The sequence below is a fragment of the Henckelia pumila genome, chromosome 3, assembly GCF_033568475.1.
Source record: "Henckelia pumila isolate YLH828 chromosome 3, ASM3356847v2, whole genome shotgun sequence".
NCBI lineage: Eukaryota > Viridiplantae > Streptophyta > Magnoliopsida > Lamiales > Gesneriaceae > Henckelia > Henckelia pumila.
In genome coordinates this window covers 33,603,205-33,675,293 of record NC_133122.1, presented here as the reverse complement: position 1 = coordinate 33,675,293, position 72,089 = coordinate 33,603,205, and the positions used below count along the sequence as shown (strand labels likewise).

Genomic DNA, 72,089 nt, shown 5'->3' with positions numbered 1-72,089 from the left:
AAAACGGCATTTCGAACACACGAAGGACACTATGAGTTCATTGTAATGCCTTTTGGGCTATCTAATGGCCCTTCTACTTTTTAGGCGGCCATGAACCGTATCTTCAAGCCATTTTCCAGAAAGTTCGTCATCGTTTTCTTCGATGGCATATTAATTTATAGTGGCTCCGACCAGGAGCATGTCCAACATTTACAACAAATGTTTGAATGCCTCTTATTTCATCGTTTCCACACCAAATTGAGCAAGTGCAACTTCTTCCAATCTACCATTGAATACCTTGGCCACTTGGCTACTGCTAATGGGGTTCTCGCTGATCCAAAAAAATTAAAAGCTATGTCACAGTGGCCACAACCTAAAAATCTCAAGCAATTATGAGGGTTTCTAGGCCTCACTGGGTATTACCGACGTTTTGTCAAAAATTATGCCACCATTGCTTCATCTTTGACAGAGTTACTCAAAAAAGACTCCTTTCGATGGACTTCCGCTGCGAATGATGCCTTTATACAACTAAAAAAAATGCAATGACCACTACTCCGGTCTTGCTTTTCCAGATTTCACAAAGTTATTCGTCCTAGAAACTGATGCAACCAAAGTTGGTGTGGGAGGTGTATTGATGCAAAAAGAACAACCAATGGCATACTTTAGCAAAAAACTTGGTCCCCGGATGCAGGCTTCTTCCAACTATGTGCGTGAATTATATGTTGTAACATAGGCGATAGGAAAATGGCGCCATTATTTATTGGGTCAACAATTTGTGATACGTACCGATCAAAAAAGTTTGAAAGATTTACTTTCACAAACCATGAAAACTCCGGAACGATATCATTATTTACGAAAATTGCTTGGATTTCAGTTTATCATTGAGTTTAAACCTGGACGAGAAAATTCGGCGGCAGACTCTTTATCTCGAATTCATGATGGTGATGATCCTTACATTCAGCCTACCTTATTCACAACCACTTCCAGTCAGTGTTTGTTTTCTTGGACACTCTACGACAGGAGAAACAAACTCTACCAGATGTATTGAAACTACACGAGTGTCTTACGGACACCGGCACTTTTGACCCACACTATTCCACCAAGGATGGGTTGTTACTATATAAGGGGAGGTATTTCTTATCCCCCAATTCTTCTCTCAATGATGTTTTATTGCAAGAATATCATAGTTCCCCAACAGGAGGACATGCAGGTACCCATCGAACTTTCATGCGCCTCTCAGCCAATTTTTTTTTTTGAAAGGGAATGCGACAGTCCGTAAAGGAATCTGTTTCAAAATGTTACATATGTCAGACCACCAATATTCAACGGAGCGGCCTTTTGGATTAATACAACCCACTGAAATTCCTGTACAAATTTGGGAGGACATCGCATTGGATTTCATCCTTAGGCTTCCGCGTTCCAAGGGGAACACAACTATCTTGGTGGTCGTTGATCGGCTCTCCAAATATGCTCACTTTGGACCTCTTCCATCCTCACACACTGCTAGTCAGGTGGCCGAACTCTTATGTTCCATGGTTATCAAGCTACATGGGGTGCCAAAATCCATTATTTTCGACCGAGATCCGATTTTCACGAGCCAATTCTGGCGCAAGGTCTTTGAGTTGATGGGAACTAGACTCCGCATGAGCTCGACATATCATCCTCAAATGGACGGACAATTGGAAGTGATGAACCGTTGCCTTGAGCAATATTTGAGGGCCTTCACTGTTGAGAATCCAAGTAATTGGGTTTCATTTCTATGTTGGGCAGAGTATCATTATAACACAAGCTATCATTCATCCATTACTGTGACCCCTTTTCAAGCAGTATATGGGAGAGCTCCATCTACTATCCCTTTATATGTGTGGGGCGGTACAACATTAGCAGTGGTGAAACATGACTTATTGACTCAGGATGCCATTCTCAAAAAATTGAAGGAACATTTGCAGTAAGCTCAGAACATAATGAAAGTGTATGCTGATGGTCATCAAAAGGACAAGCAATTCAAAGAAGGAGAATTGGTATCGGTTAAACTGGCCCCATATCATCAAACCACTGTCGCTAAACGGTTGCATCCGAAGCTTTGCAAGCGTTATTTTGGACCATTTTTTATATTGAAGAAAGTCGGACCTGTGGCGTACACCTTACAGTTTCCACCAACCATCCGCATCCACCCTAATTTTCATGTGTCTCATCTTAAACAGTTCAGAGAGGAAGCACCTACCATGTTGGAAACACTTCCAGAGTTTAGTATTAATAACCAGCTTTTTGTGTTGCTTGTGGGAATTTTAGGCACTCGCTGCATTATCCAGAAGGGGCGAGAAGTCAAACAATTTTTAGTCCAATGGTCTGGACACTTCCAGAGTTTAGTATTAATAACCAGCTTTTTGTGTTTTGCTCGATTTATTCGCAATTACACCTTGAGGACAAGGTGGTGTTTGAAGGAGATGGAAGTGATAAGCCCATTTGTATTAACATGGATCCAACACTAATGGACCATCAACTCAAGGAGTGGGCTAAGAAAAAAATCATAAATAATGATCCAGCCCATGAGAAAGACACGAAGAAGTTCAAAGAAAAACAGAGGTTTGTGCAGAAGTGGGTATCCAACAGCGGATTTCTAGAAGATGCAATCCACCCACAGGGTCATTCCGTTTCAGAGTCCAAAGAGTCATTTGACTCAGGCCCAAAATATTTTGGGGCCCAATTTTTTTTTTTTTTAAATAGTAGTATAGAGACTATAGCCCAATCATAATTTATTTACCAAGCCTTTTTCAAAACATAAGCGGAAGGCTGCAGAACGGCACGATAGAATCAGAGTAGGTTTCTCAATTCTCTGATCTCGCATGCTCTATATTTTCTAAATTTTTTTGTTTATTTGATTATTTCATATCTAGATTTAGATATAGAGATAATTTTTTTATGGATTAATGTATAAGAATTATATGAATGAAATGTTTGAATTATTGTACGCAAACTGCTTGATAAATGTTCGAATTATTTTTATGGGTAACAATTATACAGACTTAATTAGTATTTTTAGCTCCAAAACTGTTAGGCGGATTGCCTTTTAGTGATAATTTTGAACATGTTTGATCTTAATGTTTATTTACAATAAAAAAATTTTGAATAATATTGTTTAGTTATTTATATTTTTATTAATATATTTATATAATTCAAAAAAATTATCATGGAACTAAAAGAATGTGAACACATATTATTCTTAATTAAGTCATTTAGGGGTCTTCTAGGAAAGTTCGACTCAGTTCTAAAAATATTTAGGATCGGCCTGTCCACCCATGTGGATGAAAGATTGCGTCACTTGAAGAACGAAACATGCCTTGCGCGCAAAGATTCTGTTATGAGTTTTTTGGGATTTAGTTATTATGTTAGGAGTCACAAGTTTAGCAAGAATAAATACTGTAAACAAACCTGAGAAGAGTATTGAGAAATTTTATGCATTGAGTTTTCTTGGAGTCCGCACGTACTTGAAATTGTGCTAATCCTTTTTATCAGAAAGTCACCTCTCCTCAATCGTCAGCACCGTCTCATGCCTCCGCCTGAACCCATCACCTTGCCGCCGCCCGTGTCGTCTCCTCCCGTCAACTCCCCACCACCAGTTGCCACTATCCCGACTCCTGCCTGTGCCGACCACCACTCCCCCACCTGCTCAATCTCCTCTCTTCAGCTAGCCACAACCGGCAACTTCTCCTCCTCTGGCTTCATCCAACATTCCTCCGCCGCCCGCCGCCATCTCCCACCCTGACAACACCCTCTCATCCATCAAGATCACCTTCATCATCACTTTCCCATTTCTTTCATTATTCTTACGTTTAAACAAATTTAAAAAAAATCAAGAAATAAATTGAGAAATAAGCAAGGTAAAATCTTGCATTATGTTCCACCCAAACCATCTGTTTGACTCCACCACACTGCCCAATTTTTATTGGATGAAGTACGTTAGATTTAGATAAATTTGGTGAAGAAAAAGTAAATGAAACCAGGACACTCATCTTGTAAACTGACACTGGCTAAGCAAGTGGTGTGTACGAATTCTGTCTATTTTAATATCAAATTGAACGGAAGTACCAATTTTGGAAACAAACGAAAAACGGAGGATTAAATTGGGTAAATTGAAAAACAGAGGACCGAATCAGGAACGATCCCTAAAACAAGAGACTAAATTGAGAATTATCTCGAAATAATTACTATTTATGTTATAAGTATTAGTTTCATTGTAGATATAATCAAATCGACCCATCTTATGTGTAAAGATCTGTGAGAACTTGTCACAAGATATTTACTATTCGAATATTATTTGTCTTTCAAATGAGTGAAACTGTATGTTTGGTATGTAACTTGAAGTAATCATACAAATAACACAATATTAAAAAATAGTATATAAAAATTAAAAACCTGAAGCAAGTTTTTTCAGTGCAAATCGAGCCCTTGATTTGCACTTTTGCGCAAGCGCGAGAGAAAGAGCCTTCTGACCAATTATTCTTATAATTTCATTAAGTGTAATACTATATAAGCTTACCCATATCATGTTTACTTTACAACATGGGATAATCATTTATTCCAAAATTAACCATCCACTTTTACAAACTCATTTATTAATTTGCCCAATTTTCATTCATATGAATGAAAAAACTCAGATTCCAATCTAAACTAGTGCAACATATCATCCATACAAATTACAAATATTGAGATAAACTATGGCGCACTAGATCGACCAATCGCCTTGGTCTTCCAAGTTCTTCTTGAAAACCCGAGCATTCGTTCATGGTAGTAAATCTATCAAGACATGATGTGTTGAAGAGTTTCGAAAATAATATAAAAGATTTTAATGAACTCTAAGGCACGTTTTATAACGCTATATATCTTTTAAGAGATGTTTTTGAATTATAAGAAAATTTCTTTCAGGATACAATTGAGAAAACAACCGAAAAAGACACTATTTTGAATCTAATGATGCGACATATGTATAAAATTTAAGAGACGATTTTGAACAGTTGTATCTTTTCTGAATTGACATGCAAAACGTTCACTGCGAACAGACACAAGGTTTCTGTAGAGCTTTCGGGGGTGTTGTCCCCGAGTCTCCACGAGCAGGGGCGGCCCTGGCCCTGGGCAGCCAGGGCACGCGCCCAAGGCTCCACCTTTGTGTGGGGCACCAAAATTTTTTTTAAAAAAATTTATATATTATGCTCTCACACAAAATTCATCCACATAAAAGAAGTGTTTGAGTTTTTAATTTTGAGAGTTTCGATAATACTTTGCCCTTTTGTTAGTTTGTGGTTGCGTGCGATTACGTGAATTGACTATCAATAGTTTAAGAATTCAGAAAATAGAAAAGTACAAAATTTGCGAAAACACACAAACACATTCAACAAAACAATCCAAGATATGAATTACAAGACTCTTGTTCAATTTTATTTTATTTTTGAATTTTGATATATTGTTTAATCTTATTTTGATTTAATGTTTTTGTTCACATTATTTTGGTTTAAGGTAAGATGTTAATATTTGTTGTAATTTTACATAGATTTTGAAAATTCGAGGATTACAGGTCTGAAAATGAATATTTTTCCTATGATCGTGGTTGCGTATCAAATTTTATTGACTATTCATGTGACTGTAGCATCAGCTGAGAAAGTTTTTTCAAGTTAAAATTATTGAAATCTTATTTGAGAACCACAATGAGTTCAAGAAAAACTGAATGATTTGACGATCCTCTGCATTAAAAAAAACATATTGAAAAATATATCTTACGACGACATAATTGATGATTTTGTTTCAAAAAACATAAGAAAAGCCAATTTTAAATAATATTTTTTGTTGATTAAATTATTTTGAAGAATTATGTAAACCTTCTTTCATTTGTGTACTTTATTGATTTATGTATTTTGGTTTATTTTAATTATGTTATTCGAATATATATATATATATACATATATATATATATAGTTTTGCTATGGTGAACAACCATCGTGAACACTTCTGTGAGCACCGCTGATGTGGAATCTTGTGTATCCAATAGGTGAACGTCAGGTGAGTAGGTGCTCACAGAAGTGCTCACGGACCACGATGATTGCTTACCATAGCAAAATTATATATATATATATATGAATTTTCAAGTTAATACGAAAGGACCCATAGTTTAAACTTTGCACAGGGCCTCGTTTTTTTAGGACCGCCCCTGTCCACGAGGTGGCTCTGTCCCCTCGACCCTCACGACCTGATCGAACAAGTCGATCATTGTAATTTTCATAGCAAAAATCATTGTTCGTCATCGGCAACAAAATTTTTGAAAATATTAAATAAATTTAAAAAATATATACTAACATGATGCATCGAATGGGATATTGTATCTCAAAAATAAATGGGAAATATTGGTTATTATTATTATTATTATTATTATTATTATTATTATTATTATTATTACGATGATGATGATGATTATTATTATTATTTTATAACGTGAGACTACAGATGCTACCTTTCAATATTGTATTATTGTTCATTTCAATATATGATTTTTTTGGAAAATTTTATGTTGACATGTTTTAACCACGATATTTTACATTGACATGAAATCACAAATGTTCGGGAACTCATTTTGAGTCGTTTTTAGGTACATATATCATTATATGTTTTGGGAAATGATTTTCGAACAAATAAGTTTTTTTATAACATGGTTTTGTGAGATGAAAAAAAGTATTACATTTATCTTGCATTTTTAAAGTCGGTTTTTTAGTAGAATGACAAATTATTTAAAATTTTGTAAAAGATACTGCTAAATTATGTAGGGCATGATTTGATCGTGAATGTTTATTCTGGGAAAATATTGTAAATGTTGAAATAGTATCATCAATTTCTTATACCATAATATGGTATTTTTCGAGAAATGTCAAAAGATAAATTAACCGGCAGCAATTTTGTTGGAAGAAGTAAAATTTGTTTTAGAAGATTGAAAGAAATTCCTTAAAATTATCCTATTTTGAAAAGAATTTATTTAATATCTTTTGTCTTTTTTGAACATGAATTAATTTTATATAAGTTATCTATTTACTTGAATAACTTGATTTGAGATATGATTAAGTTTATCATAATATTTATTATCTTATCTCTAATGATTTAATTTCATTATTATGTAGATTTGACTTGATCAAAAAGGAACAAGATCTAGAGAATCCTATGTCTACAAGAAATATATTGGAGGGAGACAAATCAATTGATAGAGTAGAAAACACAGAGAGAAACCGTGAGATTTCCTAGAGCTTCATATACACATATTGACTGATCTTTAAAAGCTCAAATCGGTCAATGTTACTTGATGCTTGAAGAACACTTGAAGATCATTGATTGAAAAATGTTTCGACTATACAAGTTTTCGCATCAAGATTTTTACCTCCTTACTCTATTTTATTTATTCTATCTTACATAGAATTTTTAGGAGTTATTTTTATGATTTATTTTCTCAATTGTTTTGAGAAATTTAATTTTACAATAATCACTAGTGTTAGGGTTTGTAAAACTCTTTGAAAGTTTTCTAGTGAAGTTTTGCTCTGAGGCGTTGCAAGAGTATTTTATACTCTTGCTTAAATCGTTTGAGTCTATTCATTAGGTTGCTTGTTTATTTTATTTACGCTTTAATTATATTCCGCTGCAAATTATTCAAGGTGTTATTGTAGGTGTTGTTAACACCTTGTGACAACACCTCACACTGTTTATGTACAACCCTAATTCCCTTACAAAGATGATAAAATAATAAAATGAACAAATTTGTTGTTTTTTTTATTTTAATTAGAAACTTAAAACACAGAAAAAAAAATCACTCCGTCTCAATTATATATACTACATTTTTTAATGGTCACAACTACCAAATATATAGTGTGCATTATACTTAAGTATATTTTTTATACTTTTTTTTTTATTAATATATCGTTTTTAACTATATCTTAACAATTATGTCACAATTTTTCTAAATGCATTAAAGAGGAAGATAATATGAAGTTTGTCCATAATTTGTTTTTCTAAAGACTGTTCTTAAACTGTGTGAAAAAATATAATTATATATTTATATAATCGAAACAGAATGATCAATAAACATAAGTTCGAAGCAAATCTTTTTCCTAAAAAAAGTGTTTTATTGTTTTTCAAATTATCTTCTATATATTTTTTGAACAAAATAAACTTCTAATATTGGGATCTACTATACATCGAAACCAAGTTAAAAAGTTTTGACCACAGTCGAATCACATTCAAAATTAATAGCATCGGGAAATGGGCGACCACACAGGGAATCAGGGAAAAAGAAAGAAACGAATACGGCCAGAAGTCCATATTTTAAAAAATAAATAAATAAATATATTATTTTCCCAAAAGCCCTATTTTCTACATCATCTAATTGGACTTGCCTAATTTTTTAAGGCCCTGTTTGGTAGGGGTGATAACCCAAGGATTATTAATTAGTCCAACGTTTGTTTCGTTTTTAGCTCAACTTTGGATAACGAGGGGCCCGTGATAATTCATTGTTCAAGCCTGAAAAGAGCAGATTGCGTGTCCTCGATTTCAAAAGTTATTGGTAGTCCTTTTTTGAACAGTAGCTCGGACAAGTAGTTGATATTACTTTTTTACCCTTCGCCATAAGATCCGATTTCTCACATTTCCACCACTGTACAGAATGAAATTGCGAGACGGCGAAGGAAAAGCGAGAATGGCGATGAAGTGATTTGTACGATTTTGGGCAAACGGTTCCACGGACATATGATTCAAATAAATTGTGATAAATCAGAAGAAGGATAGCTAGTATTATATATTTACTATATTATAATACACAAACTCATTAGACTAACTGAATTTGGTCTAAAATGTGAGCATACCAAAATGCCACTCTTTATTTTTCCATGTTCTCGAAGAAAAAGGGCAAAATAGAAAATTCTTAGAGAAAAAAACTGCTTATGCGAAACCACAACCCATTTCCTTCCTCTCACGTCTCCACTACTCCATTATTTCTCTTCCTTTTTTCTTATTTTTGAGAAACTTATGAAGACCATTTGTCTTAATTTTCCTCCCACCGTTCACACGCTACCTTAAAATTTAAATTAAACAATCCATTTGGTTATGCAGCTTCTCCAAAAATTTCAAGATTTCAGGTATAAGTACGATATTCTCCTAACACTAAATTTTTAGAAGGTTGTTTCCAAATAATCTATTATTTTATCTTGGTATCTATGTTTTAGTTTTAAATCTTTTTATGTTTTATCATATTTTTCCCACAGTTATTGAATGAAAATCAATTTATATATGTAATGGGCTTGAAAGAACGTGAAAATTTTTGTAGTTTTCGGGACTGTTAATTTGCTTTCTGAATTTCCTATTGAGTGGGTTTGCCGTTTGCATACGGCTTTTTCATGTTGATTTCAGGTCGGTACAGCTTCATTTGTGAAAACATTCGTATATATTCAACTTTTCCATTGTATAATATTGTTTTTTTTTTCTCGCTGGACATGCATCTTATTTGATCTTCTATGTCTTATGTTTGGTTTCGTGGAAAGCTCTGAAGGGGAAGCATTGAAGCAATTCATGAGAGGTTGAATGATTTCTTTTCTTATTCTTAATTCTTTCCTTTTTTATTTTATTTTTTTAATGTAGAAAATTTCTATTGAACGCTGAAATATGAGTACAAGGATTCTTTCATGTGATTGTAAATTAATTTGATTATTGTTGAAAATTGATTATAAGTAACATGTTTGTTTGGTTTATATTGAACATTAAAAATGTTGGTTTTTCCATCATGAATAGGAATATTATTTTTCTCACGTATTTATCATTCCTCTTACTTTATATTAAAACTTCGTTAGTTGGCTTTAGTTATTTTATCTTTCTCAGTCTTTGTTATCAAATTTAGTGTATCGTAAACTTGAAATTGAATTGTAAAATTGTATTTTATCATTTTATGTGGGGTTTCTATTTAGATAAAATATATATCGTTCTTCATATATTTGAATTTTTACTATGAAAATAAATTGTAAAGTTGTAAATTATACGTGCTTATATCGTGTCAAAATAATTTTTGTTATAATCATATTTATTTCTTTTTATTTTTTTGTCATTCTACTCTCATTTATGTTTTATTTATTAACATGTTTGGTCATTTCGTAAGAAAAAAAAAACATGTTTGGTCATTATTTCTATTTAGTGTATATATTAAAAACATCATGTTGAGTATTTGAATTATTATTATAAGATTTACGATAATAAAAATCCATGCTAATAAATCTTGTATCTTAATAAGATGTCACAATATCATATTCAAATATTTTGATATACAAGCAACGCGTGTGCATCGTGGCTAGTCTCGATAAAAACCACTGAGGATATATATCCGAAGGAGAAGGAAGCCAGAAATTTTGGTGTAGAGGATAAAGTAAATGAGATCCAAGTTTCTAGGCTCGAATTAGGTTTTAGTTCTTGCAACGTAAAAACAAATATTTGGCAGGGTTATTTTTGGCATATAACAATTTTTTTAATATTTTATCTCTACCACAAAAAACCAATCAAACAAATATCCATTTATTGAATATCCTTTATAATCAACTTAACAATCTCATTTTTAATCAATCATACATAATCTCATCATATGTACCAAGAATACTCTAACAATAAAACTGTTTTGGTACTCAAGATTAAGCAGAATTATCGGTGAGTTTCCGTTTTATATCTTGTTTGATAGTTTTTTTTTAAATCAACTAACTATTCTAAAAAGAACTAAGGTGTATTAAAATAAAAGTTTTGATATGGTGAGCACCTGTCGTATGCACTTATATGTGCACCTGCTGATGTAGCGTTCACCTATTGGATGTAGAGGATGTCACGTCAACAGTGCACACAAAAGTGCATGTCATGGGTGCTCATAATATCAAATCTGATTAAAATAAATTAAATAAAGCTTTGACTCACCCTAATATTATTCATCATTTTTTCTATCCTACATTTTAATTCCACGAATACTCTCACCCTAATATTATTCATCATTTTTTCTATCCTACATTTTAATTCCACGAATACTCTTTGGCTACGTTTGGTGGCATGGATAAATCTTGGATTAGCTTTTAGTCCATAGTTTGTCTCGTTTTTACGCGGCTCGAGTGATAACCTACGGCCCGTGATTAGGCAACTATTTCTGGGATAAATGATGGATTACAATCCAAGGCAGCCCCGAGTATTATTATCCAATTTTGAATAGTACCTTGGATTTTTGTTGGAAATTATCATCGTACCCCTTCGCTCACCATTCCCGCTAATCTTTCCACCCCACGAATTGGGTTCTCTGCCTCCACAAGATTTAGGGTCGCCGCCATAGTTTTCTGGGCAAGTTTTGGTTCTCAATTCAAGGCTTTCTCCGCTGCACTCGCGGTTTCATCCATCAATATTCTCTCGAACCCCGTGCTGCCCGCGTCTGCCGACATATCTGGCCTAACCCCATGAAAGGAGTCTAAGCTGTTCTCCGAGCGTGAGAAGCTGGAGATCAAGAAACTCGAGTCTGCCCTAAAGCTATATGCACTTGACAACGCTCCTCCTCTTGCAATTAATGTCACCATCGTGAGACCCAGAGAAGGGGAAAGGGAATTAGATTTAAAAATCGGGCAAGATCGTCTAGTGGAGGTAATTCACCAGGGGTAGGATGGTCATTTCAAAATCAAACACCCACTTTTATCTTCCAACAAAAATTATACCAAACAACTAATAAAATTATCACAACTTTTATTTATCTCTACTTTATCAATGAAAGTCCGTATACATAAATTATCTCATCCCACATATCAAACGTAGCCTTTTTGTCCCAACTTAGCAATCACACTGTCAATATTACAAACAATGTAGTGTTTATCATGTGGTCTATTAATGTCACTTTTTTTTTAGTAATAATCTAAAAGTGTCATAATTAACCGTGTAACAATTATATATTTTGAGATATGAGACCTTATTTTAATGTCACAATCACAAGAGAACCAAATATGGACTAGAATAACATTTGATGAAGGTTGTTTCGGACAAGATATAACGACGGGATTTGTGACATCTATCTAGGGCTGGGATACGAGGGTTAGTTTATGCTACACCGGGAGTGTTTCTCCCCCTATTTCAATATCATTAGATCACGTGGGACCCATATATTTTTATAAAAATTGACATATGTCTTGATGATCCAATGATTGATATTTGACCACATCATGGGGGGAGAAGTACTCCAGGTGTAGCATAGAATAATCCGGGATACCAAACCAAAATATTGATTTTTTGGGATACCGTATCGAACTTTTTTTTTGATATATAGACATTTTTTTGGTATATCGAATTTTTTTTTCAGTATCTATACGGTATGAGTATGGATTTTTTCTATACAAAAATTTCAAAATTTTAATATCGGTACCGATATTTATTATACGATATATCGAAAACCCACCCCTACATTTACCCATGAAAACGTCTACATTTACCCATGAAAACGTCAAATTATATCTTATGAAATGTGATGTTTTAATATCCTCGTGTCGCTTTTTTTTATTATTATATTTTTCCAGGTAGAACCATCTTTTAAAATTTATTTTGTGAGTACGACGGGCCCATATTCGGGCTAAAATTAACAGTGTAGATAATGATTTGGTACTTTATCATTTGAATGAAATAAAAACAAAAAACAAAAAAAAAGAAAGAAAATTTTGGGAAAAAAACAAGGGACAAATGTTACCGTCTTCACTCTTTCCACTTCACTCATCTAAGTCTTCCTGATTTGCAGCGGCTACCGGCCAGGGTTCGCGGTTGATAATCACCGCCCGCCCCGCTGGTATCCACCACTCTTTTTCAGAGATTTGCGGCGGTCGCACTGTGTCACAGGTATTCTCCTCGTCTCCCTCGGTGTTTTAATCTCATTTTTTGTTTCATAATTCCTTCTGCTTGGTGATAAATGTCGATTATTTTGGCTATCTCTGCTAAAATTTTCGGTTTTCTCCCATTAGTTTCTGCCTTTAATTTACGTTTTACACTTCAATTTGTGGGGAACTACTGATTTTCCCCTAGTTACTCAAATATTTCAGAAATTTTGAATGTCGATTGTGTGAACACCACTTCATTGTTTTCAGATTTTATTAATTTATGCCTTTAATTTCTATTATATACTCAAATGTTTACCGTAAATTTTCTGCGCAAAAACAGTTAGAATTAGAAGGTATTTGTAAATAAATCTTCTTTTTTGCACTTTTAGAAAGAAATCAATTTTGAGCACCCGATGTTGCCTGTTGGGTAATGCGTGTCTTCGGTTCAAGTAGTATTTCTGCTACCGAAGTTTCGGATACCTGATCCGGAAAACCGAACCCAACAAACCCGACCCGACGCACACCCGTACCAATAGGGTGCATCTGGACACAAAAACCAAACTACAAAAAGGATAAGTTTTCTGTACGTACACAGTGAGGATGAGTCAAAGTGTGAGCATATGTTTTGGGATGATTTCTGTCTCTTAAATTCACCCAAAGACTAGTTGTTCTTCGTCTTAGGCATTTTATGCTTTTAATTAATAGGTTTATAATCTTAACTTGATTTTTATTAATCCAAAAATATTCAGAATCCTGAAAACACATATTGTGCATCTTTATCTCTTAAGAAGTTATTGAATTTTTAAAAAAAAGATATTAAAGCAACATGTTCAACTTATCATCTGGTTAAACACATTCTATTAAAACATAGGAAGAGTGGTTTTCCAATCTCCAGACATAACACAGATTGATAAACTAGGACTCAATCCGTGTCTAATGCATGTGTAAGAAACATATAAATTGCCAAGTTCCTTTTCATGATGGTGGAGAATTGGTCCCATCCCTTCGTCGTTAAAGCTTTTTGATTAAGGCCACACACCTGATTGATCAACAACAAATTCATCTGTTGCCACTTGCCCATGAATACTGGACTTGGTTTTAGGCATTGAAATTTACAGTTCAAGGAAATTTATATATTAACTCTCGTTATTATTATTATTATTATTTGAATTGGGGTTCACACTCTATAATATACTACCAATTGAGGCATACCCGATGTGTGTGCGACGTAATACATGAATATTATTTATGTATATATAGGTATGAGAGCAGTCCTCTCTATATATTTGAGAAGAAAAAGATGTGAATTGAAAAGGGGGGGAAATTAAAAAAAAAGTGTAAATTGAAAATAATGGAAAAAACATGGGTGGGTGAAGGGGTAATTTCCAGACCAAGACACCAAAACAGTTTTTCTATTAATAAGATAGTAAAGATACCTAATAACATAACCGACCATTTTCTTGTATTTATATGGCTTTTTTGTTTACAAAAGAAAAATGCTCATTTACTTGCACTGACAATTGTAAATTCTTAGTATACATATATTTTCTTAAAACAATTAGGATTTTATAATTTAAATACACACACACATATAAAAGAAACAAGATGATGACAATTTCAATAATTTCTTAAGCGATAGAGATTCACAATTGTGTGTATCGGGATATTAGAACATTTGGTTGAAATAAAATTCGAGTTAAGATTAGAAAATTTTGTCTAACACCCAAAAGATTAAAAACATCAATTACAGATATAATAATTTTTTGTTGTAAAAATAATGAATGAGGTTATAATATGAAAGGCCTAAGACAATGAGCAACTAGACTTTGCGTGAATTTCCGATTAAGAAATCATCCTATGGCAGACGCACACGCGTTGACTCATTGCTCTCTGTGTACATACAAAAAACCCTCATTTCTCACCAAACTAATGCTTGAATCATTCGTTAAAGCCAATTTTTACAGTGCGATGAATTACTCTATTTTGTGGTAAATTTTCTGCTTCACTTCATACATGCACGTGCAATATGCTTTGTCCTTCATCCTGTTTATGTTCATTAATTGCTTCATTTATATAATTTGATTTGGAAATTTTGAATTTTCTGTTTTGGAATGGGTGGGCTTGGATTGAAACCCTAAGCTTCAACAAACGATTTTTTAAGCAAAGTTCTTTTGAAAGTTTCTTCAAAAAGAAAAACAACAGCGACCGTATGTTTGGGTAAGATTGATATTTTTCTTAAAAATTTTTTTGAACAGAAGTTAAGGTAGAAGAATAATCTACATTCTGGCTTCATGACTGTAGTTCTTTTAAGAGATTTGAAACTTTTAAAAGCCAAACCAAACATGCGTCAAAGCCTTTTTTTGTTTGAATTCTGTGTCCAAATGCACTCTATTGTATTGTGATAAAAAACTGTATACTATTTCTTTATGTAGATTCCTTAATGAATTTTCTCTTTTTATGTCGGTTTCATATTGACTTGCAACGATATTCTCTCGTTGGGTATGTGTAGTCACTGAGGTGGAAACTCATTAGAAGTTCAATGGATCATGGTTCCGGAGAAGAAAGTGATGGAAACGATTCTGAAGTGGAGGAGTATGTGCAGGAGACTTATGAAGAGCTGAAGAATGGTAAGCACCAGGTTAAAATCTCTGATTACGTGTATACGTGCCCCTATTGTCCTAACAAGAAGAAGAAAGACTATCTCTATAAAGAACTTTTGCAACATGCAAGTGGGATTGGAAAGTGCAATTCAGCTAAAAGAACTGCTAGAGACAAGGCCAATCATGTCGCTCTGGCTAAATACTTGGAAAATGACATGGGTGCACATTCTGGTCCTTCAGAGCCTGCTGTCAAGGCTGATGCCCTTGTAGATCATGACCATGACGAGATGTTTGTCTGGCCATGGATTGGTATAGTTGCTAACATTCCTACTGAATTGAAGGATGGTCGTTATGTTGGAGGAAGCGGGTCTAAGTTGAGGGATCAGTTGGCAAGTGCAGGATTTAATCCGACTAGAGTGCGACCTTTGTGGAACTATTTAGGACATTCAGGAACCGCTCTTGTGGAATTTATTAAAAATTGGCAAGGGTTTACCAATGCCATGTCATTTGAGAAATTTTATGATGCTAATCAACATGGCAAAAGGAATTGGTTGGAAAAAAATGAAACAAAATCCGATCTTTATGGATGGATTGCTAGGGCAGATGATTATAATGCTAATAATATTGTTGGAGAAAACCTTCGCAAAATTGGAGACCTCAGAACTGTGTCAGATATCATGGAAGAAGAAGCTCGAAAAACTAACAAGCTTGTAGGTAATTTAACAAATGTTATTGAGGCAAAGAACATGCACTTGATTGAGATGGAGAGTAAGTTCAATGAGACTGAAAGCTCTCTTAGCCAATTAATCATGGAAAAGGACAAGCTTCATCAATCTTACAATGAAGGTATGTTGTGTCTAATTTGGAGTTTTAAAAAAGAAAATGTAATCGATTTAATTGTGAGCCTCACATCTTTTTTCTTTGGGCAAAATTAGAGATAAAAAAGATTGAATCAAGTGCAAAAGATCATTTCAAGAAGATATTCAATGACCATGAAAAGCTAAAGATGCTTTTGGTCAACCAAAAGAGAGAACTTGAAATTCGGGGACAAGAACTGGAGAAACGTGAAACTCATAATGAACATGAGCGGAAAAAACTTGCAGAAGACCTTGAAAAGGTTCCTTTCTCTTTTATTGTTGTTGTTGTTTGTGATTTGTATTCGAATTTCCTGTGTTTGTGTTACTTGACAGAAACAAAGGTGGACCTCATGATGTTTGTAAAATTAGCTGTAAGCATGCCCTGATATGACTGAGTGCTGCTGATGTCAATGGCACTAGTCTTATCCTTTCTCCATTTAATTGCTTACTGACTGTATTATACATTTTGATGCTATATTGTCTACAAAGCAACAGTCTTCCTAATAAAAAATCTCGTAAACCTGTATCTAGCTGTCTAACCAGCTTCTGTGATGCTCAGCATAACAGGAGACTCTTGAGAAACCTCTTTTGTCATCTTTGAAGGGGTAGTTGTATTCCACGCAGATTACTGCAACATGCAATTGATCCCAGTGGATTGATTTCGGGGTGAATGTGCTTGCAACATACTTCGACAGATTTCAAATTAATGTGTAGGATGCAATACAGCTTGAGGTTCATTGCTATTTTCTAAAACTAGTGTCTTTTACGGTTTACCTTATCCAGTATTACAGTTTTGAGCAATAAATACAAATAATTATGCAGAACCAATGGTTTTCAGGATGGCTTTTTTTGGGTGATGATGAGACGTCATTGAATATATGGTTTTATCATTGTTTATATTTTATTAGGTGACCGTTGTAGATGATTGGCTTCGCCACTAAGCTAAAGGAATCGTTGGTATTCATCCTGTGGCATCACTAAATAGTGGAAAGATCTTAGAATTGCTTCAATAACAATTATAGCTGGTGGACTGCAAAAGGATATCTTCTTTCATGGCGCACTTGATCGAGGGGTCATTTCTTCGTGACAAAGCCCTATAATTCTCCATTTTAAGTGACAGGACTACATGAGATCTGAATAATGCATACCTTTATATGGCTATTGTCAAAGTGCCTAATATTCAAACCTGCTGTTTGCACACCAAAGTTCTACCATAATTTTTTTAGGCCTGTTGTATTGAGAGAATTGAAAATTTCAACATATATTGTTCTTTGTATTATTATTATTATTCGGAACTTTATAATTTAACCAAGCTATTATGTCATATTTTTTTCTTCCAGAATGCAGTGCAAAATTGCTCACTTCAGGCTGCTGCTGAAAAGCAAAGAAAACTTGATGAAGAAGTAATGATTTTGGCTGAAGAACATAAGGTATTTAACTTTTTTCATATCCTTATGGTAACTGGAATTGTTCCAGGATGAAAGTTAAACACAAGTCTATATTCTGGGTTTATTGATTACAGAAACAAAAGGAGAAGCTCCATAATAGAATAATTTTTCTGGAGAAACAACTGGATGCAAAACAAGCTGTGGAGCTTGAAATCGAGCAATTAAGAGGTAAATTAAATGTCATACAACTCATGGGGGTGGAAGGTGATCTGGAAGTGCTAGAACAAGTGGATTTGCTGCACAAGTCCTTGAGGGAAAAGGAAGGAGAGCTCGAGGATTTTGAAGCATTGAACCAAACTTTAATTGTGCAGGAGCGCAAGAGCAATGATGAACTACAAGACGCTCGAAAAGAACTAGTCAATGTAAGTTTCAAATTGTTTTCTTCGTTTGATTTGGAAAACTCAGTAGTCCATTCCTTGCCATGAGATCTTATAGGGTATGACTGAATGGCCAAGCTACTAAGTTAAACAGCTAACACGAGCACAATTCAACAATTTTACATGACCTTCCTGCTGTGAGAACCTCAAGGAATGTAAGGTTGCTCATGGGAAATTACATATATTAGATGCTATGTTTTATTTAGCACTCACGCACAACTCCAAGCAACATAGGATAATGCATTTGCTGCACAAGATGTAAGAGGTAATTTGTTTTTCTGAAGGAGCTGATGAAATAGCCACATTTTAGCTTAAACTATCATGAATTGGGCTGATTACCCTCTTGATTTTGGTTTCACATGCATTTCATAATTAAAATGGTAACCCTTTAACTTGAAAAAGTGTTTTTCCTCCCTGGACAAACAAGGTCAGTTGGGTAGTTTTTTGTTTCTTGAATCATTACGAGGAATTGGTTAATTGGATGCATCAATTTCATCATTATAGAAGCATGCAAATCGTGCATGATAATTCTCGATTCAAGCTCGTGGTTTGGATAAAATTTGATGAATGACCTAATGAATTTGCTTTGTAGGGCCTGAAAGATATAACATCAAATACTCATATTGGTGTTAAGAGAATGGGGGAGCTTGACGAAAAACCATTTCAAGAAGCCATGAAGAGAAAATATAGTGAAGCTGAAGCCTCTGAGAGGGGCTCAGAATTGTGCTCTCTTTGGGAGGAGTACCTTCGAGATTCTGAATGGCATCCTTTAAAGGTGGTTCAAATTAATGGAAAACATCAGGTATGCAAGCAACAAATTCATGTGGCCATTTGCTTGTGTGGTTAGGATTCTACTTCTGCAAAAAAAATATGGATATTTTTGTAAATGGAAGCTATTTCAGCATCACTTTGTTTTTGGGTCCGTTGCATCTCTCAAATGCTATGAACACTAACATGATGCTGACAAGTTATAGACTGACAGTGTTTTGACTTTGTTTCTCACTTTCTCTATTTGTCAGTCTTACCCTCTTAAATCACCTTCCCCCTCCACCACACACACACGTGCACACAGATACAGAAAGTCAGAAATGTAAAACAAGCAAAAAATGAAGAATGCTTGTTTTTTTAAAAAAAATTAATTTAAAATGTTAAAAATTTAATCAGTCTATCTTACTAAGCGAAATTAAAATGGAAACTACGTTAGTTATAATAGTTATAATGATAGGACTTAGGAGTGTCGTCATAATCTAATTGCAGTAAACTTGTACATGGTACTATTAGATCTAATATTTTTTAACCTTCCAAAGCTTCTTGTATGAAATTTGGATCACTCTATTCAGTTGTATGGCATATTTAATTGTTTATTTTTACTTGAAACCACCTTTTTACTAGTTTGATGGTTAACTTCCATTGACTTTCTGTGTTTTATTCAATACTAGTATCTCATCCGGTATGTGATTGTATGTGATTATAATTAGAATTCGTAGATTTTTATTAAATATTTAAAACAATCATTCTAATATAATTAATATTCAAAATTTAAATTTTATTATAAAAATATTTATATCATTTGAGATAAAACTCAACTGCAGTACTAACATTTATTTAATATTTTGGAAAATAATGATAACTAAATATATAAATGTAACATAAAACTCAAAATCATAACCTAAATTAAATTAAATGATAATAATAAATAACTAAAATGCAGTACTATATGTTTTTTAATAATATAAATTTAAAATCATATAATTGTACTTTCTATTTATACTATTAATTATGTCAAACTTGCATTCTATAAAATAATTTATATATATAGTTCAAAAAAAAATTATATATATATATATATATTTTGAGTAAGTAGATTAGTTACTAATAAAAATAAATTATAAATTAATTTTAAATTTCACATATTATTTTATTTTTCAAAATTTTACAAAACAAATATTTTTTTTAAATGAAATTAAGAATGATGACCAAAATAATGTAAACACATAAATATAAAATTATATTTTCAAGGAATTGATTCACATTTCAATTTTTTTTAAAAAACATTGATTTTGATTAACACTTAATTATGCATTTATTTGCTGTTTATTTTTAAATATTTAATGTGACAGATATAAATATATATTTTGATAATTCATTTTTTTAAAAAAAATGTGATTTTGCGAAATTTTTTATTTTTTACATATATTTTATTAAAAGAATCATTGAATTATTTAAATCATAATAAATTTTGAAATTTAATTATATATATTATTTAAACTCTATTATTATTATTATTATTTTTATATATTTTTAGCATAAGAATCTTTGAATTATTTAACTCATATTAATATAAAATTTAATTATATATATTATTTAAACTCTGTTATTATTATTTTTTAAAAATAAATATTTTGAACATCTATGCAAAATCCAAGATATTTTTTCATTTTATCTTGGAATATGTGTCAAATAGTTTTCAATAATTAATATTTTTCACAATAATTTATTATTTTTCTTTCATTAAGAGTTTGAGAAAACTTGTTATCTTTTATAAAAGAATTCTTGATTACTTAAATCTTATTAAATTTTGAAATTTAATTATATATATTATTTAACTCTATTATTATTATTTTTTAAAAAATAAATAGTTTGGTCATCTATGCAAAATCTAAAACATTTATTCATTTCGTCTTGAAATATGTGTCAAATAATTGTCAATAATTAATATTCCTCACAATATTTTATTATTTTTCTTTCATTTATTATCTTTCTATTTATAATATTGATTTCTAGTCGGGAAAATTGTTACTTATTTTTTTGGAAGACTATTCTGTTTTTATATATAATATAAGATTATAATAGAGTGTATTGGATCCAATGCATGTTAAAACCTATTATTTTCAAAGTAATGACTTCATTGGTATATTTGAGTGTCTAGTATCGTTAATGCTTGAAGTCTGTGGCTGATGAATGTAGATTCTTGCTGTTGTGTAGATATTGATTTATGACTTTTTCCATCACCAGTTCATCAATTACCAGAAATGTAAGGTTATCATGATAAAGTCAATTGATGTTTAATATTTTACTTATAAGATCAATGGGTAGGTAATTAAATTTGACAAATGGTTAATAGAATGACAGTTTGAGGCAAATGGTTGTGACTTACCATCTCATGATATGTCTTTAACACAAGTCCACCGTGAAAAGCTCGGTGCATTATCTACAAATCTCTCGTTGAATGATGGAATGCAAATACTGAATCCACAATGTGCTCTCGATTTGATTCACACTATAGTTCCTTCTAAACTAGAATAGATCAACAGATGAAGTTGGATTCAGAGTGGTTAAAAATCGGCAAGTCGTGCACAATTCTCTTGAGTTTATTATTGCCACCTGTCTCAATCTTATGCTTTACAAACACATTCTTCAAATGACTTATTTTGTTGTTTCAGACGGTGCTAAATGAAGAAGATGAAAAGCTAGTAGATCTTAAAGAAAATTGCGGTGTCAAAGTGTACGATGCTGTGATATCCGCTTTATTTGAGATAAACGAATACAACCCAAGCGGGCGATACACTGTTTCTGAACTATGGAACTATGAAGAGGATAGGAAAGCTACTTTGAAAGAAGGAGTCGCCTCTTTATTGAAGCGGTTGAGACAACAAAAGCGACAAAAGTGAATGGATTGATTGTTAGAATTATGCAACGGTTTAAACCCTGGATCCTCTGGTGCTCGGTTGTATTTGTACACTTTGGTTTTAAACATTATCATCGACCAATCATTGAACTGTAAACTTGAACCCTGGTGGGGCTATGACCATTGAACTGTAAACTTCAACCCTGGTGGGGCTATGACTTGTCTAGTTTCTTCTTCGTTTTCTAGTGGTTTCTCTAACTTAGTAGTCTTGCAATTTCTAATTTACATTCGTCTGCAAACCAGGTCGACGGGGTGAGCTATGCTCCACTGGGTGAAATTCAGCCGGTGGATCTTGACCATGTATTGGGCATGGGGCTCACACAAATGGATGGTAGATGCTGTTTTCACCCGGTGTAGGATAGTCATCCCCGGGTTGACTTGGAAGTTTTAATATGTTAAAAGATTTAGTATATTATAATTATTATTATTATTAATATTTTGAAAATTCTGCAGCTAGGCTGGTAGGAGCTGAATTCACTCTCTGTTTGGCTAAAGCTGGAGGGTATATAACAGTATTCTACAAGTGGAGCGAAAACTCAACATAATATCTATTAATGACTACGGTCACATCGCCTCGCCTAAGAGCATGTACAAGGGCCGGTCAAGTGGAGTGATCAAGCCCACTTGACCGGCCCACTTCATCACCTCATCCCTCCAAGGGGTGAGGATATTGCATGCTCCGAAGTTTTCGTGTGCGGTCAAAATGGTGGGCCCCGCGCAGTGAAGCCCACCATTTAATAAAAAAAAATTTCTTTTTTTAAATAAACGGCCAGATCTTTCTGGCCCTTTGATCTTCAAACGGCCAGAAAAATCTGGCCCTTTGATCTTAAAAAAAAAAAAAAAAGTAAGTTTTAAAAAAAAAGAATGGTTGGGATGATCTTCAACGATCAGATCAATCCCAGCCTATTTTTTTTTTAAAAAAATATTAAAAATTAAAAAAAATTCGATTTTTTTTTTATATTCTGAAAAAGTACAAACGGTAATATTTTTCAAATTCAAGCATTCTTCTATAAATAGGTTTGGATGCATCTCATAAAATTCACAATTTCTACTACTTGAATTCCAAAAATTCTATATTCTCCAACTTTCATTATATTTTCAATCCAATTTCGAAAATGGATTCATGAAAAAATAATGATCTCAATACTCCACCAAATAATTCTCAATTCACCGACGAGCAAATGTTGAGTTTTATGTTCAACCAAACTCAATTCTCCCAAAATCCCATCGAAATATCGCCTCCTACCTTTGAAGCCCCGTCTACTAAATCTAGAAGGAAGGAAAAAAATATTGTCGTTGGCGATGGTGGTGAAGGCATTAGAAGGAAACCTTGGACGAAGGTTGAAGATGAACGTCTCGCAAAGTCATGGTGCAACGCTTCAACCAATCCGGCACTTGGCAATGATCAAAACAACTCGAGTTTTTGGGGATTGGTTTGGAATGAATATAACCATGAGTTACCAAATGGATGAAAAATACGCTCACCGGACAACATGCGGCAACATTGGAATGATGTTTCAAAACGAGTGTTCGCCTTCCAAAACAAAATAAGCGAACTTGAAGCACTCAACCAAAGCGGATCTTCATTTGATATGAAGGTATGAATTCATAATTTTTTTTAATTTAAATTCAACATTTTCGAACTTGTTTTTTTTTTTTTTGTTTTGTTTAGTATGCTCAAGCTCAAACGATGTACGGACAAGATCATAACCATCCATGGTCCGATGAGAAAGCTTGGTTAGTGTTGAAGGATCAACCAAAATGGAAGATATGGTCGTTCGATAAATTCGTAGGAGGTTCGACGAATGCTACGAAGAAGCTTAAGAATATTGATGGTGAATCATCTCCATCTCCTTTCTCCACACCATCTGACACACAAATCGGCGAAGAAGGATATGATGTGCAAGAAGTGAGCAAAACCACTAGGCCGATGGGACGGAAGGCCTTCAAAAGGGCAATAAGAGGAGAAGGATCGAAAGATACAAACATGGTGGAAATGTTGAAAACAGTACATGAAGTAGAAAAAAAAAAGGGATGAAGAGAGGACTGCTTTGACAAAAGAGCATTATGCAACAATGGCTCAAAATATGGAGAAAAAGTTCGAAATAAGGATGATGGAACACGAGATGAGGGTGAGGGAGCAAGAAAGAATGGAGAGAGAACAAGAAAACCGAATCATGAAAAAAGATGTTAACGATCCAAGGCTCACTGACATTCAACGTTAGTACTACATGAAGATGCAAGAACAAATTCTTCGAAAAAGATTCAATTAGTAATTTATTTCAGTGCTATCTCATTATATTTTATTCGGTTGTAATCCTTTTAAATTTATTGTCTTTTTTTTATTTCTTGTATTTTGTTATTGCGTGTAATCTTTATTTCGAGTGATTTTATATTTCAAGTAAGTTTTAAATTTTAATTATGTGTATTTTAAATTTATTATATTTATGTTCAATTTTATTATGTTTAAAAATATTAAATATAATTAAATAATAATATTTAATTTTTTATATTTATGTTCATTTTTATTATGTAATTATTAAATTTAATTATGTATATTTTTAATTTGTTAATTGTATTTTTATTATGTTTTAAAAACATTATTTAAATAGATTAAAAAAATAATATTTCAACATCACCACTACAACATCACCACACCATTGTAGAAACGTACAATGAAGTTATCAACGCTGACATCATCATGCGATCAAGTTACCAACTTGACCATACCAACTTCTTCGCATCCTTGTACATGCTCTAATGCGTGGTTCTTAATTTCTTATGCGGGACCAGTCTAAGACACATCTACTTCTAAGTGGGCTTGGTAGACTAGATATTCAATGATATTTCTGCATATATATATTGATCACATCTGTGTGCGAGCACCGAGTTTTAATTGTTTTTTTTTTCATCAATAAAACTCGGTAGTGAGTTTTAGTGGTGACACAGATTTTCTGCATCGTAGGGTGCAGGTGATTATATATATATATATATGTATTAGAAATTTTCAGCTGCCCAACCAATGATGCCCAACTCATCTCTGACAACTAAAACCCGGTAGTGGATTTTAGTGATACAATTTTTTTTTAAAAAAACAACTAAAATCTGGTAGTGAGTTTTAGTGGTCGGGGACGAGTTGGGCAGGAATGGTTGGGCAGCTGAAAATTACTATATTATATATATATATATATATATATATATATATATATATATATATATATATATATAGATGTAGTCTTAATCCCCGCATCCTAGGCAGCTTGTTACCCGTCTTGACGGACCGACGATCGATTTTTTCAGCACCGCCTAGAGCCATCGATTTTCTAAAAATCGAGACGGTGGATGACCGTCAACCGCCTAGACGGTCCTAAACATTGCCTTTTAAAATAGTGCTTTCAAAAATTGATTCGCTCATTTCAACTTTAAAAATTAATAAATTTCATTTTAATTTTTATTAAAAAACATTTATTTCTATTTGTTTCACGGATCACCGTATTCGCGTGTGTCACGATTTGTTAATATACATAAATTTTTAGTTAATAATAAAAGTTTTATAAAAACTAGTATAATTTGAGGCAATGTGATATTTGTTGGCGTTAATTGATTTTGTGTTAATTTCAAGATGATATTGTGAATTAAATATTCAAAAATTTAAATGCAAGTATATATCATGCATATAATATTTTTCGCGTTAATTAATTTTCGTTTAAATTTTAAGATGTTATGATGTATTAAATATTCAAAATTTTATATAAATTAGTAAAAGTCACGTGCGATGTACTTGAGAATATTTTTTGTTGTCGATAAACGTTGTTAAATAAATTAATTGAGATAAAAACATATTAACATGCATTTAATAAATAATTTCATGGTAATAATATATATTTTTTGGAAAAAAAAGGTATTACATGTCTTAGTGATGTAATCAATATAATTTTCGACATAGCAACTAATAAAAATATTTGCAATATTTTCGAACAATGTAACACTTGCAGTTTTAAAGTTTGTATTATTTACAGTCATGATTATTTTACATCCACATTAACAGTTTAGAATAAGACATTATCTGTAACGTCCAAAAATTTGTTTACGTAAACTCACATGCATAACTAGAGAATTAATTATTATAAAAATATATTAAAAGGGATTGAATGATGTTTTATGTGCTATGTTTTAAAGTTGATTATGATATTTAATTCAATTATGTTGAGGATTATGAATTTTAAGAAAAGTTAATTTACGATCGCGTAGACGAGACCGTGGACGAATGAGGTAAAAGTTTTTCATCGAAATTTATGTCTAGGATTTTTAAGTGTCTTAAATAATTATTTAAGACTTATTTTAAGAAAAATTATGGGTTTTATATATAAGAATATTTAAAAGCCCGTTTTTCACCTAATTAAGCTATTTTATGAACTTTTTGAGTATTTTAAAAATCTAATATACTTTTATTTCGAAAATTAGCAACTTTTATTTTTGATTAACATCTTTTAAGTTGATTATTAATGGGCTAAATCTAGTAGAATCCTAATACGAGCCTAAGTCCAATTTTTACCCAAATAAATATTGTTTTAGCCCATTCTTCCTCTTTCATTCTCATGATCAACCTAGTCGCCTCCTATCAGATTTCTTCAGCCTCCAAAATCACTTTCTCACACACTTTCACGTGAACTTTGAAGAAAAATCGAAGGTTTGATGGTTGGAATACATGAGTTTTAAAGCATGCTCTTCACGTTTTCATGGTTGCATATGGTTCCTCGCGTTTTTTCTGATCATGGCGGTCGAAGGGGCTGCTCCAGGACGTTCATGGGTCAAGGTAGGGTTCTTAAGGGTCTATGGGTTAGGTTGGTTCAGTCGGAAGTGGTTGGGGTCTAGAATAGACAGGTCAATCGAGTTTCTTTTCTGGGGCATGCATATCGCGTGCATGGATTAGGGTCCTGGTATAATGGTTCGTTCTCTTTCTATAGGGCACGGTTTGGGGTTATGTTTGTTGGGTTAGGACCTCCTGGATGTTGGTTAAGTCTGGGAGATGGTTTTGCGGCCAAAGGTGGCTGAATCAGGTAGCACGAACAGAATTACCACAGCTGCTATAGCTGCGCGCGAGAAGAAGAGATGAGTTGTTTCATTATCAATAATTCATGTAAGTTTATAAATATAAGTGTTATGTTTATTGTAGTTTTACATTAACACAATATTGATATTTAAACTTATATAATTATAACATGTCGATCGAATTTTCTTTTCTTTTTTTATTAATCTTGAGAAATTATAACATGCTTCGTACCATGAATTCGTCTTATTTTCTATCTCCTATATATATGATTTATTATTTATTTGTTAATAAGTGAGATATGTTAATCAAATTATATTAAATATGATTTTGTAATTTTCTATATTATATGTTGATCACTATTGATTTGTAGAAAAAATTTGGTATAGATAATGCATTCTAAACCTTAATTTAAATCATTGCATCAATATTTTTTTATTGTATATTTGAGATTGTTCTCTCTTTAACGATTTTTCATATCATGTGTTTTTTATTCTCCATGAAATAATCATTATTATCATCATCTTTAATAACAATTACTTTGATACTATTTTCATCAATCATTTGCATTTTTTTATCGTTATTATTTAATCAGACGGTTTTTTTATGCCAACAATATTTACTTGCAAAGAATAACAATAATTTCATCATTCTCATCTGCATTTTGGTATGTTATGGTCTTCTATTACCTGTATGTCAGTATCGTTAACGATCAATGTATTTGTTGACATCCTCTTTTTTTTTGATATCTCGTTTTTCGAAATCTACTCATCTCTTTTTGCTTACAATGCTCTCATTGCTGAAATTTTTGATTGAATTTTGAATGTCTTTAATTACAAATGTTAACATTCCATATTTTATCTAAACCGTTTTGTTCCTTTTATATTTATTTATCTGATTAAAAATTTGCATCAATGTAAATTTTATATAATCTTTAATTTAATGTGAGACGTGTAATCCATAATTTTTCAACTTATTTTATTTATTTATTAATTAACTCGTAATAGATTCATTAACATAGATATATTTACAAACTTTAATAATATTTACATAATATCAATATTATAGGTATGTTAACAATTGAAGATATTCATCTCAAACTCTTGTAAAAATATTCTTTCGTTAATTGTAACATCTCATAAAATAACTGTTATAGTTTTTAGATTTTTTGAGGAGAAAAAATAGTTAAATTTTTAAATTTCAATTTTTACATATATGATATTTGTGTGTTGGTTGGTTTGTTTTTTTATTATATATTTTGTATTAAAACTTGACTACATATGAATTGATTTATTTCAACACTGATATGTAATTTAATTTATATATAAATTAATAAAGTTTAAAAATATGATATTTTGTTATATTTATGAACTCATGATATAATTATTTAGTTCAATAGGTCATTACGCAAATTAGAATACATAAAATTTTTTGTTAAAAAAATATGTCATTCTATCTACAAACAAATAAAAACTAAAGTATTTTGATATTTTAATCTTTTAAAAAAATGGATAAGTATTTAATTTGATTAATTTTTTGTGGAAAAAATATGTTCATTTTATATAAAAGAAAATAAAAACTAAAGTATTTTGATATTTCAATCATTTTAAAAACTGAAACTTTATCTAATATGCATTTATCAAGTGTGTACTGACCAAGGACAAGTTAAAAATACACAATGAAAAACTGTAATCTTAGTTACATTTTTATAATTGGTATAGATATAGATAAGTAATATAATATATTACTTTTATGTCCTAGCCAACATTTAACTTTTATATTTATATCCTTATATGTATTTATTTTTACATAAATTTGTTTAGAGTAAAAGGGCAAAGTTGTTTCACAATTGTAAAACTTTATCCTTTTATTCACATTTTTAGATAGAGTAAAATAAAATAAAAGTAAATAATAAATAAGTAAGTAAGGAATAATAATAATAATAATAATAATAATAATAATAATAATAATAATAATAATATTTATTAATTTTAAAAGTTTAAATAAAAAATTTAAAAATAAACAAATATTGTAATTGTAAATAAATTACAATAAGTTAATTACTCCAAACTCATGAATCTTACGAGTAAAATTACTCCAAACTCATAAATCTCACGAATAACACTTTTGCGAGACGGTTTCATTCGTGTGACGGATAATTCTACTCATATTTATAATAACAAATAATATTTTTGGCATAAAATATAATATTTTTAATAGATAACTCATATAAGAGACCCGTTTCAAAAAACTGACATTGATACGATTTTTGTCTAAACATATAATTTTGATATGACGAAAACTCCTATTAGACGGTCTCAAAATTATTTATTTATATTTTTTTTACTGCATTTGAAATGCAAAATTAGTTAATTGATTTTAAAAAAAAATGTAACCTTTATTTAACCAACAACCAATCCCTAAACCCCCAATTTTGTTCCAAAACCTTTCCCCTCCGGAAACACTAGTACACTACACCTCGAACCCACATACGTGAATCCATCTCCCGGCTGCGCTGTTCGACTCTGTCATTTCGAGGCGTATTTGTGTGAACGGGTAAGCGCTGCGATCTTCTCCGATTTTACTTGAAAGTAGAATGTCACGGCGGTATTTGAACACCTTCTTCGATTCTGTGAATTCTAGTTGATTTTACGGTGGTTAATCGTTGACGAGTTTTGGAATCCATTTGTGAGGTTTCCTCTTGTTTGAGTATTTGAGTTGCCTTGTTGGTCCCAGTGAGATTCCCTGGCTGATATTCTGCTCATCCTCCCAATCTCTGAAGTTTGGACTGGTGTTTGCTGCATGAATTTGGCACTTAATTTGAATCATACCAGCTTGTAACTAACAATTTTCGGATGAAACCTGCTGCCATATCATTTCTTTTGTGGAGTTTGCTACCTTCTACGTTCGAACTTGATTTCATTTAGTCCACAAAGTTTTTGTGACCAATGACAGTTTTGTGCTATAGTTACTAGTTAAAGTTTACATTTTTTGTACGTTTTGTTTGTCTGGAACAGAGAGCAAACGCGATGGCTGCTGCTTGTGAAATCACGGCAGCTGAGTTCTTACAAGTATGTTCTCTCTTTGCATTGTCTAGTAAATGATCTGTGCACAACCTTGCTTATATCATCTACAATTTGCTGTTTCTTTTGTTTATAGGGTTCTTACAGGCAAAAACTAGTTTTGCCAGCATCCTCTACAAGGCAGAGCAGCCGTATTCTCTGGGGTACGCCACCAAAACAAATTCCACCTGTGCGAATTTCTCGAACACATATTGGATCACAGCATGGCTATTCAGTAAAATTCAGAGCAGTGCTCTCGCGGGATGTAAGCAGTCCAGTGAATGAGGAACCAAGCATGGTTAGGAAGGTTTCTGAAAATCTCATGCACTTTTATCGCATTCCATTGCTTACGGATAGTGCAACTGCCGAGCTGCTCAAAATGGTTCAAACCAGAGTCTCTAACCAAATAATAGGTTTGAAGACTGAACAATGTTTTAATATTGGGCTAGATGGAAATCTTTCCGGCGAGAAACTTTCAGTGCTTAAGTGGCTTTTGAGTGAAACCTATGAGCCTGAAAATCTCTCGAATGAAAGTTTTCTAGATGAAGGGATGAATAAAGATTCTAATGCAATTATTGTTGAAGTTGGCCCTCGATTGTCTTTTAGCACTGCATGGTCTGCAAATGCTGTATCAATCTGCCAATCTTGTGGTTTGAATGAAATAAACAGACTGGAACGATCAAGACGATACCTATTGTATGTTACCTCGGGAAGTGGTTTGCTATCAGACAATCAAATTAGTGAGTTTTCTGCTATGGTGCATGATAGGATGACCGAGTTTGTTTATAGTGAGAAACTCACATCTTTTGAGACAAACATAGTTCCTGAGGAGGTCCGTTACATACCTGTCATGGAGAGGGGTCGAAAGGCATTAGAAGAGATAAACGAGGAGATGGGTTTGGCCTTTGATGAACAAGATTTGCAGTATTACACTAGGCTTTTTAGGGATGACATTAAACGGAATCCAACCAACGTTGAGTTATTTGATATTGCTCAGTCTAATAGTGAACACAGCAGACACTGGTTTTTTACTGGGAAGATGCTCATAGATGGCCAGCCAGTTGGTAGGACTCTCATGCAAATTGTTAAAAGCACTTTGCAGGCCAATCCAAATAATTCTGTTATTGGATTCAAGGACAACTCCAGTGCAATCAGGGGTTTTCGTGTGAAGCAGTTGCGACCTATCCAACCTGGTTCATCATGCCCATTAGACACGATTTTGTCCGACCTTGATATCTTATTTACTGCTGAGACCCACAATTTTCCATGTGCAGTGGCACCATACCCTGGTGCAGAAACAGGCGCAGGAGGTAGAATTAGGGATACTCATGCAACTGGAAGGGGTTCATTTGTTGTTGCATCAACAGCTGGCTATTGTGTTGGGAATCTACAGATTGAAGGTTCATATGCTCCGTGGGAGGACACAGGATTCACATACCCAACAAACCTAGCTCCGCCCCTTCAAATTCTGATTGATGCCAGTAATGGTGCGTCGGACTATGGAAACAAGTTTGGGGAGCCTTTAATTCAGGGTTATACGAGGACTTTTGGAATGAGGCTCCCAAATGGGGAAAGAAGAGAGTGGTTGAAGCCAATCATGTTCAGTGGAGGTATTGGTCAGATTGATCATGCCCACATATCAAAAGGGGAGCCTGAAATTGGGATGTTAGTCGTAAAGATTGGAGGCCCAGCCTATCGAATAGGCATGGGGGGTGGTGCTGCCTCCAGTATGGTTAGTGGCCAAAATGATGCTGAGCTAGATTTCAATGCCGTGCAGCGTGGAGATGCAGAGATGGCGCAAAAACTGTATCGGGTTGTTCGTGCTTGTGTTGAAATGGGAGAAAACAATCCTATAATCAGTATCCATGATCAGGGTGCCGGTGGAAACTGTAATGTTGTCAAGGAAATAATATATCCACAAGGTGCCACTATTGATATCCGGGCAATTGTAGTTGGTGATCACACGATGTCGATCTTGGAGATATGGGGAGCGGAGTACCAGGAACAGGATGCAATTTTGGTGAAACCCGAGAGCCACAATCTTTTGCAGTCCATCTGCAAAAGAGAGAGACTCTCAATAGCCGTGATTGGAACAATTAATGGAGAAGGTCGGATTGTTTTAATCGATAGTTTAGCTACAGAGAGATGTAACTCAAGTGGACTACCTGCACCAATGCCTGCTGTGGACCTTGAACTTGAAAGAGTTCTGGGAGACATGCCCCAGAAGACTTTTGAATTCCATCGGGTCAAGAGTTCTTTGGAGCCACTTGATATTGCTCCTGGGATAACGGTCATGGATGCACTGAAAAGGGTATTGAGACTTCCTTCCGTTGCTTCTAAACGGTTTTTGACCACAAAAGTTGACAGGTGTGTTACAGGTCTTGTGGCGCAGCAGCAAACTGTGGGTCCCTTGCAAATTACACTTTCTGACGTCGCTGTAATTGCGCAAAGTTATACTGACATTACTGGAGCAGCGTGCTCAATCGGGGAGCAACCAATCAAAGGTCTCTTGGATCCAAAAGCCATGGCTCGGTTGGCCGTTGGAGAAGCTCTCACTAATCTTGTGTGGGCCAGGGTGACTTCTCTTTCTGACGTGAAGTGCAGTGGAAATTGGATGTATGCGGCCAAACTTGATGGGGAAGGAGCAGCCATGTATGACGCTGCCATAGCTCTTTCAGAAGCAATGATTGAGCTTGGTATTGCTATTGACGGGGGAAAGGATAGCCTGTCTATGGCGGCACATACACCTGAAGAATTTGTTAAGGCTCCTGGGAATCTAGTTATCAGTGCATATGTCACTTGCCCTGACATAACTAAAACTGTGACCCAGGATTTGAAACTTGGTGATGACGGAATTCTTTTACACATAGATCTAGCAAAAGGGAAGCGGCGCCTCGGTGGATCTGCTCTGGCTCATGTATTTGATCAAATTGGGGATGATTGCCCTGATCTTGACGATGTCTCATTCCTCAAAAGAGTTTTCGACGGAGTGCAAAGCTTGATCGAGGAAGAGCTGATATCAGCTGGTCATGATATCAGCGATGGAGGATTTGTAGTAAGTGTGCTTGAGATGGCATTTGCAGGGAACTGTGGTGTTCGCTTGAATTTGACTTCACCAGAGAGTTGTAGTGTTCTCCATACACTTTATGCGGAGGAGCTTGGGCTTCTCATTGAGGTAGGAAAAAGGAATCTGGATGTGGTACTGAGAAAGCTTTCTAATTTTGGAATTTCTGCTGAGATCGTCGGTGAGGTTACTACCGCACCGGTTGTGGAACTAAAGATTGACGGTATCATTCATCTGAATGAGAAAACATCTGTACTCAGGGACATGTGGGAAGAAACGAGCTTTCATCTGGAGAAATCCCAAAGATTGGTTTCTTGCGTGGAACTAGAAGAACAAGGATTGAAAAATCGCCATGAGCCTTCATGGGTGCTGTCCTTTACTCCTACTCGAACGGAAGAGAAATATCTGGCAATGGCGTCAAAACCAAAAGTGGCAGTCATTCGTGAAGAAGGCAGCAATGGGGACAGAGAAATGACCGCGGCTTTCTGTGCTGCAGGTTTTGAACCTTGGGATGTCTCAATGTCTGATCTTCTTGACGGAGTCAGACATTTGCATGATTTTAGAGGAATTGTGTTCGTTGGAGGATTTAGTTACGGTGATGTGCTTGGTTCTGCCAAAGGTTGGGGAGCTTCAATAAGGTTCAATGAATCTGTTTTGAATCAGTTTCAAGAATTTTACAACCGTGCAGACACTTTTAGCTTGGGAGTCTGCAACGGTTGCCAGCTTATGGCTCTTTTAGGGTGGGTTCCAGGCCCCAAAGTAGGAGGCGTGTTTGGGGATGATGGTGATTCATCACAGCCAAGGTTCATACATAATGAATCTGGACGATTTGAGTGTCGTTTCACGAGCGTGAAAATAGAAAAATCACCAGCTTTAATGTTAAAAGGAATGGAAGGTAGTACTTTGGGTGTGTGGGCTGCCCACGGCGAGGGAAGAGCTTATTTCCCCAATGACGATATTTTTGGCAGTATTCTTGACTCAAATTTGGCCCCTGTAAGATACTGCGATGATGATGGAAATCCAACAGAAGTCTATCCTTTCAACCTTAATGGATCACCTTTAGGTGTCGCAGCAATTTGTTCTCCAGATGGAAGGCATCTTGCAATGATGCCTCATCCCGAACGATGTTTCTTGATGTGGCAGTACCCATGGTACCCCAAGAACTGGAATGTGGACAAGAAAGGCCCCAGCCCTTGGTTCCGGATGTTCCAGAATGCCAGAGAGTGGTGTGCATGAGGTTTTTTTTCATCAATCCAAAGCTTACGCATTTTCTTACACACTTTTGGGTGCCGACATAATGGCAAAAACGTCATTCGTGCATCATCCGTTATCGTCGTACATTTGGGTTTTTAGAGTGTAATCCGAATTTTTGTTTCCCCTTCCATATTTGCATGATCTTTATACTCGATTATTCCCAAAATCAATTTCAAAATGAACTCATCGGTCTTTCTTATTCGATGCCTCGATAGTGATGTACTGTTCATAGGCGAAGTCGTCGACTGTTGATAAGAACATGGAAGACTAAGCCTACCTATCCAACTTGCAAGACCAAGACGATTGGCCGATCTGATGCCTTAGTTTAAGGTCAATATTTGTAATTTGTATGGATGATATGCGAATTTTTATATACACAATTTAACAAGTTATTAATTATGTGTGGTATATTGTTTGTAGGATAGATGCAGTATGATGATCATTAAAAGTTAATTTGCTTAGTTGGACCGAAAGTAATATCTGCAAAACTATTTGAAAAATAGTTATATCAAGAGATCGGATGATACAGTTTAAAGAATAAATTTTGCAAGTGTTAGATAAAAATGTCATGCTTTATTAGTTATCATTATTATATACATTTTTTCAAATAGTTATGCCAAGAGATCGGATGATGCAATTTAAAGAATAAATTTTGCAAGTGTTCGATAAATATGTCATGCTTTATTAGTTATTGATGCGAAGATGTCCATACCTATTCATTATTTTCTGTCGCTCTTAGATGATGCCCATACTGTGAGATCCGCGACATAGTCAGGCCAGGGCCAGGGTGTTCGGGAGGCCAGGGTCCTGGGAGGGTTTTCTGCTTGGGAAGGGAAGAGCTCTTTGGCAAGGGCATACCTCCATTTTCTTTGATTTTCTTTCACCAACCAATTTAGAAACCATTTCGTATGAGTTTGATGATAACCCGGGATATTTAATCAGATATTTTAAGTACATGTTTACAAGAAACATAAAAATCAAAACGCAAGATACAAGTGCGAGTCGTACCAGACGGGATGTGACGGGATGTGTAAGCTTGACAAATGCGGGTTGAATCATATGTTTTGACAAGATTCAATGAATGTGTTTTTTAAGGTTGTTATCTGATAAATATATTTTGTGTGCATTATTTCGTGATAGGTTTTTGTTTATTTTGTGTGCATTCATATTATTTTTATGTGTTTTTATGTGTTTTAGTGCATGTGTGCGTATTTCACTCCTCGGGTTAATTTTGTAGGAAAATGGATTGTTGAAGAGTGAATTACGGAGCAGCTTTGTTCAAAAAATCAAATTTAATTTTAGAGAGATCTAAATCCGATCTCCAATGTTCAAAATGAAGTTCAAGATGTTTTGAAGATGTTGTCCAAATTTCAGCTCGATCCGACGGCTAGAACTCCGGATCTTGACCGGCTAAATCGGTTTGATAAAAATCTACTGACAAGCGCACCAGGTCAAGTAATAGTAAAATGGACTGAGAGTCCAAGTATCGATCCCACAGGGACTGCAGTCAATTCTCAAGAATTAATTATTTAGCTTAATCTAGGCAAAAATCATAAAAAACAATTTGATTTAAATAAAATAAGAATTTATCAATGAAAACTGCTTAAGATATAAAAATTAAAATAACTGAAGATAAAAATAATTAAAACAAAGACAACTAAGACACACGTAGGTACTAAACAAATCATGTAACATGTAGCCGATTCAGGACTCAAATTTAATCTTAAATTACGGGAATTCTCCTAACTTGTTCAAAGGTCTATTTCTAGAACAATCAAACTTATTCAAATGTTGATGAACTAATCTTTCGTAATTCTAATCAAATTTGAATGCATTAAATATTTATGAAAATTTAGTTTACACCCAAACCGCACACTGAAACCGAATTCTATTTCTAGTCGGTTTTACCATGTGTTGATTATCAAAGTGATCGAAATCAATATCTCCTCTGTCGACTTGGAATCAATTAACATGCAAGCAAACAGTTGATCAAGCTATTCACAAGACAAATATAAATCTAACAATCAATAAAATAAAATCAAGTCTGAAAAATCCTAAACAAACATCCAAGTTTTCTACATGAATTTGTTCGGCTCAATCACGTCATCTTGGTTGAAAATAAACTACTCAATAATTGAAACTAGAATTAAAAAAATAAAATAAAGAAAAAAGTAGAAAAAAAAGAGAAATCTTCTCTCCCAAGCCTTGTAGCCGCCTCCCTTGCGTTGTCTGCGTTCTGGAACTTCGAAACCCCCAATAATATGATATCTCTTCTATTTATATGGTCCGGAACTCATACCAATTAATTTTCTTCCAAAATAAGGACTTTTCGGAACAAATATGACGCCGAAACATGCGCGCGTGCGCCTGGATAAGCCTCGCGCGCGCGCAGAACAAAAAAACAGAGTCTGGATCAGCAACTCGCGCGCGCGTGAGCTCAATTCTTGCGCGCGCACAAAACAAAATTTCTGCTGCAAGCGACGATTTTGAAAAATTCATATCTCGAGATCTAGCCGTCGGATCGAGCTGAAATTTGGATAGAAGCTTTAAACATCTTGAACTTTATTCTGAACGGTGGAGATCAGATTTGGATATATTTAAAATTAAATTTGATTTTTTTAACAAAGCTGCTCCGTAATTCACTCTTGAACAATTCATTTTCCTACAAAATTAACCCGATGAGTGAAATACACACACATGCACTAAAACACATAAAAACATATAAAAACAATATGAATGCACACAAAATAGACAAAAACCTATCACGAAATAATGCACATAAAATGCACTTATCAACACCCTCATACTTAACTCTTGCTCGCCCTCGAGCAAGACAAAAAATGCAACAAGCACACCACAAAAATAAGAGTAGGAAAAATTCATGGGAATATGCCTTAGAGAAGTCATATGTCAACTTAAAACACGAATGCTCTCAACCTTTCATAATATACCGTCGATTCAGCGTGAACGTGCGTGTGAGCTTTGTCATTCCAGTTTCATGCAACTCAAATAGAATCTGTTTACACGACTGCTTAGTGACCTATAAACACATCAGTGCAAGTTCCTTCTCATGTAACCATTCCTTCCAGATAACACTAAAATTTACACCTCACTCAAGATTTTGAAAAAAAAAAAGGGTGATTTATATTTTTAACGCACCTCTGCCGCATACTTAGCTACAACTAAGATAAGATTAGGATTTCAATCCCCTCGTCTATAGCTCGGATGGAGCTCCAACCGCATTTCATCCGCATACTTAGCCTTTGATTTAGGGATTATGATTTCAATCCCTTTTTTCATGGCCCGGATGGAGTTGTTTTTTTAATATTTTTTTTTCAAAGTGCGTATACAAATCACTTAATTTTGAGGTTACAAAAAATAAATCCGAGATCATGAATGCACTTATTAGAGTATCACCAAAATTCACAGGAATACAATCGATTTTCCTAATCACCTAGTGCCGTGCAATGGTCAAGCAGTAAAAAAAAAACATCATCAAATCCTTCGCTACAATTCACTGGTTTAACATGAGTGCTTAAAAATATTCACGGTTCAACCTACAGTTTCTCACGTCAAGTCAAGAGCAAAACTAAAAATGTTTCACAAAAATCATAATTTCATATCATCATTGGCTCCCATTAATCATCCTACTCAACAAAAATGCAAACAATGACTAAAACAAACTATATGCAAATAAACTAAACGATTAAGAATGCAACACAAACATAAACAATGCAATAAACTAGTCTACCCCCATACTTATCCAAAGCATTGCCCTCAATGCTTTAGAAACAATGAACAAAATGCATGAACAAACACACAAATGCAAGATGAACAAAAACACAATGAAAACAAAATTAACACTCCCCTGGTTATAGATTAGTCCTCTTCCTTCTTGACAGTATCAGCTGGGACAGCAACAGCAGACTGTGTATATCGGCAGGCTCGGAAAACTGGAATGAGAAAGAAGTAAAAATTAAATAAAACCAAAACCAAAACCAAAAATAAAATAAAAAAACAAGGGAAAGAATACTCGGTTGTCTCCCTGTAAGCGCTAAGTTTATAGTCTACAACCCGACTATGCAGAAGCAACCATCAAAGAGCGGCTGCCGCCCATAGAAAAAATCATATGACTCTACGTATGAGTTTTGATTTCCTTCGCCTTCAAGCTTGGCGTGATATTGACATGGAAAGCTCGTCAGTCCAACAACACTCGGCATGAACTTATTATTTTGGAAAGAGACTCCGAATCTAGGCTGAAGCTCATAGAGAATGGAATATGTTGGAGGTGGCGTCAATGGCAAGAAAGAATTTTTTAACGGTGTACATGGAACGACCATTGACGAGGTAAAATCTGTAGCCTTGTACGTGTCTTCCTCCTCCAATTTCACTGTTGGCTCATCATCACAAGATGATTCCTCAATTGATAGTTCTTCTTGATCTGGCTCAATTACTTCATTCTCTTGGCAGATTTCAGAAATAGGTTCTCTAAAAAGCGCAATCTGTTCATCCAGAAGACTCAAAGACTTGATGCGGCTTTCGAAGAACTGATTTATCTCTGTCTGTCGTCGCACCATGTTCTCCAACTGAGCCACATGATCCTCAAAATGTCCTATACACTCTTCTTGATTTTTGGAGTTGAATTGTGGAGGATATTGTTGACTCTAACCCTGCAGTAAAGGATCACAATGCCAATGGTAGTTGAAATCTGCCATATCATTTAACAATTGCACCGCACTATCGTAATCTCTGCTGAACAAGTGACTGTCAGTGGCCAAAGCTTCATAATCTACCCAACGTCTTGTTGGCGCATCCAAACCACCATAAAAAATCTGCACTAGAGTGTAATTCAAAAATTCATGGCATCGGAATTTGTTTGCCAAATCATTGAATCTCCGCCAAGCAGCAAAGAATGACTCTGAGTATTGTTGGCCAAACCTTGTGAACACCTGTCGATGATCCATCTCCAAGTACCTCACAAATAAGAAAATTTAAAAATAAAATAAATAATTAAACAAATGCAAGAAAAAAAAATCTAGTCTCAAGCAAATAATCTATCCTAATATTAACTAAACAGTCCCCGACAACGGCGCCAAAAACTTGACAGGCTAAATCGGTTTGATAAAAATCTACTGGCAAGCGCACCAGGTCAAGTAATAGTAAAGTGGACTGAGAGTCCAATTATCGATCCCACAGGGACTGCAGTCAATTCTCAAGAATTAATTATTTAGCTTAATCTAGACAAAAATCATAAAAAACAATTTGATTTAAATAAAATAAGAATTTATCAATGAAAACTTCTTAAGAAATAAAAATTAAAATAACTGAAGATAAAAATAATTAAAACAAAGACAACTAAGACACACGTAGGTACCAAACAAATCATGTAACATGTAGCCGATTCAGGACTCAAATTTAATCTTAAATCACGGGAATTCTCCTAATTTGTTCAAAGGTCTATTTCTAGAACAATCAAACCTATTCAAATGTTGATGAACTAATCCTTCGTAATTTTAATCAAATTTGAATGCATTAAATATTTATGAAAATTTAGTTTACACCCAAATCGCACACTGAAACCGAATTCTATTTCTAGTCGGTTTTACCATATGTTGATTATCAAAGTGATCAAAATCAATATCTCATCTGTCGACTTGGAATCAATTAACATGCAAGCAAACAGTTGATCATGCTATTCACAAGATAAATATAAATCCGACAATCAATAAAATAAAATCAAGTCTGAAAAATCCTAAACAAACATCCAAGTTTTCTACATGAATTTGTTCGCCTCAATCACGCCGTCTTGGTTGAAAATAAACTACTCAATAATTAAAACTAGAATTAAAAAATAAAATAAAGAAAAAAGAAGAAAAGAAAAGAGAAATCTTCTCTCCCAAGCCTTGTAGCCGCCTCCCTTGCGTTGTCTGCGTTCTGAAACTTTGGAACCCCTAAAAATATGATATCTCTTCTATTTATATGGTCCGGAACCCATACCAATTAATTTCCTTTCAAAACAAGGACTTTTCGAAACAAATTTGACACCGTACACTTACGGGCACAAAAATACGCAACATTACCGCACTTGCATAGATGCATCACGAACAAAAAGTGAAGTATATTACAAAAAGAGAAGTATGTTAGGAAATTATGCCGATGATATAGGAAATATTTGAGAAACTAACCTTCTTTTCTATGCCACTTAGAAAAATAACCTTCACTTTTTTATTTTAATAATTTTTACTATTTTATTGTATTTGAAGAGCCTTGACTAAGGGAATGCAAACAATAAAAATTAGAAATATGATATGTGTAAGAACTAAGAAATAATTGCTTACTTTATTTTGTAATCTTATTACTTGTTTTTTGGTTTTTCTTGTTAATGTTTGATTTGTTTTTAACTTTTTATTTAGTTTGATTGTGGTATCTTTTTTGAATAGTGTACCTAAATTACAAAAAATAACTAGAAGAATCTTTTCTTTATATTTTAAATTTTAAGTTTTTAACTATATGATTTTTTTGATTGTGAAAGAAATTGGAGTACTTTTGAGAAAAAAAATACTTGTTTACTTATTGAGTACATGAACTAAATGTTTGAATATATATTAAACATTAATATTTTTCTTTAATATAGATCCATGCAAGTAAAAAAATAAATTAGATATCGAACTAGTCTGTCCATGTTCAATTCAATGTTAATATCATCAACAAGAAGAAGAAAAAAATTAGTTGATGATCAACTTGCTGAGTGAAACAACTATGACATAATGATGAATTGTTTCAGTTACACTTCTCTCTCTCTTATATGATAACTGACACATTCTCTTCTTTCCTTCCAATTAGTGAAGTGGTTTATTTCGTGTTAGAGAAATTTATGTATCAATGTATGAATAAAGATTGATTAGACTCTAAATAACAAATAATCTAATTAAGAACCATATCAGATTAGCTAATGAAATCAACTAATCGTGATACAACTTTTTACACATGTTGAGTATAATAAGAATAAATTAAAATTGAAAGCTATACGTTTGAGGACTGTTTTTCGCTTAAGTTAGCTAACGATTCTGATTGAGATCTCTGACGAAGAGACTGACTCCTCTTCTGATAGAGTCAGTGATATGGAGATAAAGATGTTGGAAAAAAAATGTTAAAAAGTAAGAAAACTCCGTGAAGAAGAACTTTATTGGATGAAGTGGAGGAAATGCTATGAACTTAGAATTTTAAGTTCGATCTCATGTAGAAGAGTAACTATGAGCCCGTTAAGATTTTGTAGAGATTTTTTAAAATAAGTGATTTTTTAAGTTATAATTTTTGGTTTTTAAAAAAGCTTTTTTTTGATTTAAAAAGTGTTTTTTTTAAACACTTATTTGATTATCTAAACATTATATTAGCTGAAAAAACACTTTTTTTTTATTTTATTATTTTTTAGTTCAGTAATTTTATGTTTTAGGTGGGGAAATGTAAAAAAAATAAATAAATATGTTTTTAATTTTTTAAAGAGGGTGCGAAATAAACCCTTAAATATGGCTTCTTTTCTTTTTCTCTATTTGAAAATAGCATTCTTAGTTCTTTCCACCCCTTTCCCATCTCATCTCCTCTTCTGAAACTCTTCGATTTCCTTCTCCCTTCGCTGGGAAAAGGTGAAACTCAGCGCCGCGCCCTGAAAAACCCACGAAGAATTTCATCTCTCGAATCCTAAATCTTGGAAGAAAATTACCAGATAGTGCGAAATAAACCCTCAAACAGCCTTATTTTCTCATCTCCTCTTCTGAAACTCTTCGTTTTCCTTCCCCTCTCGTTGGGATAGGTGAAACTTAACACCCTGAAAAACCCATCAAGAATCCCATCTCCCGAATCTGAAATCTTTGAAGAGAATTTAAACGCAAGGGAAAATGTCGGCTGCCGGTAAGAGGAAATCTGATCGACCAACCTCTGCTCCTGTCAAGATTGCCCGTGTTGGTTCTGGTATATTTTTTTGACTTTTCTTTTCTTTTTAAATGAACATTGCATATAATATGAGAGTTGTAGTTATGTTGGATGCCAAGCATGTTTGCCGTTAGGGATATCTTCCACTGTTATTTGTATCGAGTGTCGTGCATTTGAAGTTCCACCACGCTGGCATTGCATGAGTGCATAGACATATATACTTCCATAATTGGTTTCCTGACTATATTATTTTTTTAGCATCGAGTAAAGCTGTGAGCAAGAAGCAGGGAAGTGTCGATAAACTTTTCGCCAAATACTCTGATAAATTTTCAGGCTTGATCGAGTGAGTTTTTATAGTTCAATTTACTGTGTTCTACCATGTGAATATAGCCAGGGCATGCTATGATTGTCAAGGATGTGGCTGCCCCTTTTCTATGGATGGAACTATAATATCACTTCCCCTGTGTTTCAGTATGATATATTGGCCATGTTGCAATTGTTTGAATCATTCGACACATGTTGGTTACAAGGAGAACAATGTTTTTACGTTCATTAACTTCATTTTATGACATGACTATATAATCGATTTAAGAAGAGTAATTGGAAATTACGGTGAGAAAAATAAAGGAATATCTATCATTTTGAGCTCCATGATAAATAGTAGTACTCGATTGCATAAGGAAGGATGAAACACCAAGTTTTTATGGCGAGCAAAAGGAACTGTCTATTCTATCTCTTATATTATGGGTAAATCTCAATGATATGGTTAATAGTTTCCAACAAATGATGTTTATTTGATTGGAAATCTGATAGATTATTACCAATAAATTACTAAGTCCATCTTGAACTTACATTTTTAAATTAGAACTCTAAGGATATGCACCTAGTGAGCGCATTTGTAGATGTATGTTATTTAGTCAAGTACAAACTTTTTGGTGGTTCACTTCCCAGAGTATTGTATAGATACCGTCCCAATAAGTTTAGCCATATAACGTGTGCTTTATGCTATGTATTCCAAAACTTAAAAGTTATTTTACCCTTTTTATCTGACGACAACATTTGATTTTAAAATAATTTACGTGATATCGCCAAATCACAGACGAATGAAATTCTAACATTTAATATTGTTGACAGTCCAGAAGGGATAGAAAAATTATGTTCAGATTTAAAAGTGGATCATACCGATGTCAGGATTTTGATGTTTGCTTGGTAAGTACCTTGTTGCTGAAAGATCTCACTACATAACCAGCAGTACTAGAATGTACCATATGTTGATATGGAACTGATCGCTCTCATATTTACCTTTTTAAGGAAATTGAAAGCTGAAACGCAAGGATACTTTACACTAGTAAGTTGCACTTCTGTTTAACCATTTACGTGTTATCTTTCATGTTCTTATCTTGGAATGCCGTTCTATTATATGTGCACCTTTTCATTCATTGGTCTTATGCAGTTTATGTGCAACATGTGTTGTTTCGATAAGTTGTGTTTTGTACACTTATTCTGGTGGGATTTTAATATATTGGTTTTTATCTTACAAAGCATGTGGTGAACCATTAGGATGTGTATTATCTTCTTGAGTACACAAGTCTTCTTCCTGTGCAACAGTCTACGTATCTTACAAAATAGTCAGTTGTTAGTTTCACTCTGTTTCTCTTCCCATTTTTCATGACTGAAATTCATACATTGTTTAACAGGTAAATATACAGGCAATGATGACTGTTTCATCCTTTCTCAATTTATTTAGGCACTCAATTAGATTGAAATAAAAAGTTATAATTATATGAAGACGAATATTTATACACAATCCACAATATGATGTTCCAATATCTATCCTTTCCCACATCCGATGGTAATAAAATATTCATTCAAGGTCATAAATGTAGTAGAAAGAAATTCTCTACAAGGTAAACACAAATATATTTAGTTTCATACCTGTGTCATGAGATGCTGTGGTTTTTGTTTGTAAATATCTCTGTTTATGTTGTTATTTACTCTACCAGACAACGTTTCTTTTTTAAACTACCATCGCCTCCCGTGCTTCTCAGGATGAGTGGCAAACAGGCTTGAAGGTTCTTAATGTTGATACTCTCAACAAATTGAAGAAAGCACTGCCACAACTAGAGAAAGAGGTAGCTTCCTTCGGATAAAATTCGCCATGTTTCTGCCACTGTGAAATCTGACCTAACTATCCTAATTTTGTTTATTGGCAGGTCTTGATGCCAGAAAATTTTGAGGATTTCTATATTTTTGCGTTCCGTTACCACCTTATTGGTAAACATTGGCTTTGGCATTACCTCCCTGAACATTTCAAGCAGTCGCAGAATTTTTCTACTGTGAACTTTCTCATGTTCTGTACTTTTAAATAGCCTCTCTTTTTAATTTTGGTGGATCTACTCTCTCAGACAAAAAGCAGAAGTGTTTAGACATGGAGACCATTTGCATATTACTAGATCTAATTCTAAAGTCTCAATATCAGCTACAAGTTACTGTCTTCATTGAATTTCTCAAGGTGGGTGCACATTGTCATATCATTATGTATTTGTTATTATAAAAAGAGGTTCACACACACAAAATGACTCGAACCCAAGACCTAGGTTGTAGAAAACCATCCGCTCTGCCATTCGGATATATTGTTGGCCTCAATTTACCTTTTTTCCCTGCGAAGCAAGTTCCACTTGACCTCATTAGTTTCTATATGATCTGTGTTTTTTCCCCTTACCTTTTTAGTTTCATCAAACTTATAATTTGCTATTATTTATTTCTTAAATTTATTTGAATATTAGATTCAGGAAGATTACAAGGTAATGAACATGGACCAATGGATAGGCTTCTATCGATTTTGCAAAGAGGTAATTCTCTCTTCTGTTGCGACTTGGTTTTCATTGCATCCTTGCGTATTTATTTTACATTTATATGATGTATTTACTTTCGTAGATAAGCTTTCCTGACCTTCAGAATTACGATTCTAGTGAAGCTTGGCCTCTAATCCTTGATAACTTTGTTGAATGGTTGAGAGAAAGATCAAATGTTACCCCATCATAAAAGTGGATCTCATGCAAACCCTTTGCAAGGTATCTTCAGAACCCTTTTCTAGTCTCAGATTAAAAACCATGAATTTTCTTCATCTTATTTTACACCGAAGGATGCAGGAACACTCACTTTTTCCGTGCACCTCATTTATTAATGACCCTTGAATCAATGTTTTGCTCGCAGATACTAGATCATAATGCTTAGCGTCGATACCTACCATGGAGCCTAGTTGCCGACCATTTTTTTACAGTTTGCTATTCTTTGAAGTCACAGTTTTGCTTTACTTCGGAAAATGAGGAGTGTGTTTACTGGCCCCATCTCTGACAAACATGAACAAGTTGAAACACAAATTTACAGTTGAGCCGTTTGCTGATGTTCAATTGAAATGACTCATTTTTGTTCTTTTGACCATGTTCTCAACTGAAATGGCAAGGAAATGATGCCTATTTTGTCAATTGAATTCTTACCGTTTTACAAGTTTCTCATTTGTCAAAATTACTAGAAGAATTGATCAAAAAGAAGCATTTGCTTCTTTTTGTAAAGATTGTTTACTCAAAACCTATTTTGTAAGAAAGCCAATCCAAGAACAACAAAACAAAGTAAATAAACACAAGCACAAACTTCCAACCACAATGAACAGTAATTGATACTGCAAACATAATGCTACTCTAGAAAACAAAATATATGTCATTGGCATGGCCCGGAGCTCTCCCCAAGAACCAGGCTGATTTCATTGAATCATCTTCAGCTATGGTGCATCGACATGATGATGCAATTTCTACAAAATACGAAGTTAAGTTTGTTAAACTTCAAAAGCCTTTGGGGATATTTTGCCAAGACACTTGGTTTTGACAGCAAGTGAGAGTTTTCTGCACCAACTTCTACGGCATGTGACGCGCCACGAATGAATCCCTTTCTGACCCCCCTTTGCACTTGAGTTGTTTAAGGTTTGGTTCGTCGAATTTCTTGTCATGCAAGAAGCATTTTATATAATATTCAGGAAACTTTAACTAAGACAATCACTTTGTTACCTTTTATTTGACATCTCACTCAAAAAAAATGAACAATGTAAAGAAAACCAAATGTGCACTCGAACCTATGGATCCAAATCTGAACTCACATTCAAAGAGACCACAACTTCGACGCTGCAAATCGAAAACATACCAGAAGATCATAAGTTAGCAAAAAGATTTTAAAAGATCAGCAAAATACAAGAAACAGAATATCATATAGATCTGTGAACAATAGACAGTACCTGTTTTCGAAATTTTCCATTTATAATCACCACCAACAGCCCAAAAGAAGTACCCTCGAAGTCCAATAGCTCGAGCATAACCTATTTTTACCGCCACTGTTTTGGTATCATCGTATCCAATCCATATATTCCCTGCCACAGAATATACTGACACAGTCTCCATGTCATGTACTACCTTAGCCTTATGATCCTTATTATACTGCACTATCTCGGCATAAGTCAAGACTCCGGTTTTATCCGGTCCCGGTCCCACATCGACCGCAGGTGCACCGATGAAATATGATCTTGGGTCCTTGAGCTGCCATGTCCTGCCGTACAAGGGCAAGCCCATGATCAACTTGCTCAGTGGCACACCTGATCGGATCCATGACTGAACCCCGTAGCTCGTGCTCACGATACTTTTCGAGTCGTAGAGTGCTGCATTAGCTCCAGTTAGAGTAGGATCCCAAGCACCATGGTAGTCATAAGTCATCACATTGATCCAGTCCAGGTTCTTGGTGATAGAAGCAGAAGGGTACGATCTTGGCGGGCCGGAGAGATCAGCCGAGTAATACACCGCGGCAGAGAGGAGGAGCTCTGCCCTGCCGGTGGCTTTCGCTTCCTTTTCGACCTCCACACGCCACTCATCTAGCAAATGTGATAGGTTCTCCATATCCTCGGGGTTCTGCGGAGTCTCCCAGTCAAGATCAACCCCATCGAACCCAAATTTTCTTGCTACTTCTATGCTCGAAAGTATGAAATGCCAACGAGAGGACGAATCCGCCACCATACGCGAGAACAGAACGGGGCCTTCTGCTGCCCCTCCGACAGAGAAAATGGTCTTGACTGGTGGATTCTTGGTATGAAGAGTTGATGTGAAGTTCAGAAGCAATGGAGCTTCTTGAGTTTGTTCTATGTCGAACTTGAAGGTGACATTGTTTGGTGTGAGGAATGCGTAGTATACATGAGTAAAAAGCTTCGTGTTAATGGAGGATGGAGAGAAATTTGATGAAATCCATGAAGGATAATAAACACCTTTGATTGCTTGAGAAGATGAGGAAGATCCATTGACAGTATATGATGTGAGAACCATTAAAAATGTTGCAAATGTGCAAGTTTTCTTGCTTATTGCCATTGTTTTCCAAGTTATGCTCTGAATATCTTGGGTGATATTTATAAAGAGGTAACATGTACCAATGATGAATCTAGGATTTGGATACTCTTATGTTAATGTGTCAAATAAATTTGAAAAAAGTTGTCAGATGAATTAAGACGATAAGATAGTAACAATATGATCAACTGATCATTTTGTGTAAAAAATGCACAACACATGATGCTTTATTTTCGGTCAGTCATCCAAATTCATGAATCAAATGCCGTATGATAGACATAGACGGGTCAAATTAAGTTCAAAACCATATACGTGCTTTGCAATTTTAGTCGATTATATTGTCAAATTTCACGTGTAACACATCCTCACTCTTGATAAAAAAAAACTATAATTTTCAAAAATTAAAATATACATGACTAAAACTAATTTGGCAATATCTACGTACAATACTAAAATCACGAACAAACAAATATAAAGGCATCGAAATCATAATTTTCTCATATTATGAAATATGTGGCAGCATCGAGTTAATATTGTGAAGATTATAAGATGCATGTTAGAAATTAATATTTAATTAATCTTTTCCATTTACAAAGCCGTCCCCTGCCCTTCATGATTGTACAAGTAAAAGTTTAGACTTGTTCAACAGACATTGCAAAATAAAATTGAACAAGTGCGTTGCTAGCTAGTGGAATTTTCTGGGTGGAGTTTTGTGACATATTCAAAGAAAATACTTTATCTATGTATATTTAAAACTTTGGTTACTCAAAAGTCCAAAAAATATACTTAATTACTAAAAAAACCATCAAAATTCGTAAAATATATAAATATGCCGAAAACAAATTTAATAATTAACTCATTCACTAATTTTATTACTTTTATTTCGTGTTGATTCGTATTTTTTTCCTACCTTTTTCCCACGATGGATGATCGATTCATTACTATGGTTTATTTTTTCACACGTCTTCTAATTTTTAAAATTTTAACTTGAAAGGATTAGTTTTATTGAATCGACCACCACATGTTATATGAAAGAATGATCGATATATGAATACGAAGAATATTATTATTTTAAAATAAAATTTTACAAATATTTATCAAAATATGTTTTCCAGCATATTTAAAAGAATTAAATATATAATAAAAAAACAAGTCTACTTAAGTTAGTATCAATATTTTGTGGTAAGTTGCTTAAAATGAAGAGAAATTCAAAATCAATTCACCTTAAAAATTATGAAGATTATAATTTATATGGCGATTATTGATCACCATTTATTCCATTAAATAATTTAATATATATATAAGTAATTTTTTTATAATTTTCACCAATATCCTATTTGATATTAATTCATTAATGTAAAAAATGCCGCCCAAAGACAAAATTTTGCATTTGGTCGACATTAGATGGAAGTTTCCTCGTGTTGGAATAATTAAGACTAATGTCAAAAAATAATATATATAGTGGAAGGACCACCATTAAATTACATTTTTAATATTGATTGAATAGATGTTTCAAAACTATATTAATATATATTATTAATTTTGCTTAATTATTTATTAAATATACCCCCCTCCCCCCGCCCCCACCCGATTAATTTGTATGTTAACTGTCTCCGAATATAATAAACGTGGAGGATATAAAACGAAAAACTATGCCTTTTAATGTTTTACTCATTATATATTAGACTCATAATTTTTTACAAGTAGAACGACTCAATGATTCATCTATGTATCGAGCATTAAGAAATAATACTTAATTACATCAATGACAAATCAATTTAGGAGAAGGTGCGAACTACCATTTGGAAAAAAGTGGAACGTACAATAATAATTAATCCATAACCTCTAAGCATAACCAACAACTATGGTTCAAAAAAACCCGTCGCAAAACCGGAGTTTTTCGTTCACTTTGATGAGTTCCGCTTATTTTTATTTTGAATTCAGATGATCATTGATTGTGTTGTATTACAACATAGAAGTGTTATTCCGAGTGTAACATAGACAACCGTCTTGAACTGTTTGATAACCGATTCAAGTCCATAATTATTATTTTAACAAGTGACATCATGAAATTAGGAAGGTTTTCATTTTTTGAAAATAACCCGGTCAAAGTTAATTTTTTTTAAAAAAATATTTATTTTTTTAAAAAATAAGGACAAACAAGGGTCTGTTTTCAAACTGGTTCCATGAAATCATGGGTTGGCTATATATCCTTGTTTAATGTCTCTATTTTTTGTTTTCTTTCTTGCAGTTTTCTCCAGGCCTCCTGAGCAATGCAATGGTTGGGGCAGAGCTCCTGGCTATTGGCTAAATCAGGAATTTTATGTCTGGAAAAACCAATTTAATATACATCATTCATGTAAAAACAAATTATTGATGAAAAATTAATGCCTCAAGATACTAAATTTGATATCTAACATAATATTTCAATCAAAATCTACTATTTTTTTACTCAAGTTATCGTAAAATTTAATTGTCCCACATAAAAGGGGTAGGAAAAGACCCTATAGTCGTGGATACACTTCTTGATAATAGAATCCGGGTTTCTCCCTGTCAAAAAAAAAGAATCCGGGTTTCTCTTAATTTGAAAGTCTTTACTTAATAGGTTTCACGATAATCAAGTTCCAATCCAATTAAGCCCGTAGGGAAAATTCCCATCTTCTGTGGAAAATGCCCATTTAATATAATTATGATTTTACGTTGGAGAATTCAATTTCACCAGGTCATGTCGAATTAGAACTATATTGAAATTTAATTAAAATTTTAGGGATTCAAACGTGAGGTATAGGAAGAACGTGAAGTTTTATATAAAACGGTGTCTAATAAACAATTCTGTAAGTCGGAAAATCTCAAAGCTTATCAATGAAAGAAAGACTTCCTAGTTCCTATAGTATTTAATTATTACATACAAATAAATTGTCAAAATATGATAACTTGAAAATTTCATGAGGCCCAACACAAAATCACGTCCATTAATTAAAGAATAATGCTAAAGATACAACCAATATATCGTACAACGATATTTACAACAATTATATCGTGATATTTTGTTATTATCTCTTGAGATTTTGATATGATATCGTGAGATTTTGCATTCAATGTATTGTGAGATTTGATAAATTAAAATTTTGTATTGAATTTTTTGTGGTGTAAAAATTGTTGTACAAATTTGGTTGTACATGTAGCATTAATCTTAATTAAATGTCATGTTACCAAATTCCAGGTTCATTAAATTAAAGTCATGCATTGAAAAAGATGTAATCGAACAGAGTCGAACTCTTGAACGTTCGAGTTTGGTTCGTTTATAATCGAACCAAGTTCGAGCTTTATTTAACGCGTATATTCATGGATCACGACATTATTCGAGCCTAAAAAAACTTAATAAATATAAATTATAAATTTAAATATTCATTAAATTTAGTAAAAACTACATTTGATATTAAAAGAAAAATATAATATATTCTTATTAAATTTTTTAATTTTATTTTAATAATAGATTTTTATATATTTGTCATAAGTAAAAATGAAAATCTATAAATCAAATATAAAAACTATTGTTTTTTCATCTAAGAGCTGACTCACGAACCTACTAACGAACATGTTTACGAGTTAACGAGTCGAATATCGTAAAGCTCGAGCTTGGTTCGTTTATCTTAACGAGCATATATCACTCATTAAATGAGTTTTTATCGATCGAATTTCGAATAGCTCACGAGCGGCTTGGTTCCTTTACGTCCCTATGAAAAACATTTTTAAAAAAATTAGATTATGTTATGTGTACATAAAGTGTTACATAGATGGTTACAAGCTTATGCTAAATTAGGAAATTATCCCAAAACTTTTTAAAAAATGTTTCATTTCAAACCACAATTGTTTGTTTTGCTAAAAAAATCTTTTACAAGATTCAAATTAAGTGTAAAAAATACTTTAATAATTTTTTTTACAAGATTCAAATTGAGTGTCTTAATTATATATATGATATGAATTTTCCCTTTTGGAATAATAATTTTCCCTTGGTAATTGTATACAATGGTATATATTATTTAATTTTAATTTTTCAAAATTTGATGAAAAATATTGTGATCTCTTAGTGATTGCATACACCAATATATATATATATATATATATATATATATATATATATATATATATATATTTAAAAAATTGAATTACATCGTTTTCAAATAGCTCAACTTGATTGGCCTAGTACCAAAAAAAATATTAAACTAAAATCATATCGTTTTATGTAATCACTAAGAGATCACAATATTTCTCATCAAATTTTTAAAAAATTAAAATTTACTCTTTTTAATATTAAACTAAAGTCATAAATATTATTCAAAAAGTGAAAATCTCTATTATATAATTAAGACACTCAATTTGAATCTTGTAAAATTGGACAATAAATAATAGGAAAATATATTTAAAAATTCATAATATTACTTTTCAGCAAGAAAAACAATTGTAGTTTGAAAAGAAACAATTTTTAGAAAGTTTTGGAATAATTTTCTAATTTAACATCAGTGTGTAATCCTACAACACTTTATGTACACATAACATCATCCTATTCTAATTAATTTGACATCTTTAAATTTTAAATTATATTAGTTGATGGCATGCAAATTAAGGATCAAAATAATATAATATACACATAATATATTATTCATAGTTTTAATTTTTTTCAAATTCTTGATCTTTCATTTATTGCTGCAGCTAATTTTTTTTTAAACCGGAACTTGTAACTTTATTAATAATGAATATCAGTCATTACAAGATTGACCACCCAACTCGAAAAATTCTCACATACTCAACAAAAAATTTTAGAGGAAGAACAAGCAAAACTCGTTAGGGAGTATGTCATAACATTGGCAGATCTCCGAACATGAAAAAACGACACTATATCAAGATCCGAAATCAAAGATTTAACCTCTCAGGCATAAAGGCCCACATAACTCAAATCACTAGCTGACTTCATGACTGCTTGCACTGTCTGTAGTGAATCGGAAACGATATGCACCTGCATGAATCAGAATCCTTTGTCTTGAATTAGCTCGAGTCCTTCTTTAATGGCAATCAACTCCCCAAGGACGACTGATCCAGGCATGAATATAGATTTTCCAAATGCTGCCACCGGTTGCCCCTCATGGGTACGCACTATACCACCAACACCACAGAGTTGATGCTATTCTTGGACACTTCAATGTCTAGCCTGTAGTGCCCAGCCGATGGCCCTTGCCACTGAGTCGGGGAAAAGACATATGGCCAGGACAGGAGCAGAGACGGACTTATTGAGTGGGCTAGACTGGCCACTCAATTTTTAATAGTACTAGTTATATATTATAAAGTTCATATGAAATTTAATTAGTCTATTAAACAATGTATAATCATAATAAATTCCAAGCAAGCCTATTAGAAATTTAGGTAGCTCACTAAAAAATTTTATACTAATAATATAAAACTCAAGTTAGTCAATTTTATATTTAAAAAACATAAGATATTTATTAGCAATTTACATCATATTATGCTCTCATTCTTCAGATATTTCAATATACTAGTAAACAGCACGTGCGATGCACATGGTGACACTTTGTTTATATAATATAATATATTTATTTATTATATTTTATAATTATTGAGATTTTCACGGTCTCATAATAAAAATCAAATAAACTTTAGTTTTGTTCTTTTCAAGATTTATATTCTTATATTTTTTTTAATTCTAACTTTTTATATTAATATCGTAAGTTTTAGTTTTTTCTTTGTTCTTTTCAAAATTTATTTATCTATTTGATTAACTGCAACTTAATTAAGCCACAAACTAAAATTTAACTTATTCTTATATATTTTTATATTGCCTAACATTACATAAGGTGTAAAATAAATAAAAAAAATTGTGAAAAATAAAAAATGGTTCTTTTCATAAAATAATAATTAAAAAATAAATTATGTAATGGTATTAATGGACGTATTAGTTGCAATTTAATAAAGGTGTATAATGTATTTATGGATATTAATATTTACATATAATATAATATAAATATTTATTTACTTTTATGTCTTAACTAAAATGTTGTTTTTACTTTTATATCTCTATATATTTTTATACGACCTTACTTATAGTGTAAATAAAATGACAAAGTTGTTATTTTACAATGGTAAAAATTTATCCTTTTATTCATACTTTTAGATAGGGAATGTAATAGATTATTAAATATACATGAATTTTTTTTAATAATTTCAGTAAATATATTTTTTATTTTCCAAAAATATATAAATTATTCACTTAATATATCAATTTTTATATTTTTAAAGCATTATGTAGAAAATCTTCATATATACAATGAATCGAAATAATACACAATCTAAGAACAAAATAAAAAAATTAGAGTGAAAATATTTATTATGTTAATTGTTTTAGATTGAAATAAAACAAATCTAATAAAATAAATATTTATTATCTTCAATAATTTTAATAAATAGAAATTTTTATTTTCCAACATCTAATCATTTTTATGTTAATCGAAATAGTACACAATCTAATAAAATAAATATTTATTATCTTTAATAATTTTAATGAAAAATACATGGATTGAATGAAAAAAAATCATATAATAACATATGAAATTTATGTATAACAAATTTTGTGACAATATGACATAATTAATAGTAGAAAGAGAGTAAAATAGAAGTTATAGTCTAATGAATAAATTTAAAACGTGAAAAAAAAATTAAAATAAAATAATATAATGAACAAATTAATTAAAAAACTATTAATTAATCTCATTATTAATTTAAATAAAAATAATTTATATTTAATTTTTAACAGTATTGCTGCTCAAATTTTAATAACAAATGAAATTTATTTTTAACAATTTTTGTGACAATTTTGACACAATTAATAGTAAAAAGAGAGTAAAGTGGAAGATATAGAATTAAATAAAATTCATTTAAATGGAAGTTATATGTGAGAAATTATTACACCTAATTGTTTTGTGTTTTTTTTTTTCATCTTTGTCCTTTTTTTTGTCATTTTACTTATATGAACTCATTATTATCTAATTTATACATAACAAAAGGATAAACATGTATATAGACAATGAACAAACTTTACTCCTAAATTCATACTTTTATAGTAACATAAATTTTTTTGAAAATACTATATAAGTTTTACTATAATAATTTATTTATTTTGCAATACTTTTTATTAATATATATATATATATATATATACACTATTTGAAACAAATTTGGATTTTTGAATTTTTTTCTATTTATTTAAAATATTTTAGTCTAACTGTTACACACCATAAGAAATTTGAGCAGCAATACTGTTAAAAATTAAATATAAATTATTTCTATTTAATTTAATAGTGAGATTAATTAAGTGTTTTTTTAATTAATTTGTTTATTAGCCTATTTTTTTTCTTCTCATTTTAGATTTGTTCGTTAGCCTATAACTTCCAATTTACTCATTATTATATAATTTATATAGAACAAAAGGGTAAATATGTGTATAGACAATGAAAAAACGTTACTCCTACATTCATACTTTTATAATAAAAAATAAATTTTTTGAAAATATTATATAATTTTTACTATAATCATTTATTTATTTTGCAAGACTTTTTATTAATATACTATTTGAAACAAATTTGGATTTTTGGATTTTTTTCTATTTATTTTAAAATATTTTATCATAATTTGTCAAAATGCTATATAATTTTTACCATAAATATTTATTTATTTTTCAAAACTTTTTAATATAAATTTTTGGTTGCAATAATCTATTCCTTGATCGAATATTATTACAAAATTTTATATTGGATTATTGAAAATACATGGATGAAATGAAAAAAAATCATATAATAACATATGAAATTTATGTATAACAAATTTTGTGACAATTTGGCACAATTAATAGTAGAAAGGGAGTAAAGTGGAAGTTATAGGCTAATGAATAAATTTAAAATGTGAAAAAAATTAAAAAAAACAGGCTAATGAACAAATTAATTAAAAAAATAACTCTTAATTAATCTCATTACTAATTTAAATAAAAAAATAATTTATATTTATTTTTTAACAATATTGCTGCTCAATTTTTTTTATGGTGTGTAACAGTTAGACATCCGATTTGTGTCATTTAGTAGTCAATAAATATTTGAATTTTTTTCACCTTTCAAAAGTAAAATAGTTTACATTAAATATTAGTCAAATATTGTGTGTGAAATTTTATATTATATAATATACATAGTTTATCAATAATTAACTTTGAGGTAATAATTAGATATAAATGAAAAGTTAAATCCATATTCATTACTATGCAATAAATCACCTCTTAAGGTTTGACTAAATTTTTAATCCTTTTTTGCCCTTGTTTTTTATCTCATTTTTCCATAATTGCCCATAAATATTTTTTGATTCCTACACAATTTGGGGGCAAAGTTATAAATTCACAATGAAAAACTTTGCCCACCATTCATACTTTTATAGTAGAAATAGATGTAAACACCAAAAGTCGTACACATAAATCTATATCATAAGAAATAATATAAATCACTTGTTATTATGATCTAATTTTGTTTTTGATTTCAAAAATCACATTTAAATTTCACAAAATTTTAATGATAAAATTTCTTATATATTTTCGTATTCCATCATTTTTTAGTTTGCATTAAATTTCAAGTTTTCATTTTACTATATTTATGTTTTGTAGTGACAAGAAATGAAATTTTTCATTGAAAAATTGCATAGATTGTTCAAAGTAGTTTATTATCCTTTAAAACAAACTTTTGTTTCGATCATTTTACAATATTTTTTATATTTTTCCAATTATATATTAAATTTATTATATACCTTGATGTATTAATTTTATATCAATATTTTTTTTCTCAAAAATAAGTTTATGATTTAAATTTAATTTAGCACCCCCTCGTTCGAATTTCTAGATCTGTCCCTGGCCAGGAGCAGTCCAGATCCTGCTTCTCCTGTTGATAATCTTGTAGCACCATCTGGCCCTTTAAAGTGGCATTACGTAGCTCTCGATCTTCCTTGCAATGCATGACTCTACATCTCTCGCTCCAAATGGTCCAAGTCTGGCAGACGAACTCCTCTACCCGTCTACGGTCCGACACAGTCATCAGCCTTAGCCACATTTCTCTCGTGTCAAGTCGCATGCGCACAATGCCTAATTTATTCCCATACTTCATTAGACTTCCAGAATCGCTTCATAGTCGGGCATAAAAATAAAGCATGACAGGTTGTATCCCTGAATTATTACGTAAAGGACACCGATCCAATGCTGGAACATGATGATTGATGCGAGGCAAGATTAACCCCAGTAGGAATGATATAATGAAACACTCGTCAACAAAACACACGTGTAAGGGATATCATGGTTCATAAAAATTATCAGAATCAGATGTTGTCACTAGGTGTTGACAACATCCTACACAACATGCAGCGGAAAAACGTGAATAGTAACAGCAAACCAACAATAAAAATACTCAAGAGTAAATATGCACAATTACTAAAGTAATAAAAAGTTGCACATACAAATATATTCAGATGTTGTCACTAGGTGTTGACAACATCTTCAATAACACCTTGATTACCATGCATCAGAATTTTTGAAAGCATGAATAAAATAGATAAGCAACCAAACAAATCAGACTCAAATATTTAAGCAAGAGTATGAGTATGCAGCCTCAGGACAAAACTTTCACTAGAAAATAATCAAAGAGTTTTACAAACCCTAAAACTAGTGAATTATTGTAAAAATCAATTTTCTCAAAACATGTGAGAAAATAAAGAATAAAACAAATAAACCAACTCCTAAAATTCTACTGAAGGTAGACAAGAAAATCAAGAGAATAGAGTTGGCCCTAGATGCCAAAACACGAGAGCAAAAAGGCTTTCAATCTTCGATCTTCAATCCTCAATCAACATGCTCTCAAACTCTTCACGGCATCTACGGAAAATAACTTCAACAAATAGACAAGGACTCTTCAACGTGAAAGCACTCCAGAAAGTCGAGTTCCTTGTCTTCTACACTTAAGCTCTCTCGTCTCTCTCTTTTATTTTGTACGCTGAAATTCTCATCACGGCTTGATCTATATTTTCTGCGCTCTCTCTCGTTTTCTTCAAGCCGCCTCAATCTCTACACCCTCTTCTTCTATTTAAGCGTGTCAGCTTATCTCCAAAAAAACTTGATCATATTTCCTTTCAAACTTGAACCAATCTACAAAGATAAGGAAATAATATTAAGTTAGGAGATAAAGATATATTATGATAAGTGCATAATATCTCCTAAAAAATAATCAAGTAAATATTTAAGCTATTTAAGATATATGAATATCTTATTCTATGATTCAATATAAAATAATTCCTATTTAAAATATCTCAACCAATTAAATAAGATATTTAAAAAGATTTAAACTTTAAGTCCAAGAAACCATATTTTAAATCTAGGAATATTATATTATCTCAATTCAAATCAAAACTATTCCTAGTTTAAAATATATCAAGCATATAGATAAGAAACACAATTTTAACTAATAATCCTAGAAAGGCAAAACACAATATTATAATCTTTCAAAACATGGAAAGATATCAAGGAATAATTATCCTTTCAATCTCCCCCTTTTTGCCTTTCTTGACAAAACACCTAAAACCAATTCAGCAACTCCCACTGAATATTAATTCTCAGAACTCCCTGCGAGTTCAAACTTCTCAAATCAGTTCTCCCCCTGAATTTGATCTTTTAATTCTGAGTGTTGTCAAGGATGTTGGCAACACCTACACAAAACACTTGGCAAGATAAAAAAATACTTAATACATTTTCAAAAGTGAATCACAAAACACATTTAATCAATTCAGCACACATCACAACTCTCCTGAATATCAATTCTCTCCCTGAAGACGAAAATACATTCTCCCCCTTAGTCAAAGCTTGGATGTTGTCGAGGATGTTCCCAACATCTCCTTACAACACTTAAGTCAGGGCAAAAAAAAAAAAAACTTAGAACAAATCAGAGAGTCATAATCAAACAAGCTAACATTGATTAGAACCAGATCAGAGCAAAAACATAAAGACAAATCAGAGCAGAGCAAAATAAATCACAAAAAATTAAACTTAATGCTCTGTGATGATCTATCATTTGCTTCGCCAGAACTAGCTTCTTCTCCTTCAGAACCAGAGTCACTATCTTCTCCATCAGAGCTAGAGCCACCAGATTCAAAATCTTCTCCCCCTTTTTGTCCAGAAGAGGTACCTACACCAAGAAAAATTCGATATTAAGACATAAGAGATTCATAGTAAGCAATGTCTTCTTTGGCTTGTAAAATCTTCTGTTCAACATGCAGCATCTGGGATTGAATAAAAATAGAATCCCGTTGTTGAAGTAGGAGGAACAAATATGGCAGTGGCAGGGGAGGTGTTGGCAACATCTGCCACAGCATCTGCAGTAGCACCTGTTTCTGACCAAGGTAGGTCCAATTTCATGTTACGTCTAAGTAATGCTGGTGCAAGATTCAGTACCTCAACAACAGCAGATAAAGGATCATCATCATGGTTTTCAAAATATTGAGATACTAGCACAACAAATATCAAAGAAAGAAACATGAGCATGTAAGATACCAACCCACAGTTTGCATATTGCATAACTGTAGTAAAACACAAGCTTTCCTGTTGGGATCGGTTCAGAGGGTAGAGGGGGGGTGAATACACTCTGAAACTTATTTTCTTTTTTTTCAAAATGATCAAGTGAAGTTTAGTTCACTTAATCTGTTTTCTCAACTTCTAAAACGGTTTGAACAACTTAAATAGTGCGGAAATAGTTTAGAGGTTTTAGTGATGCAAAGACAAGTTATAACACGATGTATGAGCAATATATAAGATAAATATGCAGTAAAGACTAAGGCACGATTTATGGAAGTTCGAAGGCTTAATCCTTCTACGTCTTCCCTTCTTCCACTTAGGAAGGAATTCACTAGAAGACTTAGGTTATTACAACGTCTTGCAATACACCCACTTCAGACTTAGAACTTATCCAATGCCTAATCCGAAACTCCTAGATTTACACAGATAAGATTCTCAGTTCTTATCAGACTGGTGGAAGCTTTCAGAGTAGCTTCAAGTCTCTTCAATAATGAATACAGTCCGGTTGAGATTCTCAAACTGCAGAGCGGTCGAGAGGCTTGGAAACCCTAGGATGATCCTTGAAGATCAGATATGTAAACTGTAGGCGAGGGTTTATTTGAGCAGCAAGTGAATGATCTTGTAAGTGTGCTCAAGTATTGCTTCAGTATATCAGATGAGGACTTCTGATAGTATTCGAGTGATTGAGTTGATTGAGATTTTTTGTGTTGCTTGTCTTCTTGTCACTTCTTGAGCAATCTTCCCTTTATATAGGTCAATCATCAACGTCTTTATTTTGAACATTCTGATGCTGCATTGAATGCACATTTAATGCTTCATAAATGCATTGATGATTCTGCATGAAGATCGTACACTTCTTTAAATGCAGACAACTTCCAGGGTCCAAAACTGGTATAAACGGTCGAATGCTTTATCTGTAGCCATTCTGCATTTTTGCCATTTTAGTGCAACCTGTTGTCTCGATGCAAGAGTCAACAGATCTTCTGATACGCCGGTTCTGCTTTTGATAAAAGATCTTGCAATGAACGTCTTGTCTCAAGTATTTGTCTTGAGATATCTTGATAAGCAGTTGAATTTCTATCGATAGATAGATTTATCCTCTGCTGGTTTGAATAACCAGTCGATAGGCTTGTGACTGCAACCGGTCGAGAGACAAAGGCGGTTGACAAGCTTCCGGTAGATAACTTGAAGGGTTTAGACGGTTGCGGTAGGAGTTGTAGTAGATTCCTGAAATACAAAAGATTGGCAGCACATTCCTATACAATGAGTTGTTGTTTGTTATCACCAAAATGTCGGATTCAACAATTTCCCCCTTTTTGGTGATGACAAAACTTAAGTGCTCCGAAAACAATATGAAAGCATTAAAATGAACTTCATTGAGAGAATGAATTTCATTAATTACAATAAGCATTCTTATTACACCTACTGAAGAAAAACAAAATGAGATACAGCTGCGATAAGTAAAGAAGAGACAAGTTGTTCATCTTTTGAACCAACTGGCTCCTCCTTACCTATCGCCTTCTCTTCTTCTTCTGTTGGCTTCTTCCTTTATTCTGGATTCTTCTTCAAGTCTTCTTGCCTCTGCTGCTCTTTGTTGCTCTTCTTCCCCCTTTTTGGCATCACCTTGGTTGAGTCGAAGGATGATCTCAGTGAGTTGAGTGCCAAGGCAGGCTTGCATAGTATCAATTTTTGCATCTAGTTGAGCAAGTAGAGTATCTTGCATAGTGTCCATCCGATCATTCAACTACCTATGAAGGCGGTTTTCGGATCTGACAACTTGTTCGGAGACGGTAGAAAGCGTTTTGATTTGAGTGCAATGATGGGCAGTGATCTCTTTGGACAGATGAGCAAGGTCTCTAGACACGGTCTCAAAATGCCGAATCATCGTCTTGCGTGAATTGTCAACCCCTGAGAATGTGTGTGTGATGTCTTGTGAAAAGAATCGAACTGTTTGCATGAGCTCATGAAGCCTATTTATCAATGTGTGATCCAGAGCTGCTGCCATGGCTTCAATATATGAGTCATCAGTCTGAAGCATTTGACTCTGTGTGTCATTCCTTGGTGAAGCCGGGCCAGACTCAAGATGATGTGGTGCTGGTGATCTGGCTGGTGAGCTAGCTGATGTACCTTCCAATAGTGGTACAGTTGGAGATGTAGGGGTCTCGACTGCAGCCAAGATGGTTGGTGGAGTAGCAGGATCAGCACTCGGTTCATCCATTAGGAGATCTTCCACAAACTTTTTAGTAGATGGAGACGGTTGAAGTGCTGGGTCAGCATCAGTCACTGGCTGTTCTAGAGGTGCAAGTGATACAATAGTGCTTGGTATCTCTGTTGGGGGCACTACTGCTTCACTGCTGCAAGGAGCCTCTGTCACAGAGGTGACAGGAATTTCTTGTTCAATCACTTCTAAAAAATCTTGTAGACGACTGGGAGAGGTGTGAGCGGTCGCCGCTGGAGATGAGTGAGCAGTCACAGCTGCTTCCGGTTGAATTACTGCTGGGACTACGGTTGAGGCGGGGTCGACCGATGAAGATGCTGCCACACTCGATCTTAGAGCGGATGATTGAAACAGGTCAACAGTGATGAGACCGGTCAGAATCCCATCTGAAAGAGTAATAGCAGAGACGTCTTCTTCACCCTGATCTTGGGTAAGAAAAGTCTTCATCATCACCTGTGCTTCCAGTCCATAAGCCTGTAAAAAAGCTGCTGAAGCTGTCGTCTTTACGTTGTTAAGAGCTTGGAAGTGCTGAAGTAGTTGAGTGATTTGACGTAGACTATTCTATAGTCCAGTCAAAATCACAAAGTCATCGGTGGCGGTAGGACTCTTGGATTTGAAGTTCTTGACACGCTCATTAATCAACAGAGATATCAGGCTTCCTCGAAGCTTCAAGTCGATGAGCTGTCTTCTTCCCAGAGCCTCCACGATGTCTTCAGTATCAGCAAAAAGAAGCATCTTCTGCTCAATAACGTTCAGAGCTTTCCACTTAGGAAATATTTGAGCAAGCGTCAGGTGAGTACGGGAATGATGCCATCTGTCAAAGCGCTGTAGGTGACGCTTGACAGTGCGGAGAACGTGAGAGATGATCAAGTTGAGCTCTATAGTAGCTGCTGGTTGAGCCTTAGGTGAGTTAATCACACCTTTCCCTTTGTCCTTGGGATCAGCGAGAGTGACCTTTGGAGTTGATGAGGCACCTTCCATGATTATCACACCCTTGGTAGGACGTGGAGCAGTAGTAGTAGTAGTGGCAGTAGGCTCGACCGTTGGCAGAATTGGTGTTGGAACGGTAGGAGCAAGTCCAGAAAGGGACTTTAACTTCTTGTGCTGCCTCTTCTTCTCGCCTGCAGGCGTGGATGGCACAACTGCTTTGGAGACAGAAGGAGATGACTTGCTGAAGGCTTGAATCAGTGGAACGTTCTCACATGATTCTTCTTCAGAGTCAGACTCTATGATAAGTTGACGCTTGGCAGATTTCTTGGTATGGGCTGGTTTGGCCACTACCGGGACTGTTGAAAGCGGTTGAATGACAGAAACAACACTTGCGGTTGAAGGCAGAGTGTCGACCGCAACCTCTTTCTTGTTCAGAAACTTGAAGATTGTAGACTTGTTGAGCCATTTGGTGGGATGCAGAGGCTCAGTCTTGGAGAAGTCTACTCCAAGGACGCTCAAGATGTGGCAAATTTGCAGAGCAAATCCCTCGGATTGCCCTTTTCCCCTGATCATTTCACATAATGTAGTGAACAATATGTTTGACCAGTTGATGTTGATTTTGGAGGCGATACAAGCCATGTATTGGAATTTCTCCATCGTCACCTTGTCGTACGATCCAGCCTTGGCAAGAAGATTCTTGGCCACGATGTTGGTCAATAGCCTGAATGGAGCTTTAAGAGATGTCTTCTGAGCCGGCAGTTTGATCGGAGCATCAGTGGTTGAGAATTCCTTCAACCAGTATGAGCAGTTACCATCGGGAAGATCCGCGCATTTTGTCAAACCCCTGGAGGGCAGATCAAATGTGCTGGCGAAGAACTTTTGATTGAAGGAGTAGGACTCTGTCCGGATCAAGCATTTGACAGTCCCATGCTCGATTTGAGCGGTTGCAAAGAACTCCTTCAAGACAGGCAGATCGCAGATGGCGCTGCTTCCCAAAAACTTCTTCAGTCCAGAGGCTTCAAGCATGGTGAAGACCTCAGTGATTCCTGCATTGTTTGCCTCAATAACGGAATCAAAGTTGATTGCAAGGCAAGTCTTCTGGATCGACATGATAGCTGTAGATTAGAACTCGAGCAGAGAGTAAGCAAAAGCTTGATAGTAATGCGATAGAACTTTTAATGCAATATGAAAGCTTTAGCAACGGTGAAAAGTTGATATACGAGTGTAAAAAAGTATATATAGGAACCTATGGGCCATATGGTGATGTCATGAAAAGTATTTTTGAAATTCAAAAAGTTTTGAAGAGTATAATCACCGCGCCCAATTAATGTCATTTGGTTCAAAGCACAAAGCTGTTAGTACGGAGCCTGTCAGAGACTAGCTAAAGGCGGATGATATGCCAACATTTATGGCAATGTAACAGCTAAGCTATTAACGTCATACTAGCAATCATTCCCCCTAAAAGCATGCATACTAACTTAGATCTACTAAGCCAAAAATATTTCGAAAATATAAAAACTTAGCGTCCGGTAAAGGCTTGGTGAATATGTCTGCTGCTTGCTGATCGGTAGAGATGTATTCCAGCCTGATTTCCTTCTTTAAGACATGATCTCGGATAAAGTGATGCCTGACATCAATGTGCTTTGTCCTAGAGTGCATCACTGGATTGTGAGTGATGGCTATGACACTTGTATTGTCACAGTAGATTGGAGCTTCACTCGACCGGATTCCATAATCATTAAGCTGCTGTTGAATCCAGAGTATTTGAGCACAACAGCTGCCAGCAGCAAGGTATTCTGCTTCGGCGGTCGAGGTAGCAATTGATGTCTGCTTCTTACTTGACCACGAAATTAGTCTATCTCCAAGGAATTGACATGTGCCACTTGTACTTTTGCGATCAATTCTACAACCTGCATAATCTGCATCTGAATAGCCAATAAGATTAAGATTTGAATCTTTGGGATACCAAAGACCCACATTAGTAGTTCCTTTAATATATTTAATTATTCGTTTGGCGGCAATGAAATGAGATTGCTTAGGTGCTGCTTGAAATTTAGCACATAAACAAACTGAATACATGATATCCGGTCGACTGGCAGTCAAATAAAGCAATGAGCCAATAAGGCCTCGATACATTGTTACCTCGACCGGGATTCCCCCTTCATCTTTATCAAGCTTGATTGATGTACTCATGGGGGTAGATACAGTTGAGCACTGTTCCATTCCAAACTTCTTTACCAATTCCTTGGCATACTTGGATTGATTGATAAATATTCCAGTTTCAAGTTGCTTCACTTGCAATCCAAGAAAGAAATTTAGCTCGCCCATCATGCTCATTTCAAATTTCTCCTGCATCATCTTAGAGAACTTTGAGCACAACTTGGGGTTAGTTGACCCAAATATAATGTCATCAATGTGATCACCTTTTACAAATTTAAACAAGGTCTTATCGACCGTTCCAATTTGGAAATCATGTTCCAGTAAAAATTTTAGTAATGTATCATACCATGCACGCGGTGCTTGTTTTAATCCGTAGAGGGCTTTGTCAAGTTTATAGATATATTGAGGATGAGTAGGATTGACAAAACCTGGTGGTTGTTCAACGTACACCTCTTCTTGAAGTAGACCATTGAGGAATGCAGACTTGACATCCATTTGATAAACTTTAAAGTCCTTGAAGGCTGCATAGGCAAGAAAGATGCGGATTGCTTCTAGTCTTGCAACTGGCGCGAAGGATTCCTCAAAGTCTATGCCTTCTTCTTGTCTGAATCCTTGTGCAACAAGCCGAGCTTTATTACGCACAACAGTGCCATGTTCATCGAGCTTGTTACGAAACACCCATCTAGTTCCAATCACATTTTGATTTTCCGGTCAAGGAACTAGATGCCAAACATTGTTGCGGGTGAATTGATTCAACTCTTCTTGCATAGCTTCAATCCAGCTGGCATTTGATAGAGCTTCATCTATCTTCTTGGGCTCTACCTGAGATATGAAAGCTGCATGCAAGAATTCATTAATCATTTGACCACGTGTTTTTCGAGGAGCAGAAGGGTCACCTATGACCAACCCAGGTGGATGATCTTTGTTCCACCTAAAATAATTCCCTAAAGGGTTGTCATCAATTGGTTGATGAACGTCCTCGTTTACTGGATCATCATTGGCAGGAGGATCGTTATCAACCGGTGGATCCTCTTCTGGCCTTGTTTGATCACACACGGTAGAGGGAACTGGATCATCCTTCTTTGGAGGATATGGATCACTGTCACTCTCTTCCTGTAGATTTGTGTTTTCCAGTCTATGACTCAGATCATTTATGCTCCCTTGAGTTTGTTCTGTACAAAGAGTAGATTCATCAAAAACAACATGAATGGTTTCCTCGACCGTTAGTGATCTTTGATTGAACACTCGATAAGCTCTGCTAACGGCTGAGTAACCAATAAAAGTTCCTTCGTCTGCTTTGGCATCAAAGGCTGTCAAATGATTTTTGCCATTGTTGTGGATAAAGCATTTGCACCCAAAAATTTTGAAGTATGAAATATCAGGTTTTGTGCCATTCCAGATCTCATATGGAGTTTTGTTAAATCGTTTATTAATCATAGATCTGTTTTGAGTATAGCAATCTGTGTTAACTGCTTCTGCCCAAAGCCTTTGAGAAACATTTGAATTAGCAATCATAGTTCTGGCTGCTTCTTTTAAAGTACGGTTCCTTCTTTCAGCCACCCCATTTTGCTGTGGGGATCTAGCAGCTGACAACTCATGCTTGATTCCTTGATCATCTAGATAAGTCATAAGAGTGGTGTTTAAAAATTCAGTCCCTCTATCACTCTTGATTCTATCTATCACAGTAGATTGTTCATTTTGCAAGCGTTTAAAAAGCTTAATCAGGTGAGGTGCAGTTTGATCTTTTGAAGAGAGAAAGATGACCCAAGTAAATCGAGAAAAGTCATCTATAACAACAAGAGCATATCTCATTCCCCCTATGCTTCTTACTGGTATAGGACCAAATAGGTCCATGTGAAGTAAATCTAAGCATTTGGAAGAAGACATACACCCTTTATTTTTAAAGGTTGCTCTCACCTGCTTTCCTAGTTGACAAGCAGGACAAACTTTGTCTTTTATAAAATCTCCTTCAGGCAGACCAGAAACCAAATCATGCTTCCTCAAGTTAGAAATGGACTTAAAATTTAGATGATTTAACCGCTTATGCCACAACCAATGTTTATCATGATGAGCAGTAAGACAAGTAGGTGAAGAAATATGTGAGCAAGACCAGTTTACCTTGTAGGTGTTTAGGTCTCTTACACCGGTCATAAGAGTCTCACCTTTGTCATTTTTGATGATGCAAGTGTGTTTGTGAAACTCGACCGAATGATCATTGTCACATAGTTGACTAATACTTATCAAATTATAGCACAGTTTGTCAACAAGCAACACATCTTTAATAATGATGTTACCATGAATAATCTTACCCTTACCCACGGTTTTACCTTTGGAGTTGTCTCCAAAGCTGATCTTTGGTCCTTTGCACAGCACAACTTCTGTTAGAAGTTCTGGATTCCCTGTCATGTGCCGTGAGCAACCACTATCTAAGTACCAGGTAGTGTCCTTGATAGAAGTGGTCTTCTCGCCCGTTTGGACTTTTAATACCTGCAAAAAGTGAAGAACTTTTGGTACCCATATCTAGTAGGGTCCAGGTTGGATTAGCCCTTTTGGGACCCACACCTGGAACACCCTTACAGGTTTGCCCGTGTGTGTGTCCAAAAATCTGTGCGGTCGATAAGCAGTAAATGTGTGTGCTTGTGAGGTTGCTGTGTGCTGCTTGCCTTTTTGATCTTTATCAGTTAGCCTGTACCTCTTTTGAACTGGCCTGCAATTAAAGTACTGGTAAGGCTTCTCCTTTGACCATCTTCTCTTAGAGTAGTTAGACTCATTCCATGGCCTTTTGAAATTAGATTGGTTTCCCTTTCTTCTTTCATTAGGTTTTGGTTTAATCCAAGTTCCTCTTTGATTAGAGATCTGGGGATCCACATATCCCAGCCCTCTATGCTTAGAGCTTCGTTCGTTAGATACTTTCTGATTTTTGTCAAAGCTGCACTCATCATGTTCATATATCGTGCTGGACCTGACAAATCTTATTTTGTTAAGATTGCCTTTGTCCAGACTTGACTGAATACAAGATTCTATAGACTGTTCATTTGTTCCAAACCCTAGACCGGTTTTGTCATGTGCCGGTCTTTGGATTTCTTGAATCTTGTCAATGGTTACAGAAGATTTATTCCAAGCCTTAATTGTTTCAAGTAGTTTTTTGTTCTCAGTCAAGGTTGCTTGGAACACTCTTTTCAAGGTGTCATTCTCAGTAGCCAGCTGACTTAGCTTGACCTTAAGACCATCAAGCTCTTTTCGCTGCATGCAGCTTGATTCGCTTGACTTATCTTTTAGGTCAGCTCTTTCTGCCTTTACCTCCTCGAATTCCTTGGATAATGCTTTGTATTCATTAGACATTTCGTGTAAAGCAGTAACTAGATCACTGTGAGTAAATTCAGGTGAACCAAAGTCAAATACCTCCTCAGCTTCTTCTTCGATGTCAGCCATAAGGCATTCCACCTTTTCATCATCGCTGTCATCTGAAGAGCTTCCGGTATTGGGGTTGTCAGAGTCAGACTCAGCCCACTTGCTTTTGCTTTCGTCTGCTACTAGAACCCTTTGGTCTCTTCCTTTTCTAAACGTCCTCTTGTCCTCCTTGCCCCTTCTTCTTTCGAAGAATTGCTTCTGATCATTGCTCTTAGGCTTGGCGCAATCTGCAATGAAGTGGCCTGGCTTGCCACAGTTAAAACAAGTAGGACCATCGTCTGTATGGTCCGATTTATGATAATTTTTAAATTTAGAATTGTTTTTACGCATAAATCTACCAAATTTTTTGACAAAGAGTGTCATGGCTTCGTTGCTGATTTGCTCAGCTGATCTCTTTGGAGCTTCCTCGACCGGTGGACGCATCACCGTTGAGGTTAAGGCCTTGGTTGGTTGAGAGGTAGATGGTTCATCTTCTGTCCTCAAGTTGAGCTCGAACTCGTAGGCTTTGAGATCTGCAAAGAGATCATGCAGTTTAACCTTGCTTAAGTCTTTTGACTCCCTCATGGCCACTGTCTTGATCTCCCATTCTTTGGGAAAAGCTCTCATAACCTTCACAGCAATTTCACGGTTAGTATAAGTTTTTCCTAAAGCAATAAGATCACAAATGATACTACTGAACCGTTCATCAAATTCAGCCATGGTTTTCCCTGGCTTCATTTTGGCATTGTCATATTTTTGAATGGCCATGGTGAGCTTGTTTTCCTTGGTCTGGTCATTTCCTTCACACAGCTGAGTGAGCTTCTCCCAAATCTCCTTTTCTGTGGAGCATGACTTGATTTTGCTGAACATGTTCTTGTCCAGTGTTTTGTATAGGATGTCCCGGGCCACATTGTCAAGATTGGCCTTCTTTTTCTCCTCAGTAGTCCACTCAGCTCTTGGTTTCTCAATCATTTGTCCTGCACCAACGGTTAGAGCTGGGTTGACCTTCATGATTTTGATAGGACCGTCTGTTATGACATATAGCATGTCATCGTCCTGTGCTGCAAGATGTGCCTGCATGCGAATTTTCCACTCATCATAATCTTCTTTAGAAAACATAGGAATTTTGTTGAAAGAAGTCATGATTTTAAAACTTTAGATCAGCAGTTGAGAAAGGAACCCTCTCTGATACCACTTGTTGGGATCGGTTCAGAGGGTAGAGGGGGGGTGAATACACTCTGAAACTTATTTTCTTTTTTTTCAAAATGATCAAGTGAAGTTTAGTTCACTTAATCTGTTTTCTCAACTTCTAAAACGGTTTGAACAACTTAAATAATGCGGAAATAGTTTAGAGGTTTTAGTGATGCAAAGACAAGTTATAACACGATGTATGAGCAATATATAAGATAAATATGCAGTAAAGACTAAGGCACGATTTATGGAAGTTCGAAGGCTTAATCCTTCTACGTCTTCCCTTCTTCCACTTAGGAAGGAATTCACTAGAAGACTTAGGTTATTACAACGTCTTGCAATACACCCACTTCAGACTTAGGACTTATCCAATGCCTAATCCGAAACTCCTAGATTTACACAGATAAGATTCTCAGTTCTTATCAGACTGGTGGAAGCTTTCAGAGTAGCTTCAAGTCTCTTCAATAATGAATACAGTCCGGTTGAGCTTCTCAAACTGCAGAGCGGTCGAGAGGCTTGGAAACCCTAGGATGATCCTTGAAGATCAGATATGTAAACTGTAGGCGAGGGTTTATTTGAGCAGCAAGTGAATGATCTTGTAAGTGTGCTCAAGTATTGCTTCAGTATATCAGATGAGGACTTCTGATAGTATTCGAGTGATTGAGTTGATTGAGATTTTTCGTGTTGCTTGTCTTCTTGTCACTTCTTGAGCAATCTTCCCTTTATATAGGTCAATCATCAACGTCTTCATTTTGAACGTTCTGATGCTGCATTGAATGCACATTTAATGTTTCATAAATGCATTGATGATTCTGCATGAAGATCGTACACTTTTTTAAATGCAGACAACTTCCAGGGTCCAAAACTGGTATAAACGGTCGAATGCTTTATCTGTAGCCATTCTGCGTTTTTGCCATTTTAGTGCAACCTGTTGTCTCGATGCAAGAGTCAACAGATCTTCTGATACGCCGGTTCTGCTTTTGATAAAAGATCTTGCAATGAACGTCTTGTCTCAAGTATTTGTCTTGAGATATCTTGATAAGCAGTTGACTTTCTACCGGTAGATAGATTTATCCTCTGCTGGTTTGAATAACCAGTCGATAGGCTTGTGACTGCAACCGGTCGAGAGACAAAGGCGGTTGAAAAGCTTCCGGTAGATAACTTGAAGGGTTTAGACGGTTGCGGTAGGAGTTGTAGTAGATTTCTGAAATACAAAAGATTGGCAGCACATTCCTATACAATGAGTTGTTGTTTGTTATCACCAAAATGTCGGATTCAACATTTCCAAAGTTCAAAGATGCTCCAGTTCCTATAGTAAACAACACACCAACTTGTTGTTTGGTGACAAAGATGGAATTTGTGGATGGAGTCCAAGTCTTGATTGCAGTCTTGTAAATAACATAAGCTATCTTATCAGAGCAGGCTGCACATCTTCTTCCACCTTGGTTGAGTTAAAGAATCCATTAATCACAGTAGGACTAAACTCGAAAAATATGAACCCTCACATGAATTTTCCCAAATTTTGTGAAAGAGGGTTCGACACAACTTTAGTCAAATTTCAGTAGAATTCCAAGACCATAGGTCTACAGTAAGGAGTAGTATATATCACAGTAGCGAACATATTTATGAGTTAGAAAATTCTTACCAGATTTTGTGCGCCATATGCTTCCAAATCAATGATGTGGTCTTCAATGAAGTCATAATTGTCATAGTGTTGCCAATCATTTGTAGCATTCTCAGTAAAAAAAAAAAAACAAAGGAATAGGATTGGCTTACTCGGTAGTCTTCATCCAAGGTGTTGTCCGAGGTGTCAGCAACACCTGCAGAAACATCTTCTGTAGAAACAGCAACACCGACTTCCTAAAGAAAGGTGTAATAACAGTGACAGTAGCCAGCAAATTCCGAATTCTGAAAAATTCTACCATATTCAAATACTCCTCATCTAAGATTTCAGCAGGAATGTCAGCAGCATCTGATGCAACATCTGCTTTTGAGGCAGATTACTCAGAGCCTTAATCAGAGAATGCAAGGGATGGATCAGCAGCAGTAAAAATGACCATCAAAGATGGATCAGTAGCAGTAACAATGACCATCAAATATCTCAATTTTAAAAAAAAATCATCCTCTAAGATGTTGTCAGAGATGTTGTCAACATCCGGCTCAACATCTTCTTTGTAGCTCATCTCTGTTTGAATATCAGTGAATCAAAATTCTTCTCTGCCATAAAATTTTGAACAGTTAGAATAAGAAGAGAAGAATTTGACAATAATGCAAGGACCGACAAAATTCTGTAGAAGTGATAATGTGGTGAGGGTGAGAAAAGAGTAACAAGACCATAAAATATTCTGATGATAAGATCAAATCTAAACAACAAACCCTTCACCTATTAATCACTCGGTCGCAATTAATGTTCCCTAACAGTAACAATTGACAACGGTAAAATGGATTTTAAAATCATTATGGCCACAAATTTCCGAATTAAGGCAATAAATCAAGCCAATTGATTTTCACAAAATTTCCATAAAAAAACTCCACATCGAAATAAACTCCACTAAAAACACTTTCAATCACAAAACAATTCGAAATATTAGTGGATTGGGCAAATCACTAAATTTTGCTTATTTCGAACTTCAAACTTCTCAGCTAGATATATTCACCATAAAATAAATATGCATGTCCTAATTATGTCTAAAAACAGAGTGTAACAATGCAATAAAATGCAATCACATGCAAAATAATATGTTGACAAGTGAGGTGTTGTCCACGATGTTGGCAACATCTTCCAGCAACACTTCAGGATTTTCAAAAAAATTTATTTCCAGATAGCCATTAAATTCATTATTACAGACGTGGTAGCCTGCACACTAAAGGAACGATCTTCAACGGACTCCTTTAGGTAGCTTTTTTCATTTGCTTCTGGTTTTCAATCAAATTTGATGATTGAGATGATCTCTTTTAACCATTTTGTTATTTT

At 34.1% G+C, this 72,089-nt stretch overlaps 4 protein-coding genes across 6 annotated transcripts; 3 read left to right on the top strand and 1 right to left on the bottom strand.

The window, feature by feature from the left end:
- The first annotated feature begins 12,699 nt into the window (after positions 1 to 12,699).
- On the top strand, positions 12,700 to 22,035 carry LOC140887315 (protein INVOLVED IN DE NOVO 2). Its single transcript, XM_073294481.1, has 7 exons — positions 12,700 to 12,885; positions 15,373 to 16,309; positions 16,399 to 16,580; positions 17,661 to 17,750; positions 17,843 to 18,130; positions 18,738 to 18,947; positions 21,589 to 22,035. The coding sequence occupies exons 2-7, from the start codon at positions 15,403 to 15,405 to the stop codon at positions 21,814 to 21,816; spliced, it is 1,905 nt and encodes a 634-aa protein (XP_073150582.1). The 5' UTR covers positions 12,700 to 12,885; positions 15,373 to 15,402; the 3' UTR covers positions 21,817 to 22,035.
- Positions 22,036 to 29,320: 7,285 nt separating this feature from the next.
- Positions 29,321 to 35,753, top strand: LOC140887641 (probable phosphoribosylformylglycinamidine synthase, chloroplastic/mitochondrial). The gene is made up of 3 exons (XM_073295036.1): positions 29,321 to 29,439; positions 29,901 to 29,954; positions 30,043 to 35,753. The coding sequence occupies exons 2-3, from the start codon at positions 29,913 to 29,915 to the stop codon at positions 34,243 to 34,245; spliced, it is 4,245 nt and encodes a 1,414-aa protein (XP_073151137.1). The 5' UTR covers positions 29,321 to 29,439; positions 29,901 to 29,912; the 3' UTR covers positions 34,246 to 35,753.
- Positions 35,754 to 41,837: 6,084 nt separating this feature from the next.
- On the top strand, positions 41,838 to 45,711 carry LOC140890405 (uncharacterized). Of its 2 annotated transcripts, none has more exons than XR_012152184.1 (10): positions 41,838 to 42,231; positions 42,451 to 42,535; positions 43,327 to 43,401; positions 43,504 to 43,540; positions 44,241 to 44,324; positions 44,406 to 44,466; positions 44,598 to 44,704; positions 44,979 to 45,044; positions 45,165 to 45,266; positions 45,409 to 45,711. XR_012152184.1 is itself a non-coding variant. In XM_073298169.1 (10 exons), exons 1-9 carry the CDS (start codon positions 42,159 to 42,161, stop codon positions 45,235 to 45,237), a joined length of 696 nt encoding a protein of 231 aa, XP_073154270.1. In that variant the 5' UTR covers positions 41,838 to 42,158; the 3' UTR covers positions 45,238 to 45,266; positions 45,409 to 45,705. The 2 variants fall into 2 exon arrangements, 1 of the variants encoding a protein (XP_073154270.1); XM_073298169.1 differs by having other exon boundaries at positions 45,130 to 45,266; positions 45,409 to 45,705.
- A 94-nt stretch (positions 45,712 to 45,805) lies between these two features.
- LOC140892998 (nod factor hydrolase protein 1-like) lies at positions 45,806 to 47,587 on the bottom strand. 2 transcript variants are annotated; one of them, XM_073302065.1, is made up of 3 exons: positions 46,481 to 47,587; positions 46,322 to 46,370; positions 45,806 to 46,003 (listed from the first exon to the last, which is right to left on the bottom strand). In XM_073302065.1, exons 1-2 carry the CDS (start codon positions 47,550 to 47,552, stop codon positions 46,348 to 46,350), a joined length of 1,095 nt encoding a protein of 364 aa, XP_073158166.1. In that variant the 5' UTR covers positions 47,553 to 47,587; the 3' UTR covers positions 45,806 to 46,003; positions 46,322 to 46,347. The 2 variants fall into 2 exon arrangements, with proteins under 2 accessions (XP_073158166.1, XP_073158165.1); XM_073302064.1 differs by having other exon boundaries at positions 45,806 to 46,370.
- Positions 47,588 to 72,089: the final 24,502 nt, after the last annotated feature.

Coding starts and splice junctions, on each gene's coding strand:
- LOC140887315 (XM_073294481.1), top strand. CDS start 15,403: ATGGATCATGGTTCCGGAGAAGAAAGTGATGGAAACGATTCTGAAGTG. Junction 18,131..18,737: donor CTCGAAAAGAACTAGTCAAT/GTAAGTTTCAAA, acceptor TTTGCTTTGTAG/GGCCTGAAAGATATAACATC. Junction 18,948..21,588: donor AAATTAATGGAAAACATCAG/GTATGCAAGCAA, acceptor TTGTTGTTTCAG/ACGGTGCTAAATGAAGAAGA.
- LOC140887641 (XM_073295036.1), top strand. CDS start 29,913: ATGGCTGCTGCTTGTGAAATCACGGCAGCTGAGTTCTTACAA. Junction 29,955..30,042: donor CGGCAGCTGAGTTCTTACAA/GTATGTTCTCTC, acceptor TTTTGTTTATAG/GGTTCTTACAGGCAAAAACT.
- LOC140890405 (XM_073298169.1), top strand. CDS start 42,159: ATGTCGGCTGCCGGTAAGAGGAAATCTGATCGACCAACCTCTGCTCCT. Junction 43,402..43,503: donor AGGATTTTGATGTTTGCTTG/GTAAGTACCTTG, acceptor TACCTTTTTAAG/GAAATTGAAAGCTGAAACGC. Junction 44,325..44,405: donor TGCCACAACTAGAGAAAGAG/GTAGCTTCCTTC, acceptor GTTTATTGGCAG/GTCTTGATGCCAGAAAATTT.
- LOC140892998 (XM_073302064.1), bottom strand. CDS start 47,552: ATGGTTCTCACATCATATACTGTCAATGGATCTTCCTCATCTTCTCAA. Junction 46,371..46,480: donor ATGGAAAATTTCGAAAACAG/GTACTGTCTATT, acceptor TTCGATTTGCAG/CGTCGAAGTTGTGGTCTCTT.